Source organism: Camarhynchus parvulus, chromosome 5 (genome assembly GCF_901933205.1).
Source record: "Camarhynchus parvulus chromosome 5, STF_HiC, whole genome shotgun sequence".
NCBI classification, from domain to species: domain Eukaryota; kingdom Metazoa; phylum Chordata; class Aves; order Passeriformes; family Thraupidae; genus Camarhynchus; species Camarhynchus parvulus.
In genome coordinates this window covers 53,054,057-53,125,191 of record NC_044575.1, presented here as the reverse complement: position 1 = coordinate 53,125,191, position 71,135 = coordinate 53,054,057, and the positions used below count along the sequence as shown (strand labels likewise).

Genomic DNA, 71,135 nt, shown 5'->3' with positions numbered 1-71,135 from the left:
TGGCTTTAAAGAGGTTGGCAATTCATACATGACAAAAACAAACAATAATGTCCTACCCCACTGCCTTGGAAACAAAGTCGAGATCTCTGGGAAGCTGCAGGAGATCTCTGTGCTTTTTTTCAACCTCCTAAAATTGAAGAGAAAAAAATTATTTTCTTATACAGGCTGTCAAAGAGCATGAAAGTTTTTCAGCTGGACAACATCAGGACTGAAAACTTAACACTTCATTTTCGTTCTTATAAGCGTAGGGATAAATTTAGTCTTGTTCATTCATTTTCTCATGTTGGCATCCACAGGGAGTTAAAAAGAAAGGAAGAGACTCATTTTAAGTGCTCAGGCTGACATCCCATGGGCTGCCACAGTGTGCAGGCTGACCTGAGATTTTGTCTTCATACCACAAAAATAAATTTCATTTGACAGATGCATTTGGGATATGTGTCAACACAAGGGAGCAGTTGGAGAAGAGAAAGAAAACAGCAAGCAAACATGTCAAGTGAACTTGAGGAAGGAAACCTAGTGTTACTTCCCTAAATATTACTGTGTATGGATGTGATCTCATCTGCACAGAGAGCTGTGGAAAAGTTTCCATGGTATTCCCAGCACAGAGGCTCACCCTCCAGGTACCTATAGTGGGGTATTACTGAGGTAAAAGCCCCTTAGCTTCTGGGGAATTAATATTTGAGGATAATGCATACAAGATTAATTTCTCAGTTTTGTTGTACCTCCAAAATATGGTGAAGCAGAGTAATGTTGTTTTGGTTTGCTTTTGTTTCTGTTAGTTTGAGCAAGGCACTAATTTTAAAACCTCCAGCATCTCCAGTGTGACGCCCCTGGAAGATACAGAAAAAAGTTCCTTCCTTCAGTTTTCAAGTCTTGCATTATTTTCTGTTATCTTTAGAATACAACAAGTAAAGAAATCCTTTTGCTTACATAGTTCAGAAAGTTTCCAACTTTAAGAATCAACTGGCAGAACACTGGCAGTCGGTGACTGGTAAGAATTGCTAAAAAATAAGAAGAGAGACATTTTCAATAAATTAAATTATCTGAAATAGGATTTTCATTAGGTTTGACAGTGATGGTAACAAAATTTTCATCCAAGATTATGTCAAGCCATTATTATGGATTTGGAAAAATGCCAGTACAGAAATAAAACAGCTGAATGGAAGTCAAATGAGTAACTTTCTATTGTGATCTTTTCTTTACAAGTAGATGGAAAACTAGTTTTTCCATTAAGTTTGGAGTATAGATGTGTCAACCCTGCAGCTGCTTTATGAAGGAGAACCACATAAAAGAAAGTGTATACACTTGTGAAAATCTATAGTCCTCATTCCCAGCACATATTATTCTAGTTAAGAAAAGCAAAGGGCTTTGTGCCCTGTTGTCATTGTTAGTGAGAATGATAATCAAAAGATGCACATTTTCACAGGAGAATCTGGGGTAAGAGTAAAGCTTTTGGCAGAATTAGAAACACTGACCCTCAAAATGGGATGGAGGGGGAGCAGGGATGTCAGGGTGGGTCTACAAAGAGCTGTTGATTGCACGCCAATAAAGAGTAACCACAGCACTGATAGCCCTGTTTCGTGTGTGAAGATAAAAATTTGCAGTTTAAGTGTTTAACAGGAGATCAATGACTCTCTGAAACCATTGAACTGAAGCTGGAATGCAAGAGTGTCTTCAATAGAGAGACAAAACTAAAACCAGGGCAAATTTTGAGTGGAAGAGTCTCCTGAAATATTGGTGAACATTATCTGGGATGCCTTTTTCTGGCAGCCACATCAGATTCTGGTATGTCACTGTGTCCTGCTCCACCACAGAGCTAAGCTGGACTGCATCAGTGTACACTACAGGAAAAACTGGAATTGATACATTGTTAAGGACAAAAATCTCTGCTGCATACAAAGATGTGACTTTACCCATACAGGATCTGGCACTGACATCTCCATCTCAGGAGAGACCTTACTGCTGTCTGCAAGTCCCTGAAAAGTTGCTGTCAGAGGGAGTTCAGCCTCTTCTGAGCCTGAACTGAGTGACAGGATGAGAGAATTCAAGCTGCACCAGGTGAGGTTCAGGTTGGACATCAGGAGGAATTATTCACAGAAAGAGTGGTTAAGCAGGGGAATGAATGCCCAGGGAGGCAGAGTCACCATTCCTGAAGGTGTTCAAGAAACAACTTGGCACTTAGTGTTAAGGTCTAGTTGATAAGGTGTTGATGGGTCAAAGGTTGGACCCAGTGATCTTAGAGATCTTTTCCAATCTAAATCATGCTGTGAACCCTGGAAGTGTTCAAGGTCAGGCTGAGCAGGGCTCTGAGCAAGCTGGTCTAGGGCAAGGTGTTCCTGCCTATGGCAGGGAGGTTGGAGCAGGATCATCTTTAAGGCCCTTTCCAACCCAAACCATTCTGTGATTCTCTGATGAAGGACATTTCCTTATTTCTCTTCAGAACTACTACTTCTGAGCAGAACAGCACAAACTGCAATTCTTCAGAATACATTCTAGGAGCAGGAATTTGCAGAATCATTTTGATGTTTGCTACACATTCAGCAACTAAAAAGTTAATTTTTATTAGATTGTTGCATAGGCTACCAATGATGCTAATCAAGTAGAAGAAAGTGGCTGAACCCAGGCACTGGTGCAGCACTGATGTACTTACTTTCACAGGCTGTTCTGATGGCTTGTACTTTTGGCCACAGACACTCCAGCAGAATTTTTGTTTCCTCACAAATCAGCATACATTCAATCCTCAACTGGTAGCTAAAAAGAGATCAGTGGAAAAAACCACAACAAACACCATGAGAAACAAAGCCCACAGGCCTGATTAATTGACTTGTGTTCAGCAAGAGCATCATCCATTTTAGGCAAAGCACAGTACCAACATTCTTATGGTCTCCTTAATGATCTGACATGAGAACTGGATTATAAATAAATCAAACACAGATATTTCCAAAGATGTCCTAGAAACTATTATCATCTCCCCTTTCAGAAAGCAATGCTGGACTGACATCTGGCAGTGACTACCTTGCATAATGAGGCCATAATTTTTTACAATTCCTGGGTAACACTAGCCAGGATTTTATTTCTTTTTAACTTCACAAACAAATTTAAAATATTTTGGCAGTGATGTCCTTTAATGACATTTATGCTTCATCACAGATTAATATTGTGGAAGGAAAACATTTTCTAAAGTACTTTTAAATCTAGCTAGAAGTTTGAGAAAATCAAAAGCCCAATTTTCACCACCACATTTTCAAAAAGGTATCTCTCATTGTGGCATGGCAACTGATCAGATTTATGGAGGGCTACTGCTATTAATTATAATATATCACCATCTTTTTGTGAGCAGCAGAAAGCGTTCTCTGTGTGCACCTCATTTGACTTGGTAAAAACCGGGGAGGTGGTGAAAGCACAGGCACTGCTGTGATTCACTCTCGGATTTGTGGGCTCTCCAGTGGGTGAACTGGGATCTGTAGCCCAGGGGTGGAGTGAATCAGCAGCCTGGTGACAGGATTCAGTCTGCAGCTTCACTCCACACAGGAATAGCTGCTCAACAGTCAAGGGTTTTTTCATACCAAGGTTATTTTAACTGTAGTTTGCCAAAGGTGTCTGAAAGTCTCTCTGGCCTTCGGGAAGGAAAAAAAAAATTCTCATGCAAGGTCTACAAATAGCAGTCAGATGATTTATCCTGATGACTGGATGTCAGGAACATCCCTCTAGCACAAGAAACAGAGCCTTAATTTTTATGGACAAGTCTTGTAAGAACCACACTCATGGAAAGAGATAAGGAAGATTTTGCTTACCTGGGAACTTCCAAAAGATGGAGATAAAACTGATCTGCATTTGCCAGCTGTGATTTTTCTTTTTTGCAAGATTTCAGGCTATTTATCTAACAGGGAATAAAAGAGCAAAATAACCACATGATTTAATTTAATGGGGAAAATAACCAACAAACATTTCTGGTGCCATTTTCTTCTTGTAGGCATGAAACTGATTTTCTGAACTTGCTGTGTGCACAGGCAATGGGAACAAAGCAGATGAACAATAAATTCTACATATGAACTGGTTTGCGAGGGCAAACATGTAGGTTTTGTTTTGACTGGAAGGTCTTTTGCCTTTGTGCAGCATCTCCTAGGATGAATTCCTGACCTGTAGGCAGAGATTCAGGAAGCTATAATGCACAGGCACCCAGTAACCTTTAAAAGAGATGGGTCCTTTCCCTTTCTCCTTTTTGAAACTTGCTCTGAAAGGCTCTCTAGTCACCGAAGTCTACAAATCCTACTGTGCTCCATCCACTTAATTAAAATAACAGGATAGAGAGCAGCACTTTGTCTACACCTGTGTTGAGTCTCCCAACATGTTCTTGCTCAACCTTTGTGTGAAGAGGCCAGACTGATGCTGGGATGGACTTCCCACCACTCTGCCTTGGAATTTCATTGACCTAGATGCTGCAGAAGGATGTGGGATCCAATCATAGCTTCTTGCTTTAGCAGTGCAAGTATTTTGAGCTGAGCACCCACTACACTGAACTGCGCCAGAATGACACGTTAATAGATACCTCCTGGTCTTCAGGCAGCAGTTTAAGTAGCTGTCTCAGTATCTCAGCATCCAGCTTGGATCTGTCCCCTTTCTGAATCATGGCAGCAATCTCTTCATTGGAGCTGCAAGAAGGAGAGAAATGATGTGGAGCACGGGGGGAGTAACATAGCAAAAAACCCCTCAATCTCTCTGCTGGCACTCCTGGAGCAACTGAAGTAAATCTTACAATACTTGCTTGCCATTACAGTTTGGATCATAGTCCTCAAAAGTACAGTGGAGATATTAAAATGTTTTTCTTTTAAGCCTAAAGCAACATTCCTTATAATTTAGGTGTGTTTTTTGGCCTTTTTCATATTTACACAACAAACCCCAAAGCTCTGCTTTTACTGTGGGCATCCAATGTCACTGAGAAGGTATTTACATTTGAATTCCTCTACCATTTGCAGCAAAGACAAGGATAAAACCAGTGGCTCACAGAAAGTTTTAACTGAAATCCTTGTCTGAAACTTTGGCAGGCAACAAGTGTTTGAGATGCTTCCAGGTTGCTGTGGTTTGGGCTCTGGAGAGCTGGGCTCCCTCAGCCACCAGTGCCAACAGAGGCAGCACCTGGCTCCAGAGCATCTCATCCCTCCAAAGTGCAGTGGGACTCAGCTCTTTGATCCCAGCTGCTCCCAGGAGAGCTCAACCACTGCCCAGGGAATCATACAGGGAGAGGAAATAGCATCTGCATTAGGCTATGCACCATTCTCCCCCACTGAGAAGCAGTTTGTAATGGAAAAAGAATAATAATAATAATAATTAAAAACATCCCTCTGACTGATTCTGATTTATTCTTAATGAAAAGGGATTTCTTGGCTGAGCTTCTTCTTGAAACCCTTTTAACATGGGCCATGACACAAGGGCAGAGAGAGAGCAGAACATCCATCATCATCCTGCCACAGTTTCAGGGAATCTAAGAGTAAAGATATTTTCCCAAAAACTAGTACAAATTCCTTTCCTCCCCCACCCCTCCATGAGGGCTATGACTTGGTAAATTTCCATTTGTTTAGTTATTCAAACAGTTTCCTATTTATAGAAAAACTGCACATCAAAACTATGTATGATTTTGAATCTGAACCCCGGGAAAACCCTCTTTAAAAGCAATGAAGTGACTTGAAACTTCCATTCAACAATCTTCACTAACAGTTCCTGCCAGAATTTGGTATTTATGACAATAATACCAAAGAAAAACATGTTTCTACATTACTATACTGTTATTTATGAATATTGTCTCTCCAGGAATCTGTAGGCCATTCTAGATTTAATGCCAGTTTGAAAAATGATATTAATTGTCTGAAAAGAGACTGTCAGCTGTCATTATTGAAAAAAAAAGAAAAAAGTTGACTTCTTGTTAAAGAAATATAGTACTTGCAAAGTATTTCTGCTGAATTAATTTCATTTAATATCTGAATAAACACATAGACACATCAAATCAGTAATTCACATGTTATTCTCCAAATCTTACCACTTAAATTGCTTCAGAAATATACTCAGAAGGAGGCTTTTCTTTGGACCTATGAATGTGATCTGTAAAAAGGAAAAAAAATCAATCAGCTAGAAATACATTTACTTTGGATTTAACAGGTTTTCTAGAGGTTTTTTTGTTTATTGGTCGAGATGTATTCTTTTTTGGTAATAATATAATCAATAACCCTCATGGATCAAATCCCAATGACAACAATACAGGCTATTAGATATGTTTGAGAAAGAGGCAAAGGCAGAGAGAAGGAAATAGAATTGCTTATTCCAGTTCATAAGAATTAATATGGAAATTCCCATGTCCTCCCTGCCTCAGATGAAGACCTATCCCTCAGCAGAGTTACTTCAACTTGTTCTATTCTAAACCTCCCCTGTGGTTTTCTTCTAAGGCAGCCTCAGGCAGTGGATCTCAAAATATTTCAAACTTTCTTGTTATAAATGATTGACAACAACAAAGAATGAATAAGCTTTCACTTCCAACAGGTTTGCCATTTTCTACAAAAAGTGGGCAGTCCAAGTACCTCTTTAGTTTTCTTTATTTTTGGCACTGTTTTCTCTGTAGGGATTCTTGATGGGACAGAGAAAAGGAGCTCCAAGCTTGCATAGTCAGGTTCCACAAGCTCCTTGCTGCTGCTTGGCATCACAGCCCATATGGAGTGGCTTTCTGGAAGAGAATAAAAGCTCAAGATGGACCACAGAGGTTGAGGAGCAGTTTCAAGGTAGTGTGATTTATAAAAGGGAAAACACTTTTGAGGATGAATGAAATATGATGCTCATTAGCCCTGGCCAAATGTGAATTATTTAAGAGTGACAGCTCCCACAGAGAGCATCCCAAAGGTTTGAATCCTAATTAAACCTGGAAGATTACTGCCACATTCAATTCACTGAGCTGAAGGCAGCAGATGAACTTAATGGGCTGCTCCAGATTGGTTTTGCTATTGCTGACCAGCTACACATTGGAGGATTGTGGTACCAAAACAGGGGATGCTGCATCCAATTAGGTAAACATCTCTTTTTGCAAGAGATAAAGACTCCCAAGCCCAACATTATTACCAAAATCATTGGGACTTATCCAAAAAACAAATAGAACTTCCAAACATGATCTTGTACAACACGGGAACCTTTAAGACAGGATCTCACCTCCTTTTGCTTTAGGAGAGATTGCAACAGTGACACTGAATGCATCGGGGATCAATCTCAGTTTGTGTCTCTGCACAAGAAAAGTGGTCCATGGCTCAGGTTTTTTATATCTGTGTTTATATATTTTATCATAGCAGCAAGTTCTTGCCCCTTATGACCCCTTGTCCTGGAGATAAGCAAGGAAGAACAGCTGAGATCTGTGTTGTGTGAACTGAATATTAAAAACTGCAGCAAAACTGGAGATGTGTTTCCAGCCTCTTTGCTGGAAGTCAAGCAAGACCTTCAAGCCCCTTTGGCACACACTAACCACAGGGTTATTTTTTGTGTGTGTGTGTGTGTGTGTGTGATTACATCCCTGTAATGAAGTTGGGGGCTACCCTGAGGGTACACATTCCCCAGCCCTACCAACAAGATTTTTCACCCTCAGATCTTGGCTGATGCACCTTTTGGCTGTACAAGAACATAAAAAGCAAGGTAAAACCATCAGCCGAGAGTTCACTCACTGGTGATGCACCAGCAATTCATTAAGGAGAACCACAGAACATGACTGTACAAAGGATCTTTCCACTCCACACACTCAGAGCGTTTTGCAAACCTTAATCAGTGCAGACTCACAGCACCCCTTCAACAAATAGCAGGGATTGAGAGGTTAAGAGAAGGTAACTTCAGCAGCCACAGATTGAGAGGTTAAGATACGGTAACTTCAGCAGCCACAGAGCCTCAGCCCAGACCTTCTCCCAGACAACTATTTCCTCCACTAATTGGCAGAGGACTGCCTTTCCATATTCATTTTGTGATTACGATTGAGAGCAAGCAATGGGACCACATGTGTGACCTGACTTATGAGTGAAGGTTAATTCCCCTAACATCAGTGCTTTCCTCTGGCTGCAAAGTGCATGAACCCATCAGCCCAGTGCTACAAACAAGCACGTACGTCTCACCACGTCACAGGGAAGCTTCTGCCAGTGAAGCACCTTCATCCTCAGTGTTGGTGTCTTCCTAGCCTGGGGCTGCTCCCCACAGCCACAGGCAGGATGGCTGCACCCAGGATTGCTGCATGGCTGAGGAGATGGGAGTGATGGGGCATTTATGCCAGGCATGGAAACAGGGGGAAGAGGCACCTTGCACCCAGGAGGTAGGGGTGGAGGTGGGGGCAGCTGTGGTAGCAGATCTGGCATGACAGAGTGTTCTAGAGAGGAAGAGGAAACATCTTTCTGGGTGGGTGATGTGCTCCCTGGAGAATGCTCTGACTTCCTAGAAAGGCCAGTTGTTGGAGGAAGGCTCAGGTCTGCCCTGGGCTTCTTCTCTTCCAAGTCCATGTTAACTTGAGTGCATTTGTTCACCTTTGGAACAGATCTTCTAGGCATTGCTTTGGGGTGATTGGAGCCATGCATGCTTGATAACAGACTCTCCATGGTTTGCCCCGGTCCCATTTTCCTGCTCTACAAGACAACAAGGAGGTGCATGGATTAGTAAAGTTCCTCATGACTGCTCTCTACTTGTAATTCCTACAGAGACACAGAAATAACAGCTGCTTTCACATTAAGGTAAGCAACAGGAATGTTTCTAATTGCTTTACAAGTGAGAGTTCATAGCAGTTTCAGGAGCAAGACAGTCGTTCTGGCCACAAGGCTCATTTTTGACTTCTCTTGATCCTTCTACATTCTTGTTATAATATATCAAAACAGGCAGAGCAAGTGCTATCAGCATAGTAAACCCTTACCTGGTTGTTTTCCCCTGTTGACAGCTGTTTGGTGGGATGAATGAAGGGGTGAAGAGATGCCTCCTGGAGAATTTACCACAGTTGCTCTATAGAGGGGACATCTCAAACAGCAGGGACACAGCCAACCCTGAAAAACCACGTTGCCACAATTTACCTTGAGTGCAGGAGGGTGCAGGGGATTTAAAGAGAAACTCTCAAAACAGCCTAATAAAGTAAACAAGCTGCAGCTGAGGAGGAGGATTCAGGTTGAGCTGCTTAGGTACTTGGACACATGGAAATGACTTGTAAGTATTTCAGTAAATAAGATTATCTTTCCTATTTTGCCCTTAAACCAAATTTAAATCTAGGGAAAATCTTTATATTTGTCTTGAGACTATACAGTTTCTCCCAGAGCTTCTTGCAAAAGACTGCAGAAGTCCCTATCTTGTATGTATGTTCAGTTTTAAATGTGGAGACAGTCCTACCTAATTTAATAGAGCATTTTCTGGCTCAGGACTTTGTTTGCTTGACTGAGCAAACCTTTGCAAACAATTGCATTTCTTGTGGATGAGCAGTGTCCTGGGGCACTTCGTCTCAGTAGCTGGAGCTGCTGTGTGATTTCTCTCTTTGCAACCTCTACAGCAATGACCATCAAAAAAGGCTGGAGCAGCACCTGCTAAAAGGGGAGCAGGGAGCAAACTATCCGTGCTGCAGAAATGACACAGTAGCTGCAGCATTTTTAGGGACTATATGTAGGCAGAAACAAAGCCCCCTGTCATCCCATTCTTGAACAAAACACACATTAATAGCATCAGCAGTTTCAACTAGGTGGGGACTTTCATTTCCAGTGCAGCATGAGAGATTTTTTTGATACATGCACCACATTTATGTTCTCAAAGAGCTAGGTTAGTACCTATGACTGGTGATATATTATGATATATCATAATACTTATGAACCATTTTCCTCCTGGCACAGCAATTTTGGGCAGTTACTAACACAGAAAAAACTCATTAAGGAGCTGCATTAAAATCTGCAGCTGAGGCACCTCTGGTCCATAGTATACCTGTAAAGCATCTCCTGTAATTTGGAACAGTTTATCTTTGAAACCTAGCAGGTCATTGTGATGACAGTCTCCAGCTCCTACAGCCTCAGCAAAATTGTGAACCAATGCATCTAAGGCAAAAGAAAGCAATAAAATTTAATATCTTTTTTCAGTCTTAATTTAGTAAGAATAGCTTACATTAGAAACATTAAATGTTAAATCAGCCAGTAAATAACATTTGATTTACATACTAAATAGTACCAGTTAAAATAAGTAAGTCAAAGGCCTATAATAGAAAATTAATATTAACCACATTTGCAGTTTACTTGAATTAATTTGTTGTTGGTTTCCATATTTCTTTTTGCACAAAGAAGCAGTTTCCCCAAAGGTAAAGCAGGCTTACATTTAATTTAAGTAAACAACTTAATGTATCCCCTTTAGGACTTCACAATCTTTGTGGTAAACTTGTACATATGTCTGTAATTACCCTAACAGGACAAGTGAAGGATTCAGCCTATGAAAAAGCCTAATGAGAAATGAGAAAGCCTAATGAGAAATAAGCCACTTTTTGCTAGAAGTATTAGGAGTAAAATGAGCTGATTAAAAAAAAAATCTTATTAGAAATGCTCATGTTAAAATTCTGCTGCTTGTTTATTTTAATTAAGCTATAGGGAGAATCAGCAAGACTATTAATTAGGAAGCTCTTTTTCTTTTAATCAGAGTGCTCATCTAAATTGCTACAGGGTTTGTGTGAAGAAAAGTCTTGTTTTTAAAAATCCTACTAACGTAGCACTGCACAAGAAACAGCTAATATGCTTTGAATGATAAATAGGCTTATAATAATGTATCTCCAAAGATTATACTTTAGAGACTATGTATAAAAACCCCCTGCTTTTAAAAGGATTAAAGCTTTGGTTTAACTTCAAGGCAGCTGTAACTTACATTGCTGATAATGTTCAAATGAGCTTGTGGGTATGTATTAAAAAGAAATCTCTGTGTGAAATTTCCCCTTGGAAAGTGCAGCCTCCCCTTGCTGGTGAATCCATACATAAATTAACACACATCTCAGTGCAGCCAGACATGCACTTGCACTGGCACCACTTAGCCAGGGCAGGGGACAGAGATGGACTCAATATATCAGCCCAGATCTGATGATCCTGTTGAATCAGTAAACTTGCAATTAACTGTGAAGCTGTTTTCAGTGCTCTACTACTCCACCTTTTATTTTATGGGGAAAGCTGATGATGCTTGAGGACCACAACAATACAGGCCTTCCTTTCCACTTTTCTATCTGACTACTGACGTGCTAAAAATAGGCACACATCTCATTAGCCTTGAAAGAGAAGCTGTATTTTGACAACATGGGGTTTAGAATTTTAAGTCAGGTTAAAAAAAAATCTTACCTCTGTAATTTGGATCATGTAAGCACTCCCAATTTTTCACTGCTTCTGTTGCTAATGGACTGATATGGGGCTACCTTGTTTTCTAAAACCTGGTTTTCTTTATAATTGGAATTGCATTCATTGGTCACTATTTTACTATAAACAGGGGTGTCAATGAATGTTTCAGAAGACCTGATATTTCCCCTTGTGTGCTATAAATACCTAAAAGGTTTCTCTTGAGGGGGAAGTTGTTTAAAAACTGTACCCCACACACATTCAAGGTAATCACCAAAAGTGTAAGCACAGAGTCAACACCTGCAGAGTGAGATAGTTTTGAGGATATGAAGATGTATTCATACCAAATGGCTGGAGTTGAGCAGCAGGAGGCACAACCCAACTGGGGACAGGGTTAGTCACTTGTTTATGCAGACAGCTGCTCCCTAACTAGAACAAAGCTGTTGTTCATTAGCTCCCAATGGGCTCCACTTGCTCTGCTTTGGATTCAGGCACTGACTTGCATTAAGATGCTCTTGGTGTAATATTCCTCACTGTTGACTTTGCAACTTGTGTAATTCATTTGTGATGATTATGATTCTTACAAGGATAAAAATAAGAAGTAGGAGAAAATAGAAATCTTAATCCTTTCTTGCACAAGCAGTCTTCTCACTGTAAGATTCACTCTTTTCCTTTCAGATAAATTCCTAGAGGGTTTCAAGTTTTTTCTGCAACCTAGGGTCAGAGAGGCCTTTGGGGAATAGTAATTCCTTGCAGATTCCCCTCTTCCTTTTGTTTTGTTTCTACTATGACTGCAAACAGTAAGGAGAAAAAGGGAATTTTCTTTTTCTTATTGCTAACAATATTTCTGTTGTGGTATTTTTCATCGATGTTTGTCAAAGTGTTTCAAATGAAGCCATTACCCCCATTTTAGAGATGGAGAAACTGAGGCAAAGGTTCTCTGCTTGCCTACAGCCCCTTAGGGAGCCAGTGGCAAAAAATGGGTAATGCTGGCATTTCATTTCAGTGCTCTGTCTGTCAAAATGCTCTTTGGTCTTTGCAGTCCACCTCTCATTAAGATCCAGATACTGCTGTGCCTCCATTTCCTCTTATCAAAAAGCTGGAAGCTGCTGGAAACCGGAAGCAGTTGGAAAAAGTTGGAAACAAAGTGAAAGCATTCACTTTTCACTCTGTAACTGCCCCTGCTGCTGGCAGGAATGTGGACTATGCGTGATTAAAGCCTGTGGACTCTGCCCTAGGGATGGAATTAATGGAAAACTCCTCTAAGGGAGCTGGCTCCACTTTTTGGCAGCTGGTGGTAAGGCAGGAACCTTGGGATGTGCTGCAGAAGGAGCCTGGGCCAGCAGCAGCAGCAGCTGTGGGTGGCAGATGTTTGGAGGCACTGCTGCTAAGACCACTTTGCTGGGCCCTGCAGCAGTGATGAGGCAGTCCAAGGAACCACGGAAATGTGTCTGTAGAGTATGGGGACAGCCTCTGAGAAGCAGGAGGCTGGGAGAAGATGTGTTGTAGGATCAGTAGAGGAATTTGTAGAGAATAGGGATGAAGTCTTCAAAATTGAAAGAAATGTCAACGGTTACTTCAACTGGGCCTTGTATGGCTAAAGGGATTAAAGACAGGACATAATAGCTTTAATCTTTGGGTATTTGCTAGGTTTGAGATAGGCCATGGTTTGAAGACATTGCTGTGCTCTGTCTCATTTGATCTACACACATTTGTGCTATTGTTTGCACCCAGACCTCTGCAGGCAGCTGTGTGTGTCACAAAATATGCCTTGTGGAGATCAGGGTCTCTTCTCTGTCCTCTAGACATCTAGCAAGGTAGAGCAGTTGAAAATATTTGGAGGGAGAAAACCTCCTTGTGCTGTTCTCCCTGGGGTCTCTCCAATTCAGGAGGTGTTTTAGAAAAACAAACCATTTGTGATTCAGGATGGGTTTGTAGACTGTTGGTGTGGTGAATGCAGTCACTACCCCTGGGGCATATTCTTCTATGTGTAACACTGGTTCACCAAAGAGGATTAACACACACACCTGAAGGGGTTTCTGCACTCTTATTACTCCTCCCTTTTCTACTTCTATCTGCTTCTTGCTGAACAGAGAATTATAAAAACATTGGTTGGAAAGGACCCTCGAAATGGTTTTGTCCAAGCTCCCTTTCAGAGGATCATCATCATTGCTCTGGTTTTGTCTAACTGAGCTGTGAAAATCTGAACAAATGGAGGTACAAAACATGGCAGTGTGCGTAGAAAAACCTGTTGCTCTCAAAGGGTGAGTCCTGGGAATTGTGCGCTACTGAGGATTTCATTTCGATTACAAAATCAGGTTGTGGGTTTCAAAGGATTACAGGACCAGATTTCATAGACCTGTTACCCTTTTTTGCCTGTGCTGATTCTGCTTCTCCTCTTTCTTCATCTATTCTGACTGATGGATTTGGACATTAATTGTCACTAATTCATGACTAAACTTACAGCTGACTATGCTGTATGAAGGGACATAAGTACCAGACAAACACATCAGGTTCTGCATGCCCTGAGCAGGGCAAACCAACCATGACCATAACAATGTAGGTGTCATCAGCAAAGACTGCTGATCTTAGAAAAAACCTACTTTGACAGGCTTGGGAGTGTATCTAAACTGACTTGATAGGAGCTGACTGCCACAGGGTGATTCTTGTCTTCTGACTTTGAGTAATGCAAGCTGAGCCTGCCTAAAATCTCCATTAGGGGAAGCACAGGGCTCCTGCTAATTCCTACAGACACCTGGCTCTGTGTGAATTGTCACACACAGCTCTTGCAGGAATTGTTTATGCTGCAGCAAAGAGAGCATTAGAGAGTTCCTAATGTGAATTAAGTGCTAGCACAGCATGGATGAAGGGGTGAGTTACTCACAGAGCTGACTGAATATGTTGATTAACTTGCAGTGATCAAATTCTCCCCTGGTATTTAAGGTCTAGTACCTGCTCTGTACTAAGGAATTGGAAACATTTTTCTTTACTATGGACCTCATTTCCTGTTGCAAATCCTGCAAATCCTGTAGTTATTTTGCAAGATTGACACCATGCAGTAATTGCAAACATCTAGAGAGGCCCTGTCACTATCACTGCCCCATTTTTAACCCTCTGTAGTGACACTGCTAGTAATGGGAAAGCTGTTTATCATATCCTGCCCACTTTTGATTGTGAGGTGACCAAACAAAATGTGGTTTCTGATGGAGTTGGTTGATGACTGTATTTGCTTTCAGACACATTATGGGGACACAACCTCATGACTAGCACGTTCACCCATATTTCATGACAGAATGAGCCAGGGTTCCTACAGTGCTGATGTTCAGCATTGGTAGGCTTGCATGTTGTACTTGTTTGATCACTGTGTACCAGAATTATGAAGCCCTAGATCCAGTCTTTACATTTAGATGGAATGGAAACTGGTTATTTTTCCTAAAAGAGGCTTATGCATTTTTCTTTTATTTCAATTTATCCTGCCTCTTTCTAAGTGGAACAGAAGGCATTTCTGAGCCCTGTTGGCTGTATGGAATGTAGGAGAGGACCAAATGATACACTCAGCCCGAGAGATCCTGGCATAGCCTTGAGATTTCAGCCATGCTCCAAGGAGAGTGCAAACCTGTGGTGCTGCTCATGAACTAGATATAGCTCCATTTATCTCTCTCCTTTTTTTCACAGAATCATTAACATTGGAGAGGGACCTCCAAGATCACCAGGTCCAACCTTTGACCAAACACCACTGTGCCAACTAAACCACAGCACTAAGTGTCACATCAAGTAGTTTCTTGAACATTTATACAGATGGTGAGATGTCATGTAGACAGAAAATTAGGAAGGCAAAAGTTCAGCTTGAATTCAATTGGGCCAGTGCTGTTAAAGATGATAAAAGGTGTTTTTATAAATATACTGCCAACAAAAGAGGGACAAGGAAAATGTCCATCCTTTTGGGGATGTGGAGGGGAACATTATCACCACAGATGGGGAAGAGGCTGCCTTCTTAGCTTCAGTCTTTAGCAGTAAGAATAATTATCCTCAGGGCAACCAGCCCCTGAGCTGGCAGACAGGGACAGAGAGCAGACGAGGTCCCCCACAATCCAGGAGGAAATTATCAGTGACCTGCTGTGCCATTTAGGCACTCACAAATCCATGGGGCTGGATGGGATCCACCCAAGGGTACCAAGCGAACTGGAAGAAGAGCAAAATAATTTGTAATTATTACTAAGCATATATGACAATTATTGGCATATATGACAATTATGCTTAGGTGCTTTATATCCTATGTGGAAAATATAGGACTTTGATGGATGAATTCTCATGAATTATAGGTCTTCCCCAGCCCCACCAGAGAAAGGAAACTCACCAAGTATTTATATTTATTCTAAACTTTGAAATATTTTCAGTATTGGAAAAAAAACCAAAAAACAAAGCCCACAAAAACTCCCCAAAAACTAACCCTGAAAATCCATCTCATTAAACAAACCTGATTTTTGGTGTGGAATATTTGGAAAAGACTTCTGCTGATTTCTCCCGTACTTTCATTTTATCATACAGCCAATGCTTAATTACAGAAGATGCATTTATTTGGCAGCAGGAAGCTTGTGGTGGTCACAGCCTGGCTTACATACCAGTCTCCATGTGCAGTTGCTGTAATACACCACAAAAATTCTATTTTGAGGTCTGTACTCGTGGTTGACTTAAAAGACCAAAGCTCTGTTGAATTGGCCATTATATTCTTTTCACCAACAATTAATTTGGTCTTGCAACCACTGAAAAATCTTCAGGGTCATGAGCTTTATTTCAAGCTCATAAATGGAACAAAACTCCACATCCCAGTTGAATTTCGGTCTTTGACCTGCTCTGATTCTTTTCTTCTGTTCTTCTGAAATAATCACTGTAATGGAAGCAGAGCTGCTCTGGAGCAATATATTATAAATGTTGTGCTTGAGGCTGCTGATTGGGATGTGATTGAATAGATAATTTACAGATGACTATTGAACAAAGAGCCTCTGGTGGCTCAAAATAACCCATTTCTTTGTAAACTCTTGAAAGCAGGGGAAAGATAATGCCAAAAACCCTCTCTGTTAAGGCCAAGGTAAGCACACAGAGTAATAAAAACTCTGGCTGTGGAAATGAGCTGCTCCCTCTGGGTGGAAATGAGGGAAGCTGAAAGACCCAGATGGAGAATTGGACACATGCTGTAGCATCTGAAGTGAGCAGCCAGTGGGGCATCAGCAGGAGAGGTTCCCTAGGTAACACCCAGAGAACCTGTTTGTTCCCCACTCCTGCATCTCCAAATGATGCTGTTCCCATTGATCAAACAGTGGGGAGGTGAGGAGGAGGCTGGCTGTGCACAGCTAGCCTGGGCTGCACAGAGCTGAAATAATGTGTTTAATACTCAGGTTTTTGCAGCTTGGAGTCTAATCTGAGGGCAGCAGAGCTAGATTGAGGAGTGAAAATATGGTGCTTGGGTGATGTGCTCTGAGACTGGAAAAGAGGGGGGAAAAAGGGGAGACACCTGTAGATGTGATAGAGACAGTCCTGCAAATCAAACCTGGGTGCATGGTTCTCCAGGGAATTCTGGGGGTTCTCCATGGTTCTCCAGGGAATTTCTGCCAGCAGAAATGAGTTTTCTGTTGCAACAGGGCTGTGCTACTCTGCAGTGTCTCCTGCACTGATCCTGCCCACGTGTCTGTTCTCATTTCTGCTTCTGTTGACCAGTTCTCAATATGCTCATAGTGATGCCTTGGTTAAAGCAAACCAGTGATTTAATTCTTGGTTTCACTTCTAAGTTTTCAGTATTACAAGGACATTACAAGTCCTATTAAGCAGAGCAAAATAAGCTTTAGCCTGCACATTAGTTTAGCCACAGTGAGTTATCATATAAATGAACAGTTCTGAAATGTACCCAGCTCTTCCACTGGATTTATGTTTCAGCACATATCACACCACAGATTCAACAAACATAGATCAATTTAAATGGACAGCTATGTACAAAATTATTATACAGTGTTATTACAAAACTTGAGAAATAAAGCTCTGAATTTTGAGAACACAGTACTGCACAGTCCCAGTTTTAAAGCCAAAGTAACACGATTCCACACGTTCTGCAGCTTGGACACAGACTCTGGAGTACAAGCAGGTGACAATGGAAGTCAAACCCAGAGATTTACTACAGGATAAACTGAAAATGTGTCCAAGAGAACACTCTGGAAAACCTCTTCCTTTTGCTTTAGTAAGAGAAACCAGAGCCCTGGCTCTCCAAATGTTGATGGTTGCACCAGCAGGTGTGGCAAGACTACTTAAGACTCCTGATGCACTTCAACTTAATTGCACATAAGCATCATGTAGGAACCAGACACTGTTTATATGGCCATATGCTGAGTAAAATACATACTTTTTCTTTTACTTGCTTTTTCCCCCTGTAACCCATTTCCCTTGCTTTAAGTGATTGAGAGTAAAAATACATTTGTCTAATCTGGGTCTTGGACCTGGTCCAATATAAGTCATCAGTGGGCAAGGAGAAGAGGGACTTAACACACCTCCACCTGTGATGGTACAGCCATTGCTTAATTTATACCCTTAATTTAGTTGAGGCACTGCTGTTTTTAACACTTCTTCAAGGGCTAAACACTGCAGTCTGTTCTTGGGCCACACTCAGCTGTCATTTCAAGAGGAGTTTGGCCTAAGAGCAGGCTGAAAGCCTTGACTTCCATGACAGTGGATGTTAGATCTGACCCTTTCACCACCACTATGCAAGAGCCATCCTCTGCCCCCACAGGTGCCCAGTGCACAGGCTGGGGGGTCCAAAGTCTCTGGGGAGGCTCTTTAGGTCCTGGGAGGGGAGTGAGAGGCTGCATGAGGAGAAGCTGTGGGTCTTCATGGGGCAGAAGTTGTCCATGGTGGCATTTCACTGATGCAGAACCTGGAGTCTCAGAAGCTGGCAGCACTCCAGGGACACATGAGAGGTTCTCTCATACCTTCTGCCTTGCCATGACACCTGCAGGAACAAGGGGAAATGCAAATTATTTGCAACTATGAACAAAAGTGGTCTGTTTTTGCATGCATGTGTATCTAATGGTGGAGGTGCTACTAGGGAAATCAGTTTCATCTGTTCCTCAGATAACCTAAAAACAGGTAGTTTGATGTACTTAATAAAAACCTCATGTCTCCAGAACCAATCTTGATACTCCAGAGTTTGGGCAACTTTGCTTTTAAGTTTAGTTCAATAACATATATCCTTCTAGGTATTAAATTACTGAGGTAACTAAATCTAGAGGATTTAGCAGGACTGTCGGAAGGATGGGGCAGCACACTGCAGCTTGTCTCACTCCATAACTGAATCAAGTACCATTTCTGAAGGCAGACATGAAGGCAGAGGCTAGCAGGGAGATTAGATTGATGACATTCTCACAGTCTTTTTAAAAACTGCCCACAGACAATACTGGGTCTGGAGAAGGGGAGGTGAAGCATCTGTCCCTCAAGAATGAAAGGAAAACCTGGACTCTCAATCCCTTCTGTGTCTTTGCAGGGGAAGGTTGATATGCCACTGTGCCACGTGCATGTCACAGCTGCCCTTTTCCCTCCCTCCTTGCCAGGCTGTGGTCTGTACTCCTGGTTTGGTCTTCCTTTTATTTTCTAGGGAATAAATCAAGCAGATTTGTGAGCAGGGAAATTACTAAAGCCCAGTTGCTGAAGCCCAGTTGCTCATGGACTTGTGGTTTCAAGGTTTTTCTCTCCCCTAAACATTCCAAGTGACATACAGAGGGGAGGAAAAGGGGAGCTGCACAAACAGACACGAACATTTGTCTCTAGGAATTCTCTATGATTTAAGGCAGGCACACTCAAAGAGCAGCTCTCTCAAGTTCAGGTGTTTGTACAGTCTCTCCTCTCTTTTACTGTCACCTTTATAAAATGATTCTTTAAACTCTTTCTGGACTTGGCTGGAAATGAGCTGAGATGTTACCAGGGTGCACACAAACAGTGTGACCACCAGTGCCTTGATTCCAGAGGAAAAACGAAACCATTTCTTTCAAGAACATGAAGATAATGTGGAATACCACTCTCTAATTTAGATGTGAGAGCTGACATTTAGAGACATTATTACAGAAATTGCTGCATAACAAGATATGGTCAAAGTGAGGCAAGAATTCAGTAGCTCATTACAGTCTTTGAGTGCTCTGAAACATTATCACAGAGTCTCAGGCTGTTCCTGCCCTCTGCTGCTGTCAGGGAAGCTCTAAAAACTCATAAGGGGTTTGAGTCTTGATCCCTTACAGCTGGATCTGCACAAGAAGGAAGAAAATTTCTGTGGCTTCACCGACACCCATTAAATTCCCCATCAACAAATTCACCAGAGAAAGAAATATCCTGTACCAAAAGAGAACTAGTGGGGACCTGAACAGACCATGTATGCTTGGGACAAAACATAAAATAAAAAAAAAATAGGTGGAAGATCCTAGGAAAAAATATTGATTGCTAACACTCCAGGCTTGCTGAATCTGTCTTATCAAGAAGCTCAGTCTTATCTGTCTCATCAAGACAGGAGCTGCATTTGGGAGAGGAAGCTCTCTGCAGGAGACAAAGACAAGCAAATGGGTTTTTGCTTCTCCTGGCCTTGCTTTGTGACAGAAGAAGAAGAGGAAAAAGAGAAGTGCAGGTTTCAAGGTGCAGCTCATTGCTGCCCTCCTGGCATCAAAGCCCAGGTAGGCTCTGCTGGTGCAATGCCAGGCACTGCATTCCAAGGAGGCAATGAAACTCCTGCCTGACTTCAGAAAGGTACTGTGGGTCCATGCATTCGTCTGTGCTGCATTTCTATGTCTTCCCAGGACAAAGCAAAACTGTGTTTTATATATTTTTTTTTCAAATATTATTGTTTTTAAGCCTGTATGCTTTAAAAATTTTTTGAGTTAAGCTTAATTCATGGTTCCAGCTGCCCTTCCAATGCAGCATGTCCTCTGGTCCTGGTGTACTTCTCACCTATGCTCCATTACTACTGATTTCTGTTCCTGCAGGAAATCTTCCTTAGGATTTTTAAACAAACAGAGCTACTTCCACTTCATGTACTCCTATGGTACTGCAAGAAAAGGGCCAAAAGGAGGGCAGGAGTAGTGAGGACTGTAACTACCCAATGTATATCCCATTTTCTCTTGCTAGAAGTGATGTTCCAGGTGCAGGAACAAAAGCAATCCTGTGGAGAAATCCTGCACAGATTCCTCCTGTCTCTGTGCAGGAGCAGGGCTCCCAGCTGGGCTCCCAGCCCCAGAGAACTGGGGATGCTGGACAATAAATACATTCCTTTCAGGAAACAAGACAAAGAGATTTGATGATATTGATTTAGTTCATAAGAGATGCTCATCAGCATGGAAAGGACAATGTGTAACTATGCAATTTCAGTACAGTGGGAGTTTCACTTGTTTATTTTTCTTGCTTTTCTTTCCACTTGCTGCAAAAACGGGAAGTTTTGCAAATGGAAGCCTCATCCTGAAACTCCTTTTGAGGGACAATTGTATGTTGCCAGCATCAGTGAAGGATGCAGGGAACTTGTGTGCAACTCTGGAGTTGAATTTAGCTTTGAGTGGGAGCTGGTATCTTGCCCCAGCTAGTATTTGCCCCTGTGTCCAGTGTTTTATTCCCTTTTCCAGACACTCATATTTAAACAGTGCTATAGAAAGTGGTTACCCACCAGCAAACCAAATGTTCTTTGCTAGAGGTAGGTACTGAAATTGCATTTTTACAGTTTTTGAGAAAATAATGTGATCAAAGCAAGGACTTTGTTCATCACATGAAGTCTGATTGTTTGGTTAGAATAATGGCTTTTAATTATCTGCAGGGAGAAGCAGTTTGGCTGCTGCTGACACAGAGGACAAACATGTGGGCTGTGACCCTGTGTCGAGTGGAGATCAGCACTGACTCCACTCAACACAAGATCAACACCCTGGAGAGTAAAAATCAGAGTAACAAATTTATTTCACATGTGTTTGTGATTAGACACAAAGACAAAAAGCTTAGGTGATATGCTGAATACTGATTAGGTCTGTGAAGTCCCAGTGCTGTGGTTAGTTCACAAAAAAAAATCTTTGTGAGTTTACATACCTCATTGTGCCACACAATCTTTTTTTGTTTTATTATCTCCAGTATCAGTCTCAACCTCTGCTTTTGAACAAAAGAGAGACACCAAATATATCTGATCATGGCAAGGCCAAGGTAACAACAGGGAACTTTTTATGATGAAAATACTGTCTAGTAGCAGAGAGATCCCTAAGAACATAGAATCTTTGACTGGTTTGGGTTGGAAGGGACCTTAAAGATCATCTAGTTCCAACCCTCTTGATGCCATCCCTGAGTGCCCAGAGAGCCCTGTGACTTTTGCAGGCTGGGGTCAGTTCTTAAGCCAGAAGTCCTAATTTCAGGTGTCAGGAAAGCATTGCCAGGGCTGGAAGCATGGGATGCTCCCATTGCTGTAGCTTCTGCTCCTCAGATGAAGCAAGTTCAGGAAGCAACATTACAGGAAATAACTTCTCATTTGTGGCTTGTTTTTAACCAGGGGAAAGTAGCATGTTTAGAAACGTAAATAACTACAACCCTGGGGCATGCTGCATTAAAAGGGTAAGTCCCTCTGTGGTAGCTGCTCAACCTATGCTCTCTTTCTCAGCAATGGGTATTCAAACCCTCCTTTCCTTTCTCCTTGAAAGGCAAAAATCAAGCCTTGGTAAAAAGAGACTTTCCCATTTGCCTGCCCATTTGTTTGACCTCAGGATCTTGCAGGAAACAGGCTTTGGAAGGTGTACTGTAAGTTCTAAAGGCTGACAGATCCATCTGTCTTCCCTATGAGGCATCTCCAATTTGGGATTTAGGTACCCACCCAAGGGTGGCAGGATCTAAAGGACTTGGACACTCTTCCCAGGTTTGGGACTGGCTGAAGATTTTGGAAAGAAGAGAGGGGACTGTGTAGCTCCAGGAGCTGAGCTCCCTCCCAGCCCCAGCAGGGCAGCCCAGTGGAGGATGGATCCTTGGTGGAAGCATCAGCAGGATGCTCTTTTTCAGTGACTGACCTTTCCCCCTCCCTCTGCAGTGATGGTTTGAGGGCCTGATGTTTAGAAGCACCTAAAGCACCCCTGGGGCAGGTTGTCAGGCAAAGTGCTGCTGCAATGAGGGGAAAAACCAAACAAGCCCAAGGCAGCACTGATGTTGCTGCTTTTATGTGTTTATAAGTAGTTCAGAGGGGTGATTGCTGATTAAGTACCGAGTATTAACTGCTCTTAATCACTGCTCTGGAGCCTAATGGAGCTCTTGTTTGCACATAACCGTGCCTGTAGCTGTCTTTAGCACACTTGACAGATGTGCTTATTGCCATCTTTACTGCATATGTGTAATGGGCTTTTGAATTATTGATTCATCATTACTCCTTTATAAACTACTTATACATGTCACCAGAATGAACTATGCTTGTGTTTTTCTTTTTAAAGCTCTTTCAGGTTTGAAAAATATAATAGCTGCACAAAACAGTGTGACTCTAGGGGCAGGGGGCACTGGGCCCTGAAGTGGAAAGAAACAGGTGTATACAGATATATCAGGAAGGTTCCCACATCTAAGTCAGTCCCCAAGGGCTAGTTAAAATAGGCTACCTGAGTAGCTTTTGCTGTGCCTCTTCTTCTTCTTCCTTTTTCCTGATGGCCTCTGCTTTTCCCTGTCACTGTGAGTTTGCTCTGGGGGAAGTGTTGCTGAGCAAGAGGAGTCAGTGGCTGGCTCCTCTGAGAAGGACTTGTCTTGAGAGGTGTCCAACAGCGAGTCTGTACCAGGGTCTTCATTCTCCTTCGTCATTTCTTTAGACTCTGCCTGCTGAGCCTCATGGCAGGGGGCAGGCTGAGCACTGTCTGAGCCATCAGCTGGGCATTCCTTGTCATGGCCTTCTGACATGGACCCGTTAGTCCAGCTGAGTTGGTCTCTCAGAGCAGGGGCTGAACTGCTGCTCACAAAGCTTATCCTTGTGCCTATGTCAGCCACAGAGAAGCCAAGGGAGCCTCTCTTTGTGCTGGGCTGGAGGCTTTCCACGTTGTTTGCCTGCTCCATCCCGGGGCCCAGCGTGGTCTGACTGGTTCCATCAGCTTCCACCACACTCTCTGAGGGGCTTTTGGTCTGGGACTCCAGAGGCAGCTTTCCTCCACCACTGTTTGTAGATAATACCTGGCCTGAAGCTGAAGCATTTGTAACACCTCCACCTGTCTCCATCAGGGCAGTGGTTGAGGGTGGAGTGCTTTCTGAGGGATGATCATCCTTGTTTTGCTCAGTCTTGTCATCAATCTGCTTCCCTGCTGCTTGTGGATCCTTCATGCTCTGTCCTTTAAACAGAAAACACACAATCAGCCACAGCTGCAGTCTCACCATGAATCAGCCAAGATGCACCTACCCTGCAGAGGTTACAGGTCAGCAGCTGCCTGAGGAGGGAGTACTGACCCTAAAGCAGCTCCAATGCAGCTCTCCAACGTAGAGGCAGCACCAGTTTATCCTCCCTGTACCTCCCCTCCTTACACCCATGTGGTCACCCTGGCTGGACTCCAGGCTCCAGCTCAGCAAAGCCCCTGATTTGTTTTCAGCAGGTGTTAATGTGTCTTTGCTACAAAATGGCTTATATCCATGGAAGCTCCAGGACTTGCAAAGAAACCTTAAAGTCTACAGCAGAAGAGAGACCCTGCCTGTGAGGTCCTGGACCAGGCTGGACTTGGCTGTGTGAGGACTTCAAGGCTGCCCATTAACCAGACTGAACCTGCCCTGCAGAGCACGCCTAGGAGAGCCATGGACAGACCAATGTCCTTGGATTTGCCTAACTGCACTGACACTGAGGTCAAGAGACCAAAGAAAAGCTAAACCCATGAGGCTGTCTCCTCACAAACACCTAAAGGACTTGGGTACTTCTGCATATAGGGCTTCTTACCTTTTTTAAAGGGTTTCTTCAGTCTCCCAAGTGTAGACTAAGATGGGATACAGCAGTCTCTAAGACAGGAACACACTGTGCTACTGAGACTTGAGAGCATGCAGGGCACTTGTGTGGGGATAACAGCAGTGCCCCATCAGCATGGTGCCATGGCTGACATGTGGGTCAAGCACCTCACAGGGTTTATCAACACAGATGCAGGGCCATGCTGCTCCAAATTCCTGCTAATTTTGGGACAGACCTGTCTAGCAACAGCTCAAGGCTCTCTGCTCCTCTTCGCCTTGGCACTGGCTGCAAAGCCTCCTTAAATAAAATGCCCCAAATGCAAACACAAAGGCTTCTGGCTGCTGCATGCTTGGCTCAGGCTCAGAGGCAGACGGGAATGAAGAGCTGCAGGTACAGTCAGGTCTGTGTCCTTACCAGACTGGCTCTCCTCCAGGCTCTCTGCAGACAAGGCTTTAGGAGCTGCCTCTGACTCGTGTCTGTTCTTTGTCTTCCTCAGCGTGAAGCCTTTCCTGATGTCGGCGAGCAGGGCGTCGATGACACACACCTCCTCCTGCTTCATCAGCCCCTTCTTGACTGGGAGAGAGGGATGGGAGTTACCCCTGCCCCTGAGACAGGCCAGCAGGACACTGCAGTGATGCCACTGCTGGAGGTGCCTCCTGCTGCCCCAGCACAAGCAGCCACTGGGCAGGAGCAAGGCACCTACAGCAGACATGGGAGCAGCTCTGTGATCCCACAGCAGTGCTCCGTGATCCCACAGCAGCCCATCCTGGTGAAGACAAGGGATTTACTCACAAATCCTGGTGCTATAGCTTGGCACCAGTGGCACCAGTTCTACCTGGACACATCCCTGGTTGTCCCATGACCGTGAAATATTCTCTGTTTTTATCAATGTTGGTGGGAACCCTTCTTTTTTTTTGGAGGAAAAATAATTTTGATTTTTCTTTCCTCTCTGCTTCTTCCAATTGCATTTTTTAGTCTTTCATTTTCATCCAGCAGAAGGCATATTTAAGCAACATGCAAGATTTTTGGGGCAAATGTGGTAAAGAGAGACTATTCAAGTGTATACAGGGACCTTGGATGGTGGATAAGTCAAATGTTTCTTTTTAGATTTGGGATTCAAAATTTATGTTTAGAAACTGGAAAAGTTAACTGAAATATTTAATTTATGGTGATTTTCTTTCTTCTTTGCTGTTCAGTCAGCAAACCTAAAATTAACTTCTGTGCCCAGCTGCAACTGTGGAAAGTCAATTCTTAGCTATGCCTGTAAGACACCTAAAAGCCTTTAGACAGCCAGCACCTAGAAACCTACAAAATAAATGACCACTACTGGTCCATTAAAGCAGGACCACCAAAGAGCTCCTATGGCTCCATCTCTATTTTTGAAGCCATTTCAGATACTCACTGACTTTTCCATTTTCTCCCTTCTGTCTCTTGCCCTCTTCCTCTTCTAGCTGTTTTTTCCTCTTCTCTGCTTTGGCAGCTTGCTCCTTTCTGTCCTTGTTTTCCTGCAGGGAGGGAACAGTGGCATGAGAAGGTTGGGTGAATGTCTGCTAAAGAAGATGACGAAGAGAAGGGAGATGTATAGATGAAGGAAGAGAAATTCTGGCTTTGTCCTGTGCAATAAATAAAATGGGCATTGGGAATAAGGGCTGTCTTACCAAAATGGTGAGAGGGGACTGCTGACTTGGCCAGGACTCTGCCACGTCCCAGCTGGAGGTGGCAGTGGTGCTATGCCTCACACAGCTACCTGCAGTGTGCTCACCTGCCTGACCTCGAGCTGAGGTGAAAGAGGGAGATACTGAAGCCACAGCTTTTCCAAACAGGTGGCTTTTTTACTACATATCCCCCTTCTGAGCCTGTTTGCTCAGGTTGGAGCAAAGGGTTACATTTTGTAAGCCCCTTTCTCTACAACTTGCACACTTAGCCCAAAAGCATCTTTGTGATTGACTCTGCAGCTAAAATTACAACAAAATCACAAATCCCTGGTGTTTGGCCCAGGCCCAGCAGCACCAGAACCTCCATCCATGAGGATGCAGTGGAGGAGGGGTCAGACACCACTTCACTGGGAGACCTGATGCCAAGTGCCAAAAGGAGGAGGCTGTAACCAGATTCCCCCCTGGACTGGGGTGCCCATGCCACCCCTGTCCATTGGAGCAGCTTCCAGCACTAAGGATGCTCAGCATCCTCTGTGCAGGGGCCAACCTTCAGGGCTCGGATGAAGAGGTCTCTGAAGGTCTTCATGATGCTAAATATGTCCTCTAAGGACAACTTGCTTGGATCTTCACAGAGATAATTTGCAAGTTCTTCTCTCTTCTTTTCAATGGTTTCAAATTCTTCTTCCAGCTTTCTGGAGGCATCAATGCTGTCCTGAAACACATTAAATGCACACTGTAAAACACCATCCAGAGGACAACGAGTGAAGTGCACTCACAGAGAAAGGATTAGAGCTTAGATAGGACTCTGGGTCCTGGCTTTTAACTGCAGCTTTTGGAAAGCAGGTGGGAAGAAATTAAGATTTGCAGATATCTTTACTCTTGGCAACTGCGCTGTGCCAATTTATAGGGCAGTCTGGCTTGAGCAAGACATAGAAAGCTCCATGCAAAGCTTAATTCCAAGCAAAGGGCTTCACTCTGGTGATCCACACAGAAGGTGACCATCTTCTCTTAAAGTGAGGAGTCACACAGGAGCATGGACAGAGCAGCTGGGGCACACACCCTAAGAAATGGCCTCACCAAAGGTATCTAGGTTTGGGGTGCAGCTGGCCAATGCATATTTGGGTTGTGCAGCATTGCATCCTATTTCCAAAGAGGAAATTTGAGAGCATGTCTTGTGGCAATATTTTCTCCCCTCTCATGAGGCTCCTCAGCTGCAGATGTACCATGCACCAGCTCTCTGTGTGTAATGGGGGAGATCTAAGATTAGCTCCATGACTGACCTGGATGGGTTTCTCATACTGTTGTTTCACATCCTCATTTGATGATAAGACTTTCCGCTGAAGCTCCAGCAACTTCTTTAAATTGGTACCAGACTCCGTGCGTATAATATCAAGATTAATTCTGAAATCACACAGAACCCTGCCATTAGCTGACACTCCAGCATCTTGAGCTGACCAAGGAGTGAACAAGTCTGAACTGGTGCTTTGATCACCCCTTTGTTTCCCACCACTGCACTAAACTGAACCCTGCGCTCTAAACTCTCTATACAGCCCAAGCTCATGGAAAACAGCTTCCCCCCACAGTACTTATGGAAAAGCTGCCAGGTCTACCTACAATTCTGTGTATTGGGTAGATGAGTGCCAAAAAAAGCCCATCCCTTCAAAAGGCTGCTCCCCACCCATGCTCACTTTCCCTGCCTGGAGGTACCTCAGAAATGTCTGGGTAGCTGACCCTCACCAGCTCCTGCCACCACAAAGGCAGTGCACATTTCAGAAGGGTCTGGGAGGCAGTTTTAACTGACTGCTCTGCAAATTTCAGTCCTAAGTGTTGCCAGCTGTAGTAGAATTATTATATATTAAAGGGCTTTCAACATTCATCAACCAAATCTTTCAGTTAAAACTATGTAAGATGCCATCTTGTTAATCTCTATACCAGCTGTGTGTGTCCTAATTTCTGGTACATTGTTGATGTGCATGGGATTTATTTTTGTTTTTAATTCAAAGGAAGTAACACACAATTTTACCCTGCTGCTTTTGAAACATATTCAAGATCCTTTGGCAGTTCCAGTAGGTCCTTGTGGCTGTTTTCTACTTCCTGAAGAGGAAGAGAGAAAGAAGTGTTATTTGGTGTGTGGCAGGAGCCAAGGGGAAGCTGGGGGGAAGACACATGGACAGAAGTGTCCAGGAAGGATGACTGTGCTGAGTTCTGCTATTGTCCCCCTGTCTGTAGTTTGCACATTCAGAGAGGAAAGGCATTTCCTCTGGCTATAAAAACGCAGAAGAGAACTGAACCCTCAGAAATACTTGTAATTCAAAGCAAAGCAGAGCTCTTCTTGAGCATGGAGGGAGGCAGGACTGTGGTTTGATGCAATCTGACACTTCCCACAGTCCCAGAAGGGTACTAAAAGGCCTTGAGTCTTGCATTCTTTACTTTCACAGCTGTTCTTGCTGAAGCCACTGCCAGCTAAAGCGGGGCTTGAACATGAGTAACTGAAACCAAGGGACATTGATGAATGAAGGTGGCAGAGCAGAGCATGAAGATAAAAACAGCATTGCAGGGAATAGGAGAGCCATGGGGGCCTGGAGAGAAGCATGAAAAGCCTGAGCACAGTCTGGAGGAAAAGGGAAAGTCCATGGAAAGGCAGAAAGGCTGAATGGGTACAGATGAGCCAGGACAGCTTTGTGCTCTGTGGTTTGCAGCTGCTGATGTGCAGATTGCACAAATATGAAAGGAAGTTGCAGACACTGTGGGAAAAGATGCTGGAGGGAAGCAGATCAAGTCCTAAAATAAGGAGTAGTGCCCACAAGCAGCCTCCACCAGAGTCACCAAAGTGATTCAAATTCTCCTGACTTGTGACACTCTGGGTTTGCCAGGGAGGATGTGAGTATGAGCGTGCGGCATTAGCCAACAGCAGAGTAGGAGAAATGTTTCATCTGTGATAAAACCCTCCCTCTTCCCTACTGTGCAGGACTTGGCAGTGGTACCTCCAGAATATGGTGGAGCAGTGTAATGCGGGTTTGGTTGGCTTTGGTTTCTGTTAGTTTGAGTAAAGTGCTGATTTTAAACCCATCGGCATCGCCCGTGTGACTTCCCTACAAAAGAGGAAAAAAAGCAGATGTAACTCCTGTGTCCATCCAAATTACAACCCTAAAGGAGATCATTCACAGACTGTGATGGGGGGAGGAGAAGACAAAAAAAGTCCTTACGTAGTTCAGGAAGTTTCCAACTTTGAGAATCAGTTGACAAAAGACTGGCAGGCGATGACTGGTCAGAAGATCTGAAAAACATAAGGGACTTTTAAGCAAAAGCCTCTGTTTCACCAGAACATTTCCTAAACTGCATTGAAATTGGGATTCTGAATTCCACTAATCAAATCTGGTATTTTGTCTTTGCAGCCCAATGCCCAACCAGCAGAGAAGCTGATTCCATGTTGATTCAGTTCCATGGGCTGTCAAAATCTTTGTTGACTTATGTTTCTTTCTTTACATCTGGTCTCTCATTTCCTAATGGCAAATAACCTGGAGTAGGACCCTCCTCACTAAGAGCAGTCAAGGTCCTGCCTTCCCTGCAAATTTCCCAGTGTGGGCGAGGGTAACTGGGCTGCAAATTGAATCTTGCCAACTTCATTTAGCTGTGCTGTGAAGCCAGTTCTGACTGCATTATGATCACCTGCCAGCTGCTAAAACCAGACATGCTCACCCTGTTCCTGGTCTCTCATGGTAGAGGTGATTATTGACCAGACATGAAGAGTGCAGTCCCTGTCCTTGCTCTTACAACAGGGTGCTGCAGTGCTGTGCTTTCTGCAGCACTCAGCTTTGAGGCAGGAACAGCTCCAAAAGAACAGCTGGGCTGCTGGGAAGTCACTTTGGGGGAAGCTTCAATTTATCCTAGTAACTGCTGCAATGCCAGCTGGAGAAACCCCCAGCAGGAGTTGGGGGAACTGGCTCTGTAGGACAGGTGACACTTGACAGTGCCAAGAAGAGCATACAGCTCTCAGAGGAGTGGGACCAAAGGCTTCTGCCACAGGAAGCCAAAATCTATTGCATAAACTTTCTGTGTACTCACCATATTGGAGCATCAGCAATTTATAACCCAAAATAACAACCTTTTTCTTCTGGTTCCATTTCTAGGCAGGGAAATACTAAAGCATTGCTGCTTTTGGAGGAAGTTTTCTGGCAGTAGAGAAAATTACTGTATTATGAAGTTCTTAATTTGGGAAATAATGCTGGATGGATGAATTAGCTGCAGCAGGGCCAGCTCTGCTGTCTAAATTCAGCTCCTTTGAAAGGGCTGATGAACTTCCAGCACTTCACCATTCAAAGTATTTCAGGAGAATACATCTGCTGCAGAAAAAAGGGATGAGGATGACAGAAAATAATCTTTGGTCGTGTTATGGGCTTTGACCATCAGTAGAGATACCTAAAGTTGCATCCCATTTGCAGCAAACCAGTGAATGGACCACACAGGAGTTCTTTGGGGTTTGGGTAGTAATACTGCAGAACTCCAGGAGAGTTTTGGGGGTAACACTGCAGAGCTCCAGGGAAGTTTTGTGGAAGTAGAAATTTCCTGTCTTAAATCAGACCCAGAAATAAGCTCAGGTCATCCATACCTTCACAGGCTCTCCGGATGGCTTCAGCTTTGGGCTGAATCATGTCGAGCACGACAGTGGTCTCTTCGCAGATCAGCATACACTCAATGCGCAGCTGGTAGCTGAGGGTGGAGATGGATTCTCAGCATAAAGGCACTGGGATCTCAGCCAGCACAGCAGCCCCTTTCCCACATCACCAGCAAGCCCATGCCACCCCACAGCATGCCAACCACATCCACACCAAACCACTGGTGTGGCCTGTGGAGGGAGGAGAGGGGCTGCTGCTGGCCCTGAGGACCAGCAGGGATGTGGGTTCTGCTGCTGTATTGTGATCATCAAAGGGAAGAGTTTCCCCTTCCTGGCACTGCATTTGGCACTGCCTTTCACTAGCTTATGGAGCCTCCTTTGGCAGACCTGACCCTGAGTATGGGCCAGCTTCAGCTGGTTCAGAGGGAGAGGGCGTGCTGGATCAGGAAGAGCCCTTCATCTAAGGATAACAGGGAAAGGGATAGCTGCAAGGTGGAAGGGGAAATCCACCAGTTATATCCATCAGTATTGGTCTGTGAGGCTCCTATAAAGAAACTTAAACTTCCCAGAGGCATCAAGAAACAGGCTGGGCTGAAGTTTATGACTAACAACCTTACCTGGGAATCTGAAGGAGGAGGAGATAGAACTGATCTGCATTTGCTAGCTTTGATTTCTCTTCTTTGAAGGCCTTCAGGTTTTCTATCTAATGAGAAATAAAGAATCAAGACTGCAGGGCTGCTCTATGTGCTCAGCTCTGTGAACCAAGGGTAATGTTTTCCTCCTGACCTCATGCTTTTCAGGCAGCAGCTTCAGCAACTGCTTCAGAACCTCAACATCAAACTTGGTCCGGTCCCCATTCTGGATCATGGCAGTCACCTCTTCATTGGAGCTGCAGGGAGGAGGAGCAGAGCCAGCCATCAACCAAAGACCACTTTCCAACTATCACACACTACCAAGAGATTTATCTGTGCAAGGACTCTGTGCTTTCCCTAGTAAAGAACCACAATAATCCAAAAGAAAAGGGATCTCCCCACAAGTAACCTGGAATCAGGACCTGGATCCCTGCTATGACCCAAATTTTATTTCTGGCCCTGATCAAATGATTCAAGGACAGAGATGAATCTTGCAACTGAGATTCTGTCTCTGAGCATTTTTTTATCTTAAAAGAAAATGGAATTCTTCATTTGTCCATTGCCCCCGATTTGAGGAGGGATTTGACCTCCAGGTGTGTCTCACAATCTGTGTCACCCTAAGAGTCTGTGCCACAACTTTATCTAAAATGGAGATCTAACTCCTTTGCCAACACATGGGGAAGCTGTATGCAAAAACATAATCAAACTTCTAAACTCAATAGTTTTTTGAAGACAGTGTAGGACAAAATGGGGAATGTTCAGATGATTTAGTAGCACGGACCACCAAAGCACATTGGCTAGAAGAGATTTCGTGAGGACCTTCCAGATACTGCAAAACCTGCTCAGAGTTTTGTCAACTGTCACAAAAACTGGCCATATCTTACCATTTAAATTGCTTCAAAAATATGTTCAAATTGAGACTTTTCTTGGAGTCCAAAAATGTGATCTTCATTAAAGAAAAAGAAGATATCTCATATTAGATGAGCTGTCTGCAGGGATCTTTACTCGACAAAACGAGGGGGTCTCCTCACCTCCTTCGGCTCTGCCTTCACTGGTGCTGCTGTCTTCTCCTTGGGGGTTGGCTGTGGGAAGCAGAACAGCTGCTCAATGCTGCTGTAGTTGGGCTCTATCATCTCCTCGCTGCTGCTGCTCACAGAAGCCCACATTGAGTGGCTCTCTGAAAGAAAGAAAAAGTGTTCAGACTGGCTGCAGGGAGAGCTGAAAGCTCCTGGTGCTTGGGACAAGGTGAGCTGCTAGCAAGGGACACTCTTCAGGATGTGAATGAAATAAGAAGAGACATATTAATCTCTCAATATGACATATTTATCCATATTAGTGGACAAATGGTCATTACTGAGGAGGGGCAAGTGCCACAGGTGGGATCCAAAAGGGCTGCAGGGCAATGAAACCTGCTAGGGGGAGGCAGCACTGGGCACACAGAGGCTGTGCAGCCCCATCCCTCCCTGTAAAACTGTGCTCTCCATGCTGGGCAAGCTGGATCAGCATGACAAGGACCTCAGACATTTTGTTTCTAGTTCCCTGGTTGATATAGTTCTTGCTTCCTTGCATCCCAACAGAGGGACTGGGCACAACTTGGACATTTTCTGACTATGTCCTTCTCCATTTTTCATTTTATACTCAAGTCTCCTTGTATAATGCTGGCTACAAGACTGCTTGAATTAATTGCTACTGCAATTTCCTATATCTTAAAAAAAATCATCACCCTAACATGCCTGTAGAAGACTCTACTGCAAAAATCCCAACATTTTACTGCTCTTGTGATTGAAGACATGCCTTATTTAGATTTCACCTCTGCCTACTATCATGCAGTGGATGCCTTGCTTGTCTAGGACAAAGCTGACACAGCTTGTCCAAGCTTCTTCTCACATTTCATGCTCCACTTTGAATCCACTAGTAGAGGGAAATGTAACCCAAAAATCAAGAGATATGTGATATGATCCTCACATGCACTCTTACTCATGACTTTAATATACCTAGATACAAGCACAGATGAGCTGGGTAATAAAAGTCTGGGGAACTCAGATCAGAGCCTGATCTAAGGCACGTCACAGTGATTAGGAAAATATTCCCATCCCTTTCTCTTCTTTTAAGTTCAAAGTATTTTAGTTATAAAAAAGCTATTCCAAAGTACTAATTCAGTTGGAATAGTTACTATTACATTAGTAGCTTCATGTTACTTTTATATCAGCTCTGTAGGTCAAAAGTAAAGGAAATCAGGGAAGTTCTGTATCTAAACAGAGTCAACCACATCTGACAAACTTTAAGATAGTATTTCTTCCCCTGGGAAGCAAAAGCAGCAGTGTAAAGCACCCCTAAAGCAGCAGTGACTTTATGCCAGAAGCACCCACCTCTCACTACGTTGGAGGGCAGCTTCTGCCAGTTCAGCTTCTTCATTCTCAGCGTTGGTGTCTTCACTGTCTTGTGGGGAGGCCTGCCCAAGCCCAGGGGGCAGCTGTACTGGGAGGCCACCACGGCTTCTATGTGATCTCCTGTCATGCCAGGAAGGAGGGGTGGAGGAGGAGGGATGCCACCCATGCCAGGCAATGGAAGTGGAGGAGGAGGGATGCCACCCATGCCAGGCAATGGAGGTGGAGGAGGAGGGATGCCACCCATGCCAGGCAATGGAGGTGGAGGGGGTGGGATGCCACCCATGCCAGGCAATGGAGGTGGAGGGGGAGGGATGCCACCCATGCCAGGCAATGGAGGTGGAGGAGGAGGAATACCAACCATGCCAGGCAGTGGGGGTGGAGGAGGAGGAGAGGGAATAGCCCCCATGCCAGGCAGTGATGGAGGAGGAGGGGGAATAGCCCCCATGCCAGGCAGTGGGGGTGGAGGGGGAGGGATGCCAGGGAGTGGAGGGGCTGGAGGTGTATTTGTCATGGGGGATGTGGGGGTCATGGCTGCTGTGCCAGAGGGCAGAGGTGGTGGGGCTGGAGGTGCCGGGTTGGGAGCGGTGTTGGAGGGAGGGTTGGATTTCTCTGGCAGGGCACAGCAGGCTGTGAACTGGCAGGATGAGATCTTCTTTTCGTTGTCCAGTGGCCCTGAGGGTGTTGCTGGCGCCCTGGTGGGGTTTGATGACCCCACAGCACACCGAGCTGCGCGTGCACATGGCTCTGGCTCAGCCTGGGCAGCTCCAGCTGCGCTCCCAGACAGGCGGGTTTCAGCTCGCTTCTGCCTGCTTGGATGTTTTTTGATAGACAGCAGCCTCTCAATGACTTCTTCAACTGTGTTCCCTTGGACTAGAGAAAGGAGTCAGGGTCAGGGAAGGGAACAAGGCCCACAGTTCATCCTTTTCAACCCTCACCAAGCAGTAGATCTGGAGCCATAGAGAGTCCATTTCCTGGTGTCACTTTACACAACTGCACTTTTGGCTTCTAGGCAATTTCCTTCCCATGTGCCCAGCCCACAAACACTTCATAGCACGCCTGCCAGCAAGACAGGCCAGCACCAGTGGCAGGATGCCAGTGAGGACAGATTCCCACTGACTCCCATGAGCCAAACTCAGGGATTAACCATTAAAACAAGACTGGGAATCCCAAGCCCACTGCTAAATGTGGCCACCCACAGGGATTAAGTTTATACAGAAGGTATAGCTTTGTCTCACTTCTGTTCAGCTCTCACCAAGTCCCACAGATTATTTCCTGCACAGTGGGGAAAGGCTTTTATGGGACAAAGGAAAACAAGAGGAGTGAGTAAGGCTGGGTGGATGTGTGACTCTTACTGTCATTGGCAAGTAAAAGGGCTCTGTTCACTACAGCATCCAAGGACTCCCAGAGCAGGAGGCTGGAGTGATGAGAGGGTTCCAGGTGCAGCAGGCTCTGCAGGATGGACAGCAGCTGGACAGAGACGGGAGAGCGGCTCACCTGGAAGACAGAGCAGCTTCTGTCACAGCAAGGCTGGCTCCCAGCAAAGTGCATTAACTTGGCCATTGTGTGACCTCACACCCCATGTGAGAGGCAACTTACTTTGTTGAAGAGAGATGAAAAGACCTCATGATGATCATTCATGTTTATGCCATCACATATCCTTAATAACTCCTCATCATCCTCTATTTTGAACTCCTCAAATGTGTCACACTGGATAAGCAGATCCTCCTCCTCGATGTCTCTGCAATATTACAGCATTTGTTTTCAGTGGAGAACCCTTCATTAATTTTCAGATGACTGTTTTTGTTAAATAGCTTTTATCTCTTTGCCTCTCAGACTCAGCCAGTTGGTGTTGAAAGTACCCAACTCTCCCTGATTTATAAAGGAGGAGATGCCATCAAGTGCATCCTTTCTTGAACTGAAGGTACCTCTTCCTACAATCAACAAATACAAAGGAATGGGACTTCTCATGGCATAACCTGGCCCAGCAAAGGCTTGCTATGCAATTCTCCTTGGAGCTGTAACAAGAGAGTGGCATTCTGACCTTTCTGAAACCAGGCCACCACCTCCATTTTTTTAAAGTCAAGACTAATTGAAAATATTCCAGTGATGTTTCTATCTGAAAAACTTCCTTCTCTGTTATTCAAAACTGGATTAAAAAAACCTGACTTTTTCAGCACTCTCAAGACCACTCAGTGTTAGAATTTTACAGTTGCTGCTCTAATAAAAGATCTTCTTTTCCCTCATTTTTACGGTGTTGGATAGAGCAATTTCAGTTACATGGATAACTGCAACTCACATAAACTGCATTCTAGAATTTGCACAGATGTTTCTGATAGAACATAATTTTTAAATTACATTCAGATATGCATTAGTAAATTGTTTTAGCTGGATGCTTCTGGGACCAGCAGCAGCAGCAGTGAAGGGGTGCTCAACAGAGTGAGCTGCTCAGTGAGCCCACAGCACTGCTTCAGATTCAGTCTGAAACAGCCTCAATGAGGACACTGCCACTCCATCTGTGCCTAGAGCCTCTGTGCATGCCATCTGTGCCAACAGCTGTCCCTGTGACACTGTGGTTGGCAAGAGCATCTTAACACTGGCCAAATGCCTCTAGCTCCCACGGAATGGGTGCACACAAGCATGGTCCACTCCACCCAAGCACACTGCACTTCACACAACAGAAGGCTGGATAAGTATTAAGTTTCCAAAGCTACTTCACTGTCAATCTCATTAAAAAAAAAATTAAGTAGAGATCCTTACCTTAGCTTGTCTAAAACATCCAACAGCTGAAGCCCTGGCAGGTGAAAAAAATAGATATAGTTGCATTATGACCCACTTGGTACTCATTTGTTATGATCTTTATATATGTTATGTTCATAAACACTTTTTGTAGAGAGAAAAAGTGAAAATATCTTCAGATGGATAGTGGGGTAAAAAAAGTGGGTAGAGTCATCTGGTAAATGATGAGACACCACAGCACACATCTGCAGAACCTGTGTGAACCACTGTACAACCCCCCTGGGGTTATTGAGTGACACAGACACTTTTGAGGCATGAAGGACCTCTGTCCAAGTTAGATATCTAAAATCAGTCTGATACCGTGCAATATTCCTTGATCTCCATGGAGAGAAATGGAACCCAGGCTCACCAACTCAGATGCACTCAGCATGTGAGGTGAATCCCAACAATGGTACCTAGGAGGCTGGGATTCTAGCAGTTGGAAAGTTCTGAACCATGCGAAAGCCTCTGTGGCTCAACTGAGTAGACACAGAGTGAAGAAACTTTATCAACTCTCACAAGTAGCTGCAATATATGGAAATGTGGCCACATAAGATGGTTGGTTATAGAAATACTCTGAAGAAGCTCAAGTGATACAGTGCTGCTGGGATTCCAGAAAAGATCAAAGCTATGGGAAAGCAGCAAAGTAAAAAAAATCTGTTGACAGAAAGGCTGTTGAGAATAAAGGACAAAAGAAAGAAGAAAATGAATATCTGCAGTTTTGTTGCCCAGCCTCTTCAGGCACCTTATGGATGCATCTGAAAAAAAAGTGACCATTTGGTAACTGACTTTCTCCAGGGAAAGGTGTAACAAACATCCTTACCTATGAACTCGTTTCTGATTTGTGTCCTTGTTCTTAGCTCTTCTTTGCCCAGGATGATGGCATTGATGGCACTCAGCAGTGTCACCATGTAGGGCACGTTGTCTGTGTTGGACAGCTCATTCATGATGATGCTGAACCGGTACTGCTGGTTCTTCACACTCTGAGGGAAACACAACTGATATTATGACAAGGATGGTCCATACAGACAGAAATGCCCATGAGGGTGGTGCAAGCTCTCAGATGGAATTAGCATCTGAAATCCTCAGTCTATCCCACTGTGCACAGGACAGGAAGATGGGTAAAAGCAGCACTCCTCCATTATGGAGCAGGGGCTGACTGAAAACACCTCTTGGATCCCTTTGTGCTTTCTGGTAACTGATGCATGTACCTGAGCTCGTGGGCAGTGAAACCTGTGGATGTGGCACCATTTATTCTGCTGATCTGGTGCTGCTTTTGTTGCCAGAAAGCACCTTGTGGTTGAGTGGCAGTCATCTGTCCACGCAAGTCACAGAACAGCACCACAGACCTACACTGATCACAAAAAACTTCCTACAGCTTTCACTTTATAAACCTCTATTTCTCTTACCAAAACAATGCAAAATAAACTTTATTCCCACCCTTTTCTATGGTATATGGGTCTGTCTGCATGGATCAAAACTGAGCCATTCCTTCTGCTCCAACCAAACACTTGCCTTGTAATGGTCCAAAGCATCCAGAGCCAAAGAGTGCCCATCTGATGAGTAAATGCACAGTGCAGCCAGGAGCTCAAATATTTGCTTTTTCACCATGACATTAGTTGTGTCAAGTGCTGTGGGAAAAACAGAAAAAAACAAAGCAGAATTTATAATGACATTAATGTTCTGAATCTCAGCGTCTTCTGCTACATGAATTATGAGCAGTAGTAGAAAAGAGACTGAAGGAGGGGACCCAGAACAATGGAAGATGGGAAGAGAAATATCTTGATGTACAGATATCCCATCCCAATAGCATTATGTGATGGTAACTTCTAGTGGGAACAGTAAATGCTAAAGGTATCCCTTTGGCATTTTGGTGCAGCTTGTGCTTATTCCTCTTTTCCATGTCCCACTGACATGCTGCAACAGCAGCCAAGATTTTTCAGCACTCATGGAATTTATTTCCCATTTTCACATATGGGTATTTTCTAGAACAGCAGATGAACAATTTTCTTTGATTAATGACACTTATTTTTTGTGCAGAAAAGCTCAATATGCATATGAGTTAGAGCAATTGTTCCAATGGGTCCCATGTATTCCCTTTTTGCATTACTCTTTCTCTGTGAGCCCTGGGAGCTGGGAGGGAATGCATCAGGCTGTCTTATTTTTCCTATATTAGAGCACAAAGAAGCTCCAACACTGAAAATCCAGGATACCCCCTGTTTTCACAATACAAAAATGCCAGGTCCATATATAGACTCAGAAAACACAGGGTGAAGAGGGAAGAAGGGGACTTCAAAACTGAAGAAGGAAGCAAATCAGCTTTCAGACTAAATGCATTTTAGAAAGCTATTAATAAGGGTTTCTGGGAACAGAAGTTATCCTTCCAGCACCAGCACCATTAAGTGCTGTACAATAAGTCCTACAAGATGCCCTGATGAATTTCAAAGCTAATGATGAGCCAAGTGAATGGCAAGAGAATGTAAGTGGTGTTACCCACCATCTTCCAGGAGGAGCAGGGTGAGCAGCACACAAAGCAGGCTCTCTTGAGTCCAAACATGCCACTTTCCCTCCTCTTTACAGGCTACAAGACTGCAAGCCCTTTCAGTTCCTTTCCTCTGCCCCTGGGGCTCTCAAAGACTGAACAGCAAACATCTGCTGACAACCAAAGGGTTGAAGATTCCTCATGCCTGTATACAGGTAAGGCTGGGTTTATCCCCAGCTTCTCAGCAAACTATGACAATATTTGTGTGGAAATAGCACCAGGTGGCAAAGGCAGTGTGATTTCATAGCAGTTTTATTTTAAAGAAGAAAACAATCCCATTAATCAGTTGTGACCAACCATTTCCAACTAGCCTGGTGCAGGGCAGGAGGACAAGCAACAGGAAAGTGCCCCCCCCAGTGCTGCATGTGATGGATGAAGCAGGAAGGTGTCCTCTCACCTTGGAAGAGTTTTCTGACGTAGCCCTCGTTGCTCACAATGTATTCTATGCCTTTGTGGGAGTTCATGACTGCTCTCACACAGCTAATGCAGGTGAGCTGAAGCAAGGCATCAGATATCCTGGCCACTCCTCGTCCTGACAGCCTGTCCAGGGCCTCCAGGAGGAGATCCAGCCCAGACAGCTCCAGGAACTGGACCATCCAGGCATCATCACTGTTCTCCAGCCTCTTCCTCAGCCCGGAGTAGTTCACCACTGAGGGCATTTGCAGCAGACGGATGCACAGCTCTGGCTCTGCATTTTCCAGGTTGGCCTCTGACTGGTCGGTCTCCTGGGGCCCAAGCTTCTCCTTCAGGGCAGCCCACTTCTTGTGGGCACCTTCCTTTTTGATTGACATGGTGAATGGCTTGTTCTGAAAGAAAAAGACAAAGTGAGATGTTTGTCTGGACTGACCAAAAATGATCCAGTAGCCCTGCTTTTTAATTAGTAAATTAATTAGTAATTTAATTAGTATTTAATCAGTAATTGGGATGTAAATTACTGCAGGTAATTTACTACAGCAGGTCCGAGCTCTCCAGCATGTAGCACATACACTGGAGCCAGTCTTCTCTTGAAGAAACTCAATATATCCCCACCTTACCCACACACATTACATTCAGGCTCTGAAGACTCTGTGGAGAGACTTCTAGCACATCCAAGCCAGCAAACACAGCTTTAAAAGTAGCCAATTTGCACCAGTCAATTGCCACTACCTGTTTTCATGCAGTGAAAGGAAAAGGTTGGAAGCAGCATTATCAGCTCTGAACTCCTAATGCCCATTAAACCACTTCAAAATCTCACTGTGCTGGAGAGGCTGTGCAGTTTCTAAGCATTTGTAATGGGATGGAGAAATAATTTTGAGCATATCCTGCTCATAAGAGCATCTGATTACCCTGTTCCTTTTTCGCTTTTATTTCTTTTGACTGATGTTGAGGTTAATTTTATAGCACTCACTTAATCTCTTCCTGTCTGCTGTAATAGCAAATATGTTTGTACACATGGTGTTCATGCCTGATAATGTCAGAGCCTGACAGGCTGTGAGCGCAGGTACAGCAGCAGGAGGCTGGCTATAAAAACAGCAGAGCAGTTTTTTGGAGATGGGGAGCAATGGCCCGTCTCCCTGGAGGACATGGCCTGTCCAGCCAGACCATCAGCAGCAAGGAAGGCCAGGAACTGATCCAGACACACAGAAACTGCAAAGCCAAGTGTAGATTTTATGGTTTTAGGCAGGATTATTATTTTTCAGACTCACAGGGATCAAGGCACACAATGCAGGTCCTTTTCAAGGCTGCATGCAATGGTTCTGGCCACTGAGATTAGCTCAGTTGGTCAGAGCACCGTGCTAATAATGCCAAGGCTGTGGATTTGATCCCCATATGGGCCTTTCACTTAAGAGTTGGATTTGATGATCCTTGTGGGTCCCTTCCAACTCAGAACATTCTGTGAATCTGTGATTCTGTTTTAAAGCTGAATTACTCCCATAGATGACAGTTTTCCCCACAAAAATTGATGCTACCTCCCCATCCTGCCACACCACCAGTACCTCTGTTCCCCTGAGCTGCTGAGCCTGCAAAGAGCTCAAAATAACCTGGGGCCAGTTGGCCCCAAAACTCAGAATTTAGGGGACTGAGGAGATTATAAGAGACTCCTATTTTCCCTTCCCAGCTTGAGCACAAGGCTTTCTAGCCCAACAGTGACTAGAAAAAATGCTTGAAAATCTAAACCAAGTAATCTCTGGAAGGTTTTGTTTCCAGAAAGCCAACATAAAGGATGGACCCTTTACACTGGTTAGAAAAAAATCTCATTTTAAAGCCTGCCTTGTGATTTTTCCTGGGGACTGTGCCATTGAGGAAAGTCCTGGCTCCTTCCCTGCAGCAGAGCTGCATGGCTTCTGTTTTACCCAAAGAGTCACTTTGGCAATCTCCCCTTGGCAAATATACAGTCAAAAGACTTGCTCACTGATTAGTGACAGGCATGATATTATAGGCCTAAAAATGCCTCTTGGAAAGATGCAAAGTGTGATGGGGTAGGGCACTTTAAAAATTTCCCCGAGAAAATGTGATGGTGGGACTTTCTGGCAGCTCACAGCATCAAAGTCTGCATTGAGAGGTCAGAGGGGTGGAAGAGTTAGCAGGATTTGGTGACAGAAGATCCATTTAGAGAGCTCTAGAGAAACCCTCTTGCAGAGTTTTCTTTTGCTTCAGTGGGAAAGAAGCTGGCCAAGCACCCAGTTGCTCCCTGTTCTGTTAGCTGAAAAAATGATGGTCACGATCCAAAAACATGAAGTGGCAAATATACCATCTGAGAACACACTGTACAGCTGAAAAGTGATAAAAAGGACCATAAAAAAACCAACACAACCAATCCCCAAACAAACCTCCCTGCCAAAGCACAGGCTTGAGTTTCCAAGATTTGTCACCACTTCCTGCAGTCCAGAGCCCTTACTCACTCTTGGTAAAATTCTTTTTGGGATTAGTCAACCCCAGTATTCAAGCCCAGGAATTTGGATTAGGCTTGATGCAAAGGAGAATAGAAATACCTTCCTCACTGGAGGGAGCGAAGCCCTCCAGTGAGTTTCCTGCCCCAGGTTCACAGCCCTGGGGATGGGGCAGTATCCCACACCTCTCACCAGTCATAGTGACTGCAAATCTACAGCCCTGGGGCTGGAGAGTCCACCTGCAGTCAAATTCTCCTCCACACTGTGCATGGAGCCCAGACATCTCTCTCCAGTGCTGGGGCCAAGCTGTCCTTCAATGTAGGGCAGTACTGAGAACCATCTGACCTGGGTGCTGGTCAGCCCCTGGGGCTGCAGAAGTGGCTGCCACCTGCAAGCTCCTCTTCTCTTGTATGACTTTATTTATACTCAGCAAATCACTTTTTTTCATTTGAACGTGAACAAACATTTCTTATCCAGCCAGATAACAAAGCAGGCTGACTTTTTGCTCCCAGATGTATGAATGCCTCATTATATTGTATTTGCATTATACTGTATCAGCTACAGCAAGTCAGAGAAATTACAACAGCATTATTGACCTCAGGCTTAGCTGATTCCTGAAAATTAAGCTCCACCAGTGCAACAGGAGGCAGGAAATACCGAGAGAGCATCCTGTTTACCAGCAGATTTGTTCTGAATTATCCTTCCCTCCCACCTGCTCCACACAGATGTGAAGAGATGAGAAACAGAAGCGGGCATCACCTCTCCAAACAGCCCTGGCTTGTGTTTTCATGCACTAAAATGAACAAATTGGATTGATTCAATATTCTTCCCCACTGAGAATGCACCCTTTTTGCAGGAAAGGATAAAGGTAGCTAATGTATCTAATTGTAAAAAGGGAATAAAATAAACAGGAGCTGTACGATATAAATGGGAAGGAAATGAATATGGAGGAGATGGCAATACGACTTTGCAGATGGTGTGATAAATCTGTTTACAAACACAGATAAGAGTGATATATTGTGAATGTAACATCTTTCCATATTTTCCATGAAGGAAAATGTTGCAAAGATTTTCAGATACATCCTTAAAGGGCTGCTGGTTTTGCCTTTTATCTCTGACCACAGGAGCTTGTTAGCAGGTAAATTATCTCAGCAGAGTGAGACAGACAAGGACTGAAATGGAATACATCTATCTGGCTGCCTCACAGAGGCTATTTAAACTATGCTGGCCAAGGGAAGGAAAATGCCCTGTCAAAACCAGACAGGACAACAATACACCTCACCTTTTGCCAGCAGAAGGCCACAGGGAGCTTTGCTTTTTGTTTCCCAGGGCACAGATGGAGCTGTGACGGTGGAAGCAATGTCCCCAATGTCCCCTGTGTCTGACCATGCCTGCAGCCCCCACGTTCTGCCTCCCCAGCTGCCTGCTCAGCACTGGGGCTGGGTGCTGCTCCCCTGGGCACTGACAGTGTGTCTGTGCCTGCTGCTGTGGGAACACTCACAGCCACAACAAAAAACACAGAACACTTTAGCTTAGGTTAAAGACCTCTAAGATCATCGAGCCCAACCATTAACCCAGCACCACCAAGCCCACCACTAAACCATGTCCCCAAGTGCCACATCTACATGCACTAAATGCAATCCTCTCCTATCTTCTCACCCTCAGAAGCTGGTTAGCCCTGATGGGGAACCACAGAATGCTAAGGGGTTAGAATGAACTCTAAAGATCATCTAGTCTCATCTCCCCTACCATGGGCAGGGACATCTCCCAACAGACCAGGCTGCTCAAAGCCCCACCCAGCCTGGCCTGGATGCCAGGGTTGTGGCATCCACAACCTCCCTGGGCAACCTGTGACAGTGTCTAGCAACCCTCACAGTAAAAAATATCCCCCTCTTTCAATCTGCACCCATTATTCCTCATCCTGTCACTACAGTTCCTGATGGAGAGTCTCTCTCTTGCTTCCCTCTAGGACCCTTTCAGATATTGGAAGGTTGTTATAAGGTCTAAAGCAGCATCAATATAAAAGTACTCTTAATTTTAGGAGATTGCTTTGGGAAACATTAAGATATCCTGAGAGCTTGTGTTCACAATTCATGGTGCCAACTCCTTGGATCACTGGGTTTGCACAGTTATAATGTTCCCTGCATCCATCCAACCTGGTCTGTAAAATTTTCTCCTCCTTTCTTTCTAAATCAGGCGCTTCCCAGATTCAGTTTTCTGTGCCTCTCTGTCCTTCAAGTCCACTCCTAGGGAGATGACATCTGTGGGAGATAAATCAGGGCACATCAATACTTCCTCCATCCTGTGAAGCTGCAGAGAACAGAGCTGCAGAGCACAGCTTTCAGTCTAAATTATTACATGCCTCCAGGATGACACGGATCACAGCAAGGACTGGGGAGGACATGTGAAAAGAGATTTCTCAGGGCAGCTAAGTATAACTGAGTGAAAACAAAAGGGAGAAAAAACTGCAGGTCAAAACTATTCTGATTTTTTGGGGAGCAGACCCACTGCCTATGCAGAAGAACAGGACTTTGGGGCTGCTGTGTGTGAGGAGGAACAGCAGCTCCTTGCTGCCCTTTGAAGAATTCTGGGAGCATCCCAATCCCACATGCTGCCCTCACAGCCCTCTGCTCCCCTCCACAAGACTGCCAGGGTGAGGAAAGCTCCTTTATGCTGCTTGGTCCCAGCCTTCCATGCCTGCTCCTGGCACTCAGGAGCTGTTCTGCCTGGCTGACTGCTAATGACAGGTTTCACTTCTAGGGAGCTCCAGTTTTCCCTCTGCTGCTGGGAATACGCCAAGCCTTTGTATTTTGCAACATGTCAGACTACTCAGTCCCTAAAAAGAAACAACATCCTGGCTTTGTGCTTTCCAAAATCACTTCTGGAAGTGTGATGTGTTTCCTTCACCTCTCGTTTTGCTTTCATTTGTGCTGTTGTTTTCCTACGCAGTGTTGGAAGAGCTCACCCACACAAAGGCCAACAAACCATCCTCCCATGCACCAAGATGAGTTGGGGAAACCACAGATCTCTATTTTAGACACCAACCTGACCCCTCGGTGTGGGCCCATCAGTGTCTGTAGGAGCCAGCAGCATTTTCAGTCTCCCAGAGCAGCTGGGATAAGGGCATGGTAGGAAATTCAGGCAAGCAAACCAAAGGCATGGTTTGCACAACAGACCTTGCCCCAGCAAGTGCTGCCCTGTCCTTCTGCTGCCATGGCCAGCAGCCTCAGCAGTCTTTGGATCTACATTTTCTGTAGATCACCTGTATCAGAAGCCAGAATGTGTGATTTATGATCAAAAAATGAAAAGGTTTTGGAATGAATGCCCACTTTTGCTCTTCAGCACTGAAGAAGGTCTCTGGCACACTGTGCTTTGCTTTGGCACAGCCTACAGGAGCTCTCACAACACAGCCCAGGTCAGCTGTGGCCTCAGCAGTGCTGCAAACCATTATGAGGAATATTTTGTCTTTAGGAAATGAGGGAGCATGGACACACACCCTGCTGCAGCTGTGGGCAGGAACTGTGCCATCCACACTGAGTGGGCCTGGCACAGGGCTTCTGCAAATTCCCAGAAAAGGACTTCAGTGCACAGACAAAGGGTGGCCATACTGGTAAAAATTTGTATGTATTTTGCCAGTATAGCTTATTCTTTCACAAATAAAGGAAAAACATGTTGTTCTGATTCAGTCCCATTCACCACTACCAGGATGCTCTGTGCCAGCACAGCTTTTCTCTCCTGGGCAACTACAGACTACACTATTGTGTGATGTCTCACAAAATGGCTAAATGTGTCCATTCAATATGTACTGCTAGCAGTGGAGTTACACCAGGTTTAACCAAAGGGAAAAAAATTGCCAATGCCTTCTTCCTCAGTAAATAAACACATTTCTCACTGGGCTGCTACAGGACCACAAACAAATCAAACTCAAGGACATTTATGTCAGGATCTTCAGTGGCCTCTAAACCCTTATTTATGTGAGAGGTTCCACGAGCTTAGCTTCAAATGGGTTGGAAACCACTCTTTGTTACTCTAAGTGTGAAGAGACAACAATCACTTCCCTTAAGGGGGTGAGCCAGGTTTAAACCAGACTGGTGCAGCTGTCAGACTTTGTTTCTGTAATGGCCACTGCCACTGGGGGGGTGAAAGTGGCTTATCTGTGTGAGTCAGACAAACCAGTATCAGAGGCTTTCCATGGTGGGTACAAACCCTGGGCACCCTCAGGTGCTATCACAGCCCCTGGCAGGTTCCACCCTGGAGGGATGTGCGGCGGTGGCCAGCACTGGCCCCAGGCAGAGGGTGCCAGCCCCCAGTTCTGCACCAAATGGGGCCACCAGTGGCTCACCCCAGTCCTTCCCCACTGCTGCTGTAGCAGGCCCATAGGAGCCAGAGGGGCATCCTGGCTCCAGCCAGAAAGGAATAGACTCGGGTCCAGATCCCATGAAAACTCTGATGGGAACAAGGAGGGTCTGGAGATTCCCCTGCTCCAATGCCCACACACTCCGGCAGGGGCAGCAGCTCCATCTGCCAGCGATTTCAGCACCATTCAGCATTTTGGGATGCAATTTATTATTATCATTTGGGGTCATGTGAGGAGCAGAAACTGTTACCCAGCAACACGGACAGTGCAGTGGTAACTTTCTAAGACTCCTGGCTTCTGCTCTGTGGGAAGCTGTCACACAAGCAGATATGACAGCCAAAACCCTTTTATAGCCTTTTTTTTTTGTTGCTGATGTTTTTAAAAACCTCCCCAGGATGCCAAGAGGACAGAGAAAACTGTCAGAGGGAAGAATTCCTACCTCAGAGCTGAAGCCAAATTATTCCATTGTCTCTCCCACAGGAAAGGATACTTCTCAACCAGTTGTGTGAGCTCTCCTTTCCCCAGCCAGATCCTACTCTCCTCCTCTCGTCAAGCAACCTTCAGTCAACACACTGTAAATCCCCAAAGAGTGTCTTTATAATTCACACACTCTAAGAAAGTTCAACAGGATGTCAGTGTCTGAGAGTATGCAAATACCACTCTCCAGAAAGGTGCAAGAAGTGACTTTTCTGTGGCCTCCAGGGAAGGCATTTGCATGTCATTTGTCAACCTCATTCACCCTGTGCTGGTGGCTGGCTGGTGTCACTTCCCCGTGGGCTGGCAAGGTGGGAGCCTTGCCCCCACTCCATGTCTGTGCCCCAATATGAGAAAGCACTCCTGGCATGGGGTGACTCAAAGCAGGGAAATGACCAAAGCAGGGCAATGATCTGGCAAAGGAAAGGAAAAACAATGAGAAGGAAAAAAGAGGATGCAGAGTGGGCAGGGGGTGGGATGGAGAGCTCGGCTGTGGGTGGGGACAGCCCCTTGCATCTTGCATAAGCTGAGCTGGGTTTTCTGCCTTTGTGGCAGCAGAGCTTTAAACAGTGCAAGGACTCAGGGGTCTTTGCAATGCTGAAAGAACCAGAGTAGCTTAAAATATTGAGGATGTCTAACCCAAGGCTGCCCACCCTAGGAGAGGGGCCAGACAGCAAAGGCTGGGAGCTCAGGCAGTGTCCCCTGGACAGGGGCTCAGTGACAACAATTCTGCTCTCACTGGGCACCACTAAGGTCCTGCTGAGCTTCAGCCCAGCCTTTATGGGCTGAGCAGGCTCTGAAGACATTAAAAGCTTTTTTTTTTACAGAAAACATCTCTGTGCCTTTCTGGCTGATATTTAATGTGAAAGCTAGTTTGTGAGCCACAGCTGCAAAATGCATCCACTCAGCCCCTTGGGAGGTGTTAACTGAAACCCAGTCATTATTAAATTGTGAATATTTCAACATGGCCCATTTCAGCATAAGCCTCCTGCCTGGCTCAGGGGTAGCAGTTAGGCTTCAAATGTTTATTTCTTACTCTGTGAGGCTCTACCCTGAACTGAACCTCCCAGATCAAAAGTTGGAACCCACATCAAGAGCCTTCCTGCCTTAGGTGGGAAACTCAAGCCTTTGTGTACATGAGCACGACTCCACCAGTATTAGAAATACACTGATCTGTCTGCCCCTTGGTCCAAATTCAGCTGGCCTTTAAGAGCCCAAACTGCCCACTTGCTTTCTAACTAAAACAGTTTCACCATAACAATGTAATGTCCAAGGAAATGACTCTGCATAATTCCCCATCCTGCCATAGGAAACACTCTGGGGGTGTGCCCATACAATCCAAGACTATTGTTAATTCAGGATGGGTTTTACAGCAGCAAATGAATGTCCCTTTACATTTCATGCAGTCCTGAAGTGTAATCCCCAAGGCCTCAAAAGATTAGTCACTAATCTGGTTCTTGGGAGCAGGACCAGGCTCACAGCTGGTTTTAGGGGAAAAAATAAAATTTAAGAGAAAAAAAAATCCTGCAAAGAAAGGATTGTGATGGTACAAATTCCTGTTCTTGAAAACCATGGAAGCAATGTAAAAGGTTATCAGTCAGGTCCCATTAGGTTTCATTTGAAACCTGAATCCGAGAAATTGCAGAAATGCTTCTCCTTTGAGAAACGTTTCATTATTTCTGACACCAAAAAAACCCCACCCAACAAAACCCCACAAAAAAACCCAAAAAACCCCAAAGCAAAAAAGCAGAAGTGGAGAAATTGGGCTGAAAAGCAGGAAAACCAGCTCTTGGGCTGCACTGTTCCTCTGCAGGCCACATGGAACTGAACTTCCAAGTTTCTCAGAGAGAGGGCTAAATGGTTTTCCCCCAGCAAATCAGCCCAATTTTACCCCAATTTTCTAGCAGATGATTTGGTGGTCCTCTGAATAGTAAATACACCAAAACCAAATAGATTAAATCAAGAACTAAGAGTTTAGTTCCATGCTAGGTCAAGTAGAGTAGAGACCCTTTACTTTTTGAGTATCACTCTGCTGCCTCAGAATCACAGAGCAATGGCTTGACTGCCCACATGGCCAGACCACAAAATTCAGGAATCCAATTAAACAGACATAAATACAACCCATTTGCCTTTAGGAATCAGATTATTCCTAATTACAGCAATCAGTGTCTTCTCACTGCTCTATGTTTCTGTGACAAATTCATTCCCATGCCAGTGTCTTTTCAAGGAAGTCATGTCAAGGGCTTTGGAAAAGGAACACCCAGCTCATTTTGGGCTGGCAGGGAGACCTGTGCCAGCCAGAGGTCTGCTGCAATGGCTGTTTCTAGGTGATCCTGCCTAAAATGCCTTGTATCACTCCCTTCTAAATCACTAAACATCAGCACAGATGTTATTCAAGAATCCAAGATACAATATTCACCTCTGCATCTCTGTGATGCTTTTGTTGGGTACTCTGGCACCCATGGGGCCAGTGATAACAACTACATGTCTACAGGGGGAAAATTAGGGAAATAAACTTGGATAATTCAATTTCTCTGTTCATTTGAGAACTGAACTCTGAGTTAGAAGGACCAGTGTCAAACAAAGTGCTGAAATGGCACTGAAGGGGTATTAGGCATGGATGAAGACATACAAATTTAGGGAGAGAGCGAAGTAAAATTTAAAGGGAAGAGTCAAATCCTCCCCCTGCCCACAAGGTTTCTGGCCTCAGCAACATGACATTATACACTGGGGGCAGCAGGAGATGCCAGAAGAGCTACTGGGATGTAAATGAGGTGAACTAATGATGACCTTCCCAGGTACTGGGACAGCACAGTGATAGCAGCCAGTTTGTTCCCTTGTGGGGAGCAGAGACATCTGAGCATCCTCAGGAAATCAGGGGAGCAAGACAGGACTGCAGAGCTGACTGCTGCTGGCTCTTACTGAATTTCTCTACTCTCCTTGAAGACTGACATCCCTCCAGCTCTCTTGTCACAGACCAGCTCTCTGATTGCTTTGTGGCTGAATGCATTCACTTTGGAAGATGTTAAAAGGAGGAAAAAAAAAGCCTTCTGAAGTAGTCTATATCTGATGAATACTTCAGATAACAAAAATAAAAGATTCTGCTACTGCCAGTAGCATATTTCCGGGAACTTTGTATCTAATGGGGTTGATCTGCTTAAAACATCCTTAACATTTGCTCTGCAGTTCTTTTGGTAGAAAGCTTCTGCAAGAAAGAAACATGGGGAGGGTGTTTTGGGGAGGGTGCTTCCTCCTGTGAAGATTTAACCATGAACTGTGAGGAACCTGGAGTTTAGTTGGAAAGGTGTTGACAAAAATCTCTGCCAAAATCCCAAACTGCACCAGCAGTTCTGCCCAGAGCACAGGGCCATGTACAGGTTTCTAAAGGATGTATGTGCTGCTAAGCACAGCTAAGAAGCCTAACATTTATTGTTTATTTTTCCTGCAAACATATAGTGCACCCGTGCCAAGGCTGCAGGGGAAGTGCTTAGGCACCGCCAGGATGAAGGGTGCCACAGCAGCTGGACTCTGCTCCCTGGTACACATGCTGGTGCTGCAGCAGCAAAAAAGATGTAATTACAGAAAAAAGACCTTCTGAGCCCTGCCCCAGAGGGAGAGAGGCAGCAGGGCCTGCCCAGGGTTTAGCTGTATCCTTCCAGCACAAGCACAAACCCTGCACAGTGTGAAGATCTTCAGGCAGGCAGTAGCTCTTCCCTAAAAACAAGTCTGATGCTGGAGGTCCACAGAGGAAAGGGTTGAGGGCATCACTAAGCCAAAGAGCTACCCAGACCCATATTTACAGACATCCCTTCTGAACAGAGCTCCCAAGACACCAGCATGGTGCAGAAAGGGGGAAGTGTTTTTCCAGATGTTCTCCAAGCACGTTGCAAATGCAATTCCCTTCTACCAAGATCAGCTTTTCCATTCAGCTGCTGCTGAATCACAGGGGCTGGTATCTCATCTGCTGAACAGCCCAAATGCAAACATCCTGAGTGTTTTTGTTCAGATAAGGCTGACCACAGCCAGGACTCCTAATGGCAGGGGTGAAGCACGTATTGCACACATTAACGAGGCCAGCCCCAGATACTGCCAGGTACTTTCCTGCTCGCTGGTGTGAATGTGAACATTACCAAGGCTAATGAGAGAACCTGCTCAGCTGCTAATTCAAGAAGTTAAGCATCTGAGCTGTTTAAAATAAATGCTTGAAGAAGGCTGGCTTAGCATGATTTCAACATTAATCCACTCCAAAGATGCCTTTAGAGTATTTTCTCTACTGCTGGGTAAAAAAGTTTGAAGAACCTATTTTGTAACCCAGTAATCCTAAAACATTAATTCGTTTAACCTTTCATTTTGCTACAGTACTCATTCCAGCTGTTTTGAGAGGACCCAAAATTGTCCCCCTAGATACTAACTTTCCAGTTCCAACCCAGTCTTTGTATTAATGTAAAGAGGTTTTAGTATGGCCCAACCAACTGCGGATCATGGGAAAGGTCTCATGCTGGGTCAAAATGACCTTACTATACTAGCAGGATATCTAATGATTATCATTTTTACCTTTCTCAGTTGTTCCTTATCACTTTAGATACTGTTTTGTTCTTTGCAAAGAAATCACTTGTTCAATCATATCCCCTCAGGTTTGCATAGTCCAAAGAGCTGCAGTGCTTTATGCCAGATGAACATGTGGCTGTCATTAATCTTCAAGAGGAAAATCACTATACTTGTCTGGTAATTTAATATACAGTGAATATTAGGATATAATTTTATAAGTGATTCATCTCTTCACATAGGGCTTGCTTTCTTACACGTGTTATCAGAACAGGGGTTTGGGAATTACAGGCTTGCAAATCAATTTAGCTTTGTGTTAGTCCTTTCCCTTCCTTCCTTAAATAGAGGCCTTATTTAAGGCTTGGTAATGTTTGCAGAGGTTCAGTCCATTTCCAGTAATGGAAACAACAAAACCCAAAATTTATCCCCAGGCTTATAAAAGAAGCTTCAGGACTGGGTAAATATAAAATAACTCATGAATATTGGACAGCTTGTTCTGAAATGGGAAACTACAGCCCATCAGTGCATAAACAAGCGAGCACAGCCAGACAGGCTTGGAAAGCAGCCTTCCAAGGGAGAAATGGAGCAGCTCAGCCAGTTTTCAGATGAGAGCTACTCAGGGAGCCTGCTGCCACATAGGCATGACACAAACCAGAAAGGAAGCAAGTTATAAAATGTATCAGGGAATAAAAACATTTGTTCCCTAGTTCAACTTCATGGCAGGCTCACATTTGCACCATTTGTCATATAAGTCAAGAAAACACATTCACAAATACTTTCTAAATAGCAGAGCCCACTGCTGACATGACAGGTAAATATTGCATTCTTACAATTTCTTACTGTAAAAAGTGTGAACTTTTCTGCTCTGCCTCAGATCAGATTTGCTTCACTGCATTATGCACACAGTTGAAAGTTAAGCCGACAATTCTAAAGGATTTATCTTTTTTTTTTTCTCTTTTCTAAATAGCAGAAGTAATTAATCTGCTTCAGAGAATGAATCAGCCTTTTCTGAGCTAGAAACACACAGAGGAGATTGTGGCTGTGTCTGGGGCAGGAGGGAGGCTTACTCACACAGCTGATGCAGCCACCCAGGGCGTACAGCTGTGGGCTGCAAGCGGGGCAAAACCCCAGAGCTGCACCCCAGAACCCCAAGGGACCTGCTGGGACAGAGGGAACGGGCTCAGCACTGCAGTGCTGATGGAAGAGATGAGCCAATGCACAAGGAATGGCCCAGGAGGGCTGTGTGGCTCTGCCTCTCCTCCTGCAGCCCTGGGTGGCACATCCAGCCCCTGAGGGCTGCACCCACTCCTGGGAGTAAATCCTCTGGCAGCAGGGGCCACCCTTTTATTTAGGGGAAGTACCTTGATCTGGGCCAGAAGGTGAGATGAGTTGATTTGCACAGTTTGACTTCTTAGTAGGCTGTGGGAAGAAAAGCACTGCTCACAAAAAGCTGCTGCCCTGTACTATGGGAACTTCTGTTTCCAACTGGGGCCTCTGTCAGAAAATAAAGCTAATGCTTAGCTCACTGCTTCCAGCCCATGCTCAGCAATGACTTAACAGAAAAGCAGGACAAGCAAAGAGCAGACAGCTCCCAGAAAGGGGAAGCCAGCAGAACAGAAGCAGCACGGAGATAGCTGCCTCATTAAAAATAATGCAACTTAACCCACGGAGTGAGTGCAACAGTTATGCCTTTGCTGCATCGGCAAAAGCAGAGCTGCTCACCAAAATGATAAATAAATAAATCAAGATGATGCCAACCTTATTCATTGATCTGGAGAGAGAAAAGGGGCTCTGCTGCTGCTGTTTCCCTCCCTTCATCCCCTCTGCCAGCCAGGGTGTGCTGGGGAGAGGATGTGCCTCCTGCAAGGGAAGGGCTGGCCTTGCAGTCCCCAGGACAGAGTGGGGCTGGAATGTCCCTCCCTCTGGGGAACACAGGGAAGGGGTGGGATAGGTGGCCATGGCTCCCTGTGCAAACAGGAGTGGAGATCATCGGACCACTGCAATGCCAAAATCACCAATATTTTCCATCCTAAAGTACAACTAAATATAGAGGTTTTATGGTTGCAGGATGCCTCCTTTCCCACACTTTCCTGGAATGATCTCCAAATTCCTCTGCTGTCCTTGCTTGTTAAAATGTGACTCAGCTTTCCCATCTGGAAAAGTGGAGACCCACATAGCTCCAAGGTGGCCAGCTGCCACCAGTGATGTCCTGTGTTAGCATTAGCCATCAGCTTGGGAGCAGGAGAGGCAACAAAGGCTTTGCTGAATAGTTTTTGGGTTTGGGGTGAAATCAGTGTCAGAGAGTCTGCAGGTACCCTGTGAGCAGCAATGCAAACCATCAGCTGAAACTCTCAGCACCAAGGAGTGACTGAGGACACCTGCCCACAGGCTCCAATGGAACAGCAGTGCAAAGAGCAAATCCCTCCTCTGGCCTCTAACAGTCCACAAAATTAATACTGCTCACACCTCAGCTGAATAATGATCCTGGTAAAAATAACAAGTGGGAAGTCAATGCTAAGTAGCACCACCTGGTGATAATTGCTCCAACCATGCCAAGTTCAACATCAGGCCTTACCAACTACAGCATTTGGCAGCTCTGCATTTGTCTGTTCTTGTGATACTGGACAAAGTGCTGGAGCAATGTCCCTTCTGAAGTGAGCTGTTTCTTTTGTGGTCATTAAACATTTTGGAATCAGCTGAGTAACTCCAATGCTGGAATGAGGACTTCATCCACTGTCTCTCAGTCTTTTCTGGCTTTGTCTGGTGTCCTTTATCAGCTCAGATGGTTTTTCAGAGACCTTGAAATACACCATTAAATGCTACAGAGCTTTTTGCAAACACTACTGCTTGCTTAAGAGTTTCATTGATCTGTGGCTCCAGCATTCCCAGCACTTTGAAATGTCAGCTCAGGTATTAAAATAGTAGAAACAGCTGAATCCATGAACAATATGTGTTCATTACATCAAACAGAAAACCCACCATGCTGTTAGATGCTCTCCTGATGCTTCCTGCAGATGTGAAAGGCTGGCTGACAAAGCACCAACAAATGTTCATCTGCCACATTACACAATCACTAACTTTTAATTTTGGGAACTCCTGTGGATGCCAGGCAATGACTCAGGGCCTCATGCTTGAACCCCACACCCCATTTTCTTCCATATTCAGTCTCATAAAATCACCTCATCTACCACTGACATTATCTGGTAGCAATCATAAAGCTTGGCTGATGCTCGTTATTATTTTTTTCCTAGGAAAAAGGAGCCAGAGGATACCTGCCCTTGACAAGGAATCTGAGAGGTACTGAAAAGTCACCCAAATGCTTTCTTTAAAATTCCCAATTTGTGCTTCACTCCAGTCCTTAAAGCACGCCTGCAGAACTGGAACCTCTGGAATGGTGTGACAACCGCACACCAGACCTGTGAGCATGAAGCTGCCCTTTGTTAGAAAGAGACAGTCAAAACTCAAAATTTGATGTGACTTCCCTGAATTTGTTCTTAGCATTTTGGCTGGCAGCACAGGACTGGAGAAATCTCAGTAAAATTAAAATACAGATTGTTTGCTCACTTGGTGCTCTCAGAGCTTTTTCTGGCCATTGGGAGATGAAGGCAGCCTCTGCAAGACCAAGCTCATGAACCCTGTATGATAAACTGCTCACAGGCAGTGTTGAGAAACACTGGAATAAACCTGAGCTTGGTGGATAATGCCAAAGGGATTATAATATATTAGGTCAGAAGCAGGTAGTCATGCACTGGACACGAGGGGTATCATGCTGCAGGGCTGTGTCTACCTTCTGCAAAATATTTAGGTATTTTTCACCTAGTTATATAAAAAGCAATGTACAATGTTAATGAATGGAGCAGGGATAACTCCTTATGTTTATCTGCACCTACCAACTGCAGTATTTTGGACTGAGCAGAGCTGGATTTGTTCAGTGTCACTGTGTGACCCCATGACCTGACTTTGTTGGTTCAGTGGTATTTTCTCTGAATCATTATTGATAGACCTTACTGCAAATATTAAGAGCAAGGATATTCAAGTGGGAGCTTAACCAGAGCTCAGATATGAAGTCTGAAGCTCCTTCAGCTGTTTCAGCTCGATGAATGTTGTTCACTGCCCAACCTGCAGCATTGTGTTGCTCCCCACTGCTGAATTACACCCATCTTCCACTCACAGCTGGCTGCAGTACAATGGTGGGATTAAACATCCTCATCAACAGAATAATCACTGCAGAAAAACCCCACATCTAATATTCTATGCCATGGAAGTAAATTGGGTGGAAAGAAGGACAAAATGCAACTTAGCTTGCTTTGGTAAGAAAAATTTTCTGCTCAGCTATTCTGGGAAAACTATTCAGCATACCTGGCACACAAGACAGGGATAAAGTTCAGCTTACAACACATTTGAAGCCATTTGCTGTGCAGTCCAGTGAAATCAGAAGTTTGCAAACAAAAGACAAAAGTTTGTAATAAACAGGGTACAGACCTAGAAGGATCAGACAGAAAATGAAACGGAAGAGGTCAGTCTGAGTCTAGCAGGGGTCACTACTGCAAGTGAGGGAGACTCCATCCTACTTAACTTCTCCCTTCATGACAGAGCAAGTGGGAGAAAGCTGAGGGAATACTGAACTAGCACAGAGCATGGGGATATGCAATAAAAATGGGATTAACAGAATGACTGGAATATGATGAGAGCTGACAGCAGAAAACGAAAGTCAGATGGACACCTGGAGAAGAAAATCCCAGCTTCCCACCTCCCATCACAGGACAGGAGGAACCTGAGGAGGAGGTTAATTGCAGCACCTACCTGGTGAGGGATTTATTTCTAGGTGAGGTGTCAGAAAAACATGAGAGGCGCAGGACAGACCTCTGAGCCCTGCAGCTCTGCTCATCCACAGGGAACTCAGAGATTAGGAAGCCCAGCTCACAACTGCCAGGGATCAGCAGAAGCTGGAGCCTGCTTCATGAGAGCAGACAGCGAGTTGGAGCTTGTTTGGCATTGCACAGTAAAGAGGAAAGCATGCAACTCCTATTTCTGCACCGATAAGAGAAAAGCACCAGGCAGGGAGAACGAAGCAGCCACAGCGCAAATATAAAGTAAGAGAAAGCCATATATTGGAGAAAGGGTTATAATATCAGTTCTATTAAGGTGTGAAATTTCCTTTTCCCAGAAGGCTGGCAATAAATGAATTACAGTCGTGTGCAATAAGGCATAATATCATTCTGTGTTTAGATTTGCTGACCTGCCAGGTCTCTTCCTGTCCTACATTTAGATTATCTTTTATACAATGGGTCTTGTACACTGCTTGCATTTTTTCAGCAATATTTTTGGAGCACAGCCTAGAATGGGATTATTAACTTATAACAGGACCAAAAAAAAATCTCATATCCTCACAGATTGTTGCAATCCCTTCCCCCCTGCCCTCTGGTTTTGGCAGCCTCTGTTTAGTGGAAAAATAAGCTTAAGTGGATGGAAGAGAAATGAGATTAGTGGCCAGACAGCCCAAATTCTGAGCAAGTTCAGTAGGACGATGGCAACCTCACTGTAACTCTACTGACTCCAACTTTCCTTTTCAATTAACTCAAGCCAGAAGTTTCCTTGCAGTCTACCCGGGAGCCTGAGATCTTTTGCACTGTGTTTACACGGAGAAATTCTTCAGTCTTAAGAATCCAAAAAAAGAATCTACAGTTCACAGTGCTGATCTGGTACAGGGAGGGACAACCACGAGCACCGTTTTGGGTTATTTCTTCTAAAATCAGTATGTCTGAGCACTCCTTCCCCGCCCACGAGCTCTGGAATTCAGCTCTGTATACCGATGTTGCAAGAAGCCATTTAATCACTGCAGAGTTATTGAGCAAAAGGGAGGATGAGGCTGGAGAAAACTATGTGGGAAAACCGGGCAGGACTTGGGAGACCTTGTCTGAAAACCACTGGATAACAGAACAGAATCCATCAAAATAAAAGCCTGAAAGTGGCCCAGCACAGACACAGGCACGCCATCCATGCACTCCGTGCTGGGAGATGCTCTGCCAGCCCAGCACAGCAGGACCACATCCCGCTGCCATCACACCTGCAACCCGCACCACGTTGCACCTACACGTGCAGTCGGGACCACATCGCACCCATACCCCGTGTGGCTGCAGCTGGCATCCGAAGGACACCCAGCACGGCAATCCCAACACCCGAGCCCTCGCACGGTGCATCTGCGGCTGCAGTGGGACCCGCTCCCACCTGTGTGCTCCACTCTCGCACCTGCAATCCGGACTCCATCCCGCCTATAAACACACCGCGCTGTGGCACCCGCAGCCCGGACCGGCTCCCGCCTCTCCCGTGTCCCGTCAGAGCGGCAGCGGGGCCCGTCCCAGCGACGCTGCCGCACCTGCAGCCCAAACTGGGTCCCACCTACACCTCCCTGCTGCTGTGGCGCCTCCTTCCCCCTGCGCTCAGCGTCCCTCACCCGGTGTGAGGGCGCAGCTCCGGCCCGCTGAGCTCCTTGCTCCGCGGACACCGGCCGGTCCCAGCGGCCGGCAGCGGGGCACGGGGGATGCCCAGCCCCGGCAGGGGGCTTAGCCCAACTTCTCCCGACCCAGAGGACCCCGCTCCCGCGATCGCCCCCGGCGGAGCTCGGCCTTACCGCGGCGGCTTTCCTGCGGCGGGGACGGCACCGAGCCTGCTGCGGGCAGCGCCCCTCACGGCCCCCGGCCCTGCCGCGGGCAGCGCCCCTCACGGCAGCCCCTCACAGCAGCCCCTCCGCCCGCAGCCGCCGGGCTCTGCCCGCCCGCGGGAGCCGCGCCCGGTTCCGGGGCGGGGCGCGGGCGGGGCGGGGGGTCCGGACCGGCCCCGCCGGGGAAGTTTGTCTCCTCTCGGGCAGGGGTTCCGGCGCCCCGCTCCAGAGCTCTGTTCTGCCGGGTGTATTCCTTCAGCAGCCCCGCTGCCGTGTCCCGGTCTCGCCCTGGCGGATCAATCCCGGGGGAAGAGCTCCGCGCGGAGCCAGTGCCGCGTTCCCCTCGCTGCAGAGGGGTGCTGCCCGTCCCGGGGGGCTCCCCAGTGTGTCCCTTCCTCCCATGTCCCGTGGGCATCCTGGAGGCGAGCGCTGCCCGTCCCGGAGGGCTCCCCAGTGTGCCCCTTCCTCCCCTGGGCATCCTGGAGGCGAGCGCAGCCCCGCAGCCGTCTGACAGCCGGAGCGGCCCCGGTGGGAGCGGGTGCAGCCCCCGCCCGGCCCGGAGACCCTCTCAGTCCGGCCCTGGGGTTTGGATCCGCGGCCCGGGGCTGGGAGATGAGAGGGGAATCACGAAATCTTAGGACAGGCTGCCCAGGCGGTCACAGACCCGAGGGATCCTGCCCCCTCCTCTAGGGACCCGGCACCTTGCAGTGTAAGCTCTTCGCTTTTCACACAGAATCATAGCATCAATCCGGTTGGAAAATACCTTTAAGATCATCGAGTCCAAGCGTTAACCCATCATTGCCAAGCCCACCACTAAACCACATCCCCAAGCGCCACATCGACGTGTCTTTTAAATACCTCCAGGGATGGTGACTCAACCGGTTCCCGGGATAGCCTGTTACAATGTTTGAATCTTGTACTTTGCACTGGGCTGGTAAAGCTAATATTTGAGCATTTTGCACAGATTTTTAGTGTATCACCATGTAAACATCTAGTCAGATACAGCCTAAAACTAAAGTGAGTACAAGTTTAACATCTCATGGTACTTCAGATGGGCACAGTGGGCCACCCAACCCAGCAGAAGAGAAGGAATGCCTTTTCCATTAGTAAAACACATCAGCTCTAGAGATGGGCAGCAAAACAGTGGAGTTCAGCTAAATATTGACAGCCAAGTGGAGAGAATTTGGTGGAAAAGTGATCCCCTTTGTGGGTCAGAAGTGCTATCTCTTATAGGCATTAGGGGCATGAGTCAGTTCTGGTTTCAGGCAGAGCCACTCAGCTTTGCCATCCAGAGAAAACCTGGCAGGGAAAATCATGGAGGGGGGAAATAACTGATGAAGTGTTTTGCAAAGGGCTGCTCCAAGCTGCTGAGAACCGAGCTGGGACCACTGAGTATGATTACAGGTGACTGGAGGATAGTTACAGGGTGAGAACACAGGGCTGAGTACTTCTGAGACTTCAAATTGGAAAATGAGACCTGAGCTTTCACTGTTTGCTCATAAAACACTCCTCTCTTTTTTAGTGGAAGAGAAGACACATGGAAAAAGACTGCTTCTCTGGCAGTTAACAAGAGTGGCTCATCGTTTCTTCCTTTGCCCAAAACAAATGTTTCTAACTGGTATCTTATGCAATACATACTTAGCTTTAGAAATCTACACAGTGGGAAAAATGGATGTGTCCCCTGCAGTCTTTCTCTAAAGGGTATAAAACTGTTTTTGAAAGAACTATTTGGTTTTTAGGAAATAGTAATTGTCTTTGCCTGCTGCTGCTGTTCTTGCTTTAGCCCTTTTTCCGTTCTCTGCAAGTTTTTGCTGCTTTGGTATATGAAGAAGAACAGGGAACCCAAATCTTTCCTGCTTGAGAGCATTTTTCTTCTTCTTTGTGTTTGTCTGCTGCCTTTGTATTCTGGAGTAGCCCTGCCATATGGGAGTCAGACAGGTAGGACACCTTGATGTTGCCCATGGGGCTTCCCCTCCTGCTGCCTCATTCATGTGCTCATTTCAGGCATTTTCAATATCAGGTTTGTGGCCTCTGTCCCTCATGGCGACTGTGAGTGCTGGGGCAGCTGGGCCATAGATCCCTCAATTCACTTTCCTGTTATGTCTACAGGAGCATGGGGCAGCAGGGAGTGTGGCCATGGGGCAGCTGGGTCCCACACAGGAGACCTGCAGCTCACAGTGACCCTGTACTCAGGGCAGATGAGAGACGGGGAGAGGAGCAAAGGAGCTCTTCCTCCTCCATGTTTCACTGCTTTATTCATTCTTACTCTAATGCTTGGTACTTGTGTGTCCTGCTTGGATGTAGAAGGACAGTACACACTGTAAAAGTTGCTTATGGAGGATGAATTATAACTGCTGGGCCATAAGGGCTCTCATCATGTAGGAATGAGGGGCAAAGCTCAGAAAAGACAAAGCAAAGAGGAAAAATGAAACTCTGTGTAAATGCCCCTCATTTTCACCCAGATCCCTTTTGACCAAAGCAGATATGACTGTGGGAGTGAGCAGGGAACACACAAGTGCTCCTTTGTTGGGATAAAGCCACGCTGTGCATCCATGTCCAGAGCTGGGTGCACACGTGCTGTGGCCGAGGGGGTGCAGTAGCTGGTTTGCTTCTCCAGACCTATATCTGCAGCGTGCTTTGCACTTTGGAACCTTGCATCCACAAAAATCAGGCTGAACTCTCCCTGGGCTCTCCATCTGCCTGCCTGGAGGGGCTGTGATCACTGAATTTGTTGTTGATGGTCTGAATTGCCACTTCTGTTGGTGTAATCACTGCCAGTTATGTCAGAAATGTGTACATAGAACTCTACCACACGGACGAAATTCTTCTTTGGTTACACCATGAGCCACTATTTGCTCTTCTAACCTCCAGCTAGCCATTTTTTTCCTTTGGTTTGGGCAAAAGAGCTGATAGCAAATTCATTTTTATTCAACAGCATCCCCGTGCTTGGCTGCTTGGTCCCACAGTGAAAGGGCTGGAAAGAAATAGAACAGCAGCTGGAAGATGGGGCTTTGAAGCTCAGGGGAATTGTTGTCCTGGCTGGATTGAGGTCCTAAAAAGTAACTTTTTCAGTGGAGCAAGCTACTTCCAAGTCATTCTTAGCTTGTATTGCTTTGTGTTCTCACTACCTACACTAATATTAAATAGAATAGAAGAGAGTAGAAAAACTTCAGTTTGAAGGGACCTACAACGACCATCTAATCTAAATGCCAAAAATACAAATCAAAGTTTTTTTTCTTCTGATCTCTTTTTTTTTCTTGCTGTCTACACACAGACCTCTGTCAGGTTCCTGATATTTTACCTGCAGTTGTGCCCTGCCCTTCAGTAGGGCTGAAACATTTATTTGGCATTTTTGACATGAAGGCAGGGCTACAGTAGAGCTCAGGAATGCAGAGATGTGAGTGTTTGTGCAGACATTCCTTTTCCTTCTAAGCAGCAGGGCTTTAGACAGACATCTGCCATGCTGAGAATGTCATTTCTGCACAGCTGCAGGAATTGTTGTCCCAAGGTCTGATGACGAGAGTCGGTTTCGTGTTTGTCCCTGTTCAGATTAAAGTGGGACTCATTTCCAGTGGTGGTGAAGGTTAAGAGCATGTACTGCACAGAAGGATTCCTGATCTTTTGTTTCTTCACTTCAGCCCTTTGCAATGCTTACAGCGAAGGTCAGAGCACAGAAGAAAAGTGTTTTTTGGTTTGAGTTGCAAAGCTGTTGTCAAAGAGTTGAATTTTCCTGAGGGAGAGGCCCCAAGAGAGTTGAGAACCTTAAAGATAAGGATATTATCTATAATACCAAGTGCAAAATAATCTTTGTGTTTTAGTGTTCCCTGAACCACAGGAGATTGAGTAACAACGCTGAGAAGCAATGAGGAATTTGTAAGTCAGTAATGGTGCATTACATGGTACATGAGGATTTAGACACACATTTGCAGTTGTAATGGGAGGAAGATAAACCTCCTCTCTCATTTAAGAAGTCTAGAGACACTGAATGGGTGAAATGCCTTAGATTATGTAATTTAGATAAAGACTCAGATGTCCTACTATATAACGCACCTAAGCACAGTCAATTTTTCTAAGATGTTTTCAGTCACTTTGCCTCATGTTTTGTTTTGTTAGAGGCTACACTTGGAGAGTGAGAGTCCTTTGTTTCATCAGGGCTCATCTGCTACTCTTGCCTCCTCCCCACTTGACAGTGTTTTTTTCTTCGTGGGCCATCATGTTTATTTCCCCAGCAACAGCAACTGCATCTCAAACATGACTTCATAGAGATTAAAGGCTTTCAGAACGAGAGTCCACAGCAGAGACTGAAGTTTTCTTCCCTTCATTGCAATTTAGGATTAATGGCTGTATTTCTCACGTAATGGTTTTTAAAGCACTGTGATTTTGGCACTGATTATTCAGGCACACTCAAGGCACAGACTAACGGGATGTAATTTTGTACTGATTCAGTGCTTTGGTTTTCTTATAAATCTCTTGCTCCTTGCTCCTCCTGGTATTCCTCCAGGTACAAAGCAAAGACATGCTTGCTGTCACTTGCTATGGGTGAGGGAATTGGTTACAAACTCAGGAGACAGTATTTATCCAGGTATCCCTTTCACTGGTGGCATACACATCTGTCAGCCAGACTGGGTGGACAGGAGATATGTGGTTCCCTGCTCCTATCTCTTATCCAGGTGATGTAAAAATATCTAAGTCTTCCAGAGCTTGGAAATGTTTCCAATTCTGTCAGGAAAGAATTCTGCTTTTATGCCCAAGTTGCTGGAGTTCAGGTTCCCATTGCTAATAACTCACCTAGGAGCATCCTTTGAAATCCTCTGTGTAATTCTCGATAATTCCCAAAATGGTGAATTTAAAGTGGGAAGATGCTGAGAAGGGGGATGCTAGTGGGGTTTTACAGCATGAGATTAAAAGACTTTTGGCTGATAAAACATAACGAAATGAGGGTTGAGAGGGCATGTGATAATCTCTGAATATCTCAGGAAAGGTGTCAGTGCCACGCAGGAGCAAAATACCCCTGGGTTATTCAAGTGTGTGAACTGTGCTAGCACAAGAACAAATGGGTATTAATGAGAAATAAATCCATTTACACTGGGGAAGAGAAAAGGGGTTTTAATGGTCAGAAAAGTGTTATCTCTGTTAGGAGATGAAAGGCCAAAATTCTAGGCTGATTTAAAAGGGAGTTTCATTTCTTTATGAAAAGTGATTGAAGAGGGATTTGTCTGCAACAGCAGATGCCAATTTCAGTGACCACAAAGGGGTTTGATCCTAAATTCTCCTTTCCTGTTACTTAAGCATCTGTTTATAGCTTGAAGGGATGAAGAAAGGCTGTGGTACATAGTTTTGCCCTCTCATTTTGGGTAGTTACCTAGAACAGCTGCTCTCACAACACGGGGGTGCTTTGAGATAGGTCACCCCTCCTTTGGCTCCCTCCTTGTTCCTCAAATACTCATGTCAGGCTCAGCCTACATCTCTTGGTTGTGGTTCACTGTTGGTTTCCCTTCTCCTTTTGTATCCTGGATGCCTGGAGTGTTTTGTACACTTTGAAGCAGGAGTTTCTTTGTAGGTTTCCCTGTATCTTGTAATGGAAACTCCCTCCATCAGCTTTTGGATGACCAATCCACTGCCACAGAAAGAAGGACCAACCAGCTTAATATGCATGTAACTGGTTATAACAAAATTACTTCCTTATTGTCACAGCTCCTGCCTCTTTATCCTTCCCAGAATATTGGGCATGGGGATATGGCAAAAAAATAATGCTACATTTCTGGGAAAGGATTTTTGCAAGCACTTGGGCCCTGTGATTTGATCCAGCAGAACAGAATCCAGCTATTTTGTGCCTTGTCCAGTAAAGATTTAGAACTTCAGGAAAAAACCTCATCCAACTAGCAGAAGACAAGTTTGAGGCAAATAACAAGAGATGATTCCTCACACCAGGTGACATAAGTTGAGAAACTCCCTGCTGCACGATGTTACCAACAGTAAAAATCAGTGGAGACCAATTTGTAGAAGAAAAATAGACTGAGGGCTATGGAGATAATATTTTTGGCTTTGGAAGTTCCTAAGGTGCAAAATGTTGGAGACGGAGGGGGTGTTATGGGTGGATAGGACTATATGCTGTAATTAATTATAGCATAATTATTTGTTATTAGCTTGGTATAATTAATTGTTAGACAGGACTGGCAACTATGAAGCATCTTGTTTGGCCACTTACAGACAATAAATGTGGGTCTAGTTGCATGGAAGCTTTGGCGTGGCCCAGTAGAGCTTGTCTCATATTTTGTGCTTTCTTCCAGCCTGCTCCTCATAGGAAGAGGTAGCTCTCCACCACCTGCAGAGCCTGGTTCACTGCCCACTCTTTGATCCAATGCCTGTGAAAGTTTTAGCTAAGTGACTTAGAAATAGACTGATTAAAAGCATGATAGCTGCAAAAAGCTGTCAGATCTTCCCCAGAAGGTCTTTGTTCTGGGTTTGAGCAGGGCATGGGGTTTTGTTTCCAGAGACAGCTTAGTGCTAGCAGTGACTCAGCCTGAGATGGTGGACAGATGGAATTACCATGGCAGGACAAGGCATGGTTCCTTCTCCTCCAAGACCCCTATTTTCACTGCCCTTGCTTCCAGAGAAGCAGCATGTTCTGCATGTTAAGTATCAACATGGCTCGGAGTTTCATGCGCAGTTTTGATAAATAAAATCTGTGTTCTAAGCAAAGGCACCCAGACAAAGCCCCTTTGTGAGAGCAAGACTTAGGCCCAGTGTATGTCTTTGGGAGAAATGCAGAATTCATTTTGGGGAGGGAAACTGATATGAACAGTTTCTTCCACAAAGGCCATTTTCTTCCACAAAGGCTCTCTTTCAAGGCTGGTACATGCAGCAGAACAAAGGCTGACCCCATAATCTCTACTCAACAATAGCTTGGGATATTTGATTTGATTTTACATGCATACATCATGCCTGCCTGTAAATAAATAGAACCATGATTTGATGCATTGTGAGGATAAAGTCAGCCTGTTCCCCTTACCACTCTGGTTTCAAGGAAATGCTGGTTTTGTATCTCTGCCTTCTCTTGGCTGAGGGATGTCCATCCTGCCACCAAAGCCAAAGGGTCTCAGTTTAAAGCCCAGTAATAAAGACACAAAATGTTTTGCCACCATTTTATTGGTGCCAAATTGGTTCATCACTTCTTTCTCTAATCCCTATAACTTCTGGGTTTTTTAAAGGACCTTTTCTTGGCTGAATTCATGGCCAACAAACAAGTAGGCCAAGGAGAACTTGGGTCTTCCAGGTAACTTGAGGCCCATGCTGTGGTAAATTATGTTATATTTAGACAAACTCTCCACTTCTGTTCCTCATATGTAAAAAGGAGGAAGATTCAACTCAGAAAGCCTATCCTTGGATGCCTGAGGTACTCCTTCAACAGAAGAATGTCTCCTGCTCAAGCACATAAAAGCAGTGGTAGTATGCAGATTAATGGTAGATTTTATAAATTGTCCACAAAGTTTGTTGGGAATGAAACATATTTGCCCAGCACATTTTGTGGTTATACTCATAATGCGAGGAAAATTTGGGTTGTTGCTCTGGAAACATAGCAAACCACTGGCCTAAGACGCAGTGTGTTTGCAACGTAAACATTTGGGCCCTTGTTTGTATAATTGTCTGCGACTGGAAAACAAAGCAACCATAGTGAGAGTCATGTCTAATCATCAGTTGTTTTACTGGATGAAACAGTTTTTACTTGGATGTTTTTATTCCACTTGGTTCATTGATTAGCATTAGGCAAAAGTTTGTGCAGCAACAGTTGTCAGAGCCTGGCAAGAATGGTCTCCTATGGCAGAACATCACATGTAACAACACACAACAATAATTTTCTAATAACGTCAAAGTCTTTGCATATGCTTTAATATTTAGGCCAGGAACACAGGTCTCTTTCAGCAGGAGAGCTGATGAAATGTATGACTCAGTACATGGAATTGCCTCTAAATACAAAAGCACTTGATTATCATCAGCAATTACCCTGACAATTTGTGACATTCCTATAAGCTGACCTTTTTTTTTCAGCATTTATTATTTCCATTCATCAAATATTTTAAGACACATAGTGAGGAAAGGGCAGATTTTCTGGAGATCTTAAAGTCAGAAGATCACAGGAAGACTATGTGAGGAAACTTCAGATTGTCCTTGGAAAATTGATAGAAAAGGAAAAATAGAGGATTAAACTAGTAGTCAAAGGGGTAAATATGAAGTCACTTCCATGGATTAATGACTGGTTAAGACATATGCAGCAAAAAAAATTTCACAGCTGAGGAGGAATGGCCTTAAATCTGGTTCAGCCTGGAGAAGAGGAGAGTGAGGGGAGACCTCCAGAAGAATTTGGACAATGCTCTGAGCCATATGGTGTGATTTTTGGGGTGTCTGTGCAGGGGCAGGAGTTGGGCTTGATGATCCATGTGGGTCCCTTCCAGCTCAGGATATTCTGGGTTTTTAGCAGACTTCTATAGAGATTTATCTTGTGTTGCTTTTCTTACATATTCACAAGTGATCTACAAGAGCAGTGAATAAAGAAGTGACAGAAGCTCCGGATGATACAGGGTTGACTGAGGAAAAGAAAAATGAAAACTGACAGTAAAGACTTACAGAAGGATCTCACAAAGGTTATTGGATGAATGGGAGAATAGCAGATGCAATTCATTTACTTAAGAAAAAAAAGACAATCCTAGTCATGCACAGCAGTAAGGTCTAAAATTAGCTATTGCCACTCAGGAAGAAGAACTTCAGCTCATCATGTATAACCCCATGAAAATGTCAATTCAATGCTCAGCAATTAGAAAGTGGCAAACCAGATGTTAGGTATTGTTCAAACAGGAAAAGTGCACTAAAAAAGGAGGAACATAACAAGCTACTATAGAAATGTTTTGCGCTCACAGCTGGGAGGCTGCACAGAGCTGTTCTTAACTTCCTTGCTGAAAAAAACCCCAAAAGAAAGTAGATAAAATGTGGAGAAAGCAACAGGAATAATATTAGGAACAGGACCTCTTCTCATAAGAAGACTTCACTGAGTAGGAAGATGGGTGATTGAAAGGGTCTGTGGTTGAAGCTGCAATGCCATAAGTGCAATAGAAAAGGTGCAATAGTGAACAGTAATAGTGAACATCTTTTTCCTTGTCAAATGAGAGCTTGGGATCCTAAGATTAACTCTGTTTTCTTCAGTAACAGTTTTTAAACAACCCCCTGTTCTTTACCAGGTCAGGCTTTAAACAGTAGAGTCCACTGTACATACTCAAGAATAAAGTTCTTCAAAAAGTGGTTAGAGAGATTCAAGGGAAAAAGTCCATTGTGGCTATTAATCACAAAGGTCTCATGTGGATCAGCAAGTCCAAAAGATGCACATGGATTAGAAGAGTATTTGGATTGAATGCCGTGTCCTTATTGCCCAAGTGCTCACTGCTATCCAAGACCACTGCTGTGTTCCCATACATGGGACACAGGTCCCACAGCAAGGGTTCTTGCCTTCTCCCCCAGAGCTGTAAAGAGCTCAGCAAATTTGGTGCCAAACTTCTCTTAAAGATCGGTGTTAGACTTTGAAGCTCTGATTTTTCCACAGTTACAGAGGAAGATGGCAACAGAGTCTGCAAGAGCACTCAAATCTCCTGTGTTCCCATGGGATCATGCACCATGGGACGAGGCAGCCTGCCTATGAATGTGCAGTTCTGCTTCTGTTTTTTGCAATTAAGGCACCATTTAATCATTTGCTAACATTTTCAAAACATTTATCCCCTGCCACTGACAGGTTTTGAGCTAACTGAGGTACAGAAAAGCTGCTTTTTTGGAAACATCTGAAGGCACTCACAAAGCTGATGTGACAGAGTTTCCATAACTTGCTCTTGCTGCACAAAGGTTTGCTTTCTTATGACTCAACCACTAATGTGCCTTGGTTACTCATCAGAAAACTGCTTGAAGACTAATTTTGAGCTGAATTTGATTAATATCTGAACAGTGGAGCTGGGGCAGAGACTCAGAGCTGGGGTTGGCAATAGCATGGGGTAAGGAGGACTGACAGCTTTCTGCACTTCACTGGAGGAAGCTTCACCTTTCATAATAAACCCTTTCTCCTTCCAGCCACACCAGAGATGCACTGAGCCCCGGGGGTTTAGATTAACCTCAGAAAGCAGTGGTTCTAGTCCTGTAGCCTGCTCAAGGGAGCTGCCTGAATGCACATGGGCTGACGTGTCCCCTCCTGCAGCAGGTGAGCTGTGTGTGGAACACATCACCTCCCCACCCTGCGCCTCTGGGGCCAGGCAGCTGAGCCAGCATGAGAAAGGCTGTTATATAACATTGCCATGGGCCAGCAGAAAGTGCTTCTTTCGGTTGAAGGAGGAAAACAAAAAGGAAGTGGTGATTCTCGGTGAATCTGAGTCATGAGACTTGAAAGGGTTATATTATAGGGTAGGGCAGGAAATACCCCTTACTTGATGGAGACCTTCAAATCACTGCCTGGTTCTTCTTTCCTTGCTATTACCAGCCTGTGCTGCCTCGTGCTAGTTTCATTTGCACTGTATTGCCTTGCCCTTGGACTGACTGTTTTGATAAAGAGTGAAAATCATGTTCCTGCCCTTGGTATTGTGCAGTGAATTGCTTCAGGCTGGACAAATCTGTTCTCTCCCCCAAGGCCAGGCTTGGAATGAAGGATGGGTCGTTGCAGGGGGCTTTTGTTAGCAAAGCCAAAGCAGCGTGGGTGCTTGTGTGCACTGAGAAATTCATCTGTGTCTGGCCCTCTCTACCTCCTCTTTGTAAAATTTTAACTGCTCCCTGTCCCCTACACGTCTGGCAGAGAGAGACCAGAGGGGAGCTGGAGCTGGGCAAACACAGGAGGGAGAAGCTTGGCTGCAGAGGTTGGTCCTTGCCTCAAAGGCATGAAGCTGGCATGAGAGGGAAAGCTGGAAGGGCATTTCCAGTGTTGTCTTTCTATACTTGGGTCTCACACAGGTTTCAGAGGAATCACTGGGGGATTGCAGGTGGCTTCACAGCACTGGAACCTGCTTTCAGGGCTTCCTGTGGCTGAAGCAAGCATGTAAAGATGGCTCATTCCAGGCTGCCAGAGCTGAAGGATGAGTAGTCCATGTCGTGTCTCCCAGCTGCACAGATCCTGCAAAGCACAGCACTGCTCGCTGCACTTGGCTGCAGATCTGTAACTCTTTTCCAGAGCAGAGGAAGACCTGAACTCCAAAGGCCATCCTGTAGGAAGTCAGACCAAATTCTGTAGGTGCTGCTGAAAGTTATTGAGAACCCTTGAATATTCATGTAGCCAAGAATTGCCTGTTGCTGTGACGCTCTGAGGATGTAATCCACATGAGACACGCAGGGAGAGAGATCTTTTGTTGTACTGACTCCAGTTTTCTTTTATTTATTAATAAATCTGTGCAGGGCTTAGGAAAACTGGTGTTTAAAGCTGTCATCAGCTTTTAAAAGACAAGCACAAAAGCTTCAGCTTACCATTATCTGATGAGCTTGTAAAATAAAAGCTGTGGAGGTGTGTGGGCGCTGAGCTCTGTTTTCCAACTCCATGAATGAAGTTGTAAATCAATGGGGAATGGATAGCTCATGTCTCACACCTGCATCACCACCTCTGCCAGGAAGGGGCCAGTTTCTCCACTGAGCTCACCTTACTAGAGGTAATTAAACTGGTGCAGGACAATGCCAAGTCAGAACAGCAGATTTGTTCCATCTCACACACTGGGCATAGGATTGACTCATTTGACTTCTTCTTTCCATTCCCTCCCTGTGGAGGCAGTGTGTTCACAGGCGCTGCTGTAGTGTGGTAGTTCTTCTGTGTTGGGATCCCATGTGTCTGGTGCAGCTGCTTTGCTTGGTCTGTGAATTCCTCATCAAACACGTAGAGTCAGTCTCAGATGGGAGCATGCAGGCAGGGTCCCTAAAGCACCTTGCACTCATTTTCCCTCTAGAAGCTCCAGATGAGTTAACACCAGCCATGAAGTGGTTTCTTATAAAAACAGCATGTTGTCTTCCCTGAAAATGAAGAGCCTTTTCCCATTTACAGAAGCAGCAGGATAAATATTTTGATTTCAGTATGTCTTTTGTTGGGAATCATTTCCATTTAGTTTCTTACCACAGTGACTTGGGGGCTAAGAATAACTAGAGTCTAGCGGTTCCTAGCTGGTGAGACATGTATTTTGAGAGCTAGGTTCAAACTTGGATTACTCATAAGATGTAGAATCTGCTCATGCACTGTGCTCAGCAACGTGCAACTACTCCAGTCTCTTTGCACTGAAGGAGCTTGATAACAAGCAGGGCAGTGATAGCTGCCTCCAGCCCTCTGGCTGGGAAGAGCTGATGTTTCCCAGATAGCCACAGCTGGACATACCCACACTGAGCTCATTAGTGCAGCACTTCTGCTCTGGAGGGCTGGGAGATGCTCTGTACACTCAGCTGTGTGCGGCCCAGGGCAGAGCAGCCCAGGGCAGCCCCAGGTTTGCACTGAGGACATGCTCTGATCCTGTGCTCAGTGGGGCAGCTGGAGCCTTCCCCCAGCCAGGGAACTGCCTTGGATCCATGGAGAACTGCCCTGGATGCAGCATTGTGCAAATATCCTGTGTGCACTGGCTGTCCCTTATCACTGAGCAGTGTGATAAGGTCTAATGAGTTCTGAGGGCACAGGGGCTGCTCTCCACAGAGCACAAGCCAGGTGAAAGGTGTGATCTGGTGGGTGAGCTGCTTCCTCAAACAGCTGGGTTAAAGCTGTCACAGCTCTCTGGACTGGTGTCTCACCTCTGTTTTACAAGGATGAATTCCAGTTAGGTTCTTGGAGGGTCTTTTTTGTTTTATCTTCAGATCAGGGCGGGGAGGGAGAAAAGGCAAATGCTTTTCAATCAGAGATGCTCAGCAGGGCTGTGTGTTCTGAGTGCCCAGCACCAACTTTCATTTGTGCCCTGGAGCTCCACAGCTTGGGCATTTGCAGTCCCTTGGGACTGAAGGGAGCAAATGAGGACAGCATGGAAAGGTCTGGGTTGCCTGTAATGTGGGAGGGGAGCAGAAATGCCAGAGGAGTCAGGCACTTGGAATGGGAGGGGGCAGATAAAGTCTGAGGGACTGCCTGGGAGGGGCAGGAGGGAGTGTAGGAGGCTTCACTGCCATGTCAGGAACAGGGGAATTGTAGAGTGTTCCAATTTTCAGCTTGGAGGGGGGATTGAGAGCCTCAATCCTTCTTGCCTTCTTCAGACCAAAAAAAGAGTTCATTTACATTTTTTTTTCTGGTTGAAATGCAGGTTTTATGTGAATAGAACATAGAAAGGAGAAGTAATTTGGGTCAAATTAGAAAAGGAAGCAGAAGCAAAGATGTGTGCTGAAGT

General features: G+C 45.0%; 2 protein-coding genes across 2 annotated transcripts; both read right to left on the bottom strand.

Annotated features, from left to right (window-relative positions):
- Positions 1–15,762: 15,762 nt before the first annotated feature.
- LOC115904671 (inverted formin-2-like) lies at positions 15,763–32,303 on the bottom strand. The gene is made up of 14 exons (XM_030950243.1): positions 32,198–32,303; positions 31,321–31,423; positions 31,152–31,237; positions 30,529–30,629; positions 29,126–29,196; positions 28,904–29,011; positions 27,943–28,013; positions 27,200–27,320; positions 26,467–26,631; positions 25,667–25,769; positions 24,679–24,837; positions 22,952–23,665; positions 21,420–21,479; positions 15,763–18,324 (listed from the first exon to the last, which is right to left on the bottom strand). Exons 2-13 carry the CDS (start codon positions 31,399–31,401, stop codon positions 21,421–21,423), a joined length of 1,839 nt encoding a protein of 612 aa, XP_030806103.1. The 5' UTR covers positions 31,402–31,423; positions 32,198–32,303; the 3' UTR covers positions 15,763–18,324; position 21,420.
- Positions 32,304–36,309: 4,006 nt separating this feature from the next.
- LOC115904673 (inverted formin-2-like) lies at positions 36,310–57,869 on the bottom strand. The gene is made up of 5 exons (XM_030950244.1): positions 57,751–57,869; positions 39,271–39,679; positions 37,847–37,962; positions 37,155–37,314; positions 36,310–36,347 (listed from the first exon to the last, which is right to left on the bottom strand). The coding sequence occupies exons 2-5, from the start codon at positions 39,662–39,664 to the stop codon at positions 36,310–36,312; spliced, it is 708 nt and encodes a 235-aa protein (XP_030806104.1). The 5' UTR covers positions 39,665–39,679; positions 57,751–57,869.
- Between the last annotated feature and the right edge of the window lie 13,266 nt (positions 57,870–71,135).

What these genes read in the sequence shown, in the direction of transcription:
- LOC115904671 (XM_030950243.1), bottom strand. Translation starts at nt 31,401, where the DNA reads ATGATCCAGAATGGGGACCGGACCAAGTTTGATGTTGAGGTTCTGAAG. An exon ending in CCTGGAGGAGAGCCAGTCTG is followed by an intron (nt 23,666 to 24,678) that starts GTAAGGACACAG and finishes TTCTGTTTAAAG; the next exon opens with GACAGAGCATGAAGGATCCA. An exon ending in GCACAGCAAAAGCTACTCAG is followed by an intron (nt 21,480 to 22,951) that starts GTAGCCTATTTT and finishes TTTGTTCAAAAG; the next exon opens with CAGAGGTTGAGACTGATACT.
- LOC115904673 (XM_030950244.1), bottom strand. Translation starts at nt 39,664, where the DNA reads ATGTCAATCAAAAAGGAAGGTGCCCACAAGAAGTGGGCTGCCCTGAAG. An exon ending in CGTCAGAAAACTCTTCCAAG is followed by an intron (nt 37,963 to 39,270) that starts GTGAGAGGACAC and finishes TTTTTCCCACAG; the next exon opens with CACTTGACACAACTAATGTC. An exon ending in AATCAGAAACGAGTTCATAG is followed by an intron (nt 36,348 to 37,154) that starts GTAAGGATGTTT and finishes TTCACCTGCCAG; the next exon opens with GGCTTCAGCTGTTGGATGTT.